The sequence below is a fragment of the Primulina tabacum genome, chromosome 3, assembly GCF_025594145.1.
Source record: "Primulina tabacum isolate GXHZ01 chromosome 3, ASM2559414v2, whole genome shotgun sequence".
Lineage (NCBI taxonomy): Eukaryota > Viridiplantae > Streptophyta > Magnoliopsida > Lamiales > Gesneriaceae > Primulina > Primulina tabacum.
In genome coordinates, this window is record NC_134552.1 from 20,848,567 (window position 1) to 20,920,655 (window position 72,089).

The window sequence follows — 72,089 nt, forward strand, 5'->3', positions numbered from 1 at the left end:
TTGTGTGCATTAGAGACCACATGTTATTTACCTTTTTAACTCCACAATACTCTCTATTTACCTAGAAAGCTACCACAAACACAAAAGGTGGTGTTGAAAAATCTTGATTTTTCGTTAAGATTCAGAAACCACAACTTCCCGGGAAGGAAATAGTGCCAGAAAACTCATTTTTCAGGTATTGTTTTGACTCTCATTTTACGTACCTATTCTGACAGTATTATACCTTAGTCTGAGCATGAAAGTTGTTCCTTATATGTCATATTTCTCATTTATGTCAGTGGTTTCCAGAATCGGTGTCGGAAATACTGTTTTCCAACAGTCAAAGTAGGGGTATGATTTATACTAGTTATTTAGTTTCTAGCACGATTTGACTGTGAATTTGAGAAAACTTATAAAAAAAAATTGTAGGAATTCATTTGTTGCATATGCTGAAAAAAAGGGTCGCACATGTCAGCTAGACGTCAGCCATGCGTCGTCGTAACTACCGCGTGTATTACAGGTGCCAGTGAATTTTTTTATTTATTTTTTGAACCTTGTTCTATATTATTATAAGCTACTGTTCAAGTTTCATGAATTTTGGATCAATGTTTCATTTACTGAAAATTTTTAAATGCTAATACTATAATTTTCAAATATGATTTTATACCAATATGTCATCTAAACCTTTTTATACATGTTTCTAGCCTTCAATACTTTTAAAATATATCACTTGAAGTAATTATGAAGTTTTATAATTTTGGACTTGCAAGTTATTTATTATGATTTTGTCAGTTATATATTCGATATAAAAAAAATTGATTAAGGATAATATAACTCCAAATATAACTTATTTTGTATTTTATCAGTTAATATTTTAGAGTTGTTATATGAAATGTTATAATTTTTTTAGAGTTTAATATTAAATATTGTTGATTTTATAAAATAATTTTGACCATTAGAAAATAGTTTAAATAATATGACTTAAAAAAATTTATGTTACCTTTATAATAATATTTTTTATATTTTTTAGAATAATTTTCTATTATTGTGAATATTTAAAATATATACATATATCGAGTCTAAACACTTACTAAGACATAAGACGAGTCCAAAAATTATTTGAAATTATTTTTTGCTTATTAATATGGTATTTTAAGACACCAAATAAAGTTTATAAAGTTATGAGCTAATACTCGTAATTTTTGTAAATTTTAGGGATAATTTATATTGAAATGAATTAAAAAATGTTATACTATACTAATGATAATTACATTGGTCAATAAGATTGACTTCAACTTTGGATTCTCACACTCATCTACAGTAAGTCACTAAAGTGAGAAATTTATTCTACTTAATTTATTCATGACTATTATTCTGTAATGATTTTATTGAATGCTTCAATGAAATATTCTCATTGTAATATCATCACATTAAGTGTGATTCTTATCAAGCTTCCACCAAGTTAATCATCAAATGAATGAACGAATGATTGAATGATAAATTGATTGACCAAGACAGATCCCTAGATAACGGACTTTTGTCTGGAGATTGAGTTCGTTGAATAACGTGACTTTGGTCCGGGTATAATAGTTCACTTGGCTCGTTATTCTTTACTAACTATTATTTTCGTATACTCATATAACCCGATGATGATCCTATTATCTATCGTATCATTCTGTTAAATTTAATATCATATTTATCATTATTTAATTATGGTAAGTCCTCAAAGACAATCTCTCTATTTTCTTTATCTATTGTAATTTGCACAACCAAATATCTATGAATTAGAAAAAGAAGAAAATATCTGTGAATGATTTGTTAGTTGTTATCTGAAATATTTATAATAAATCGTTGTCACTTTTTATGTTCTATTTTAGTTTTGTCTTGTAAAACTCTTATCGTAATTTACTAATACTTCGTACGATTCACTTCCCTTGATAAAGTTTAGTAGTTTTTTTTACTGTTTACAATACTTCAAATAAGACAAAATTTCCACACAATGTGTTACTGTCACTTTAGAGAATGTAGCATTCCTCGAGGACTAAGTTCCGAATTGGGTGCCTCATGGCGGTTGATCCAAAATCTCGATTTTCTTGTGGCTCGGATTTTAAAAGCGCAATATTTTAAAGCTTGGATTCCTGGCTTATTTTCAAGGAAGAACTCTGTGACCTCTAACGCAGTACAAGACACTAAAGTTGTGGAGTTCATTTGACGGTTCTTTGAATGAAGCAATGCTACATGTCTATTTTCCCACTTTCGAGATTGATGAGATCTTAAACATTCCCCTTAACCCTCAGGGTGGCGTCGATCAACGTTACTGAAAATGGGATAGAAAAGGTATGTACTCCATGAAATCAGGATATACTAATTCGGAATGGGTGTGTGTCTTTGATCCCTCTCCTAATTGTACTTCTCATCCTCTTCGCTTGCGGTGGACTCGTTCTTGGAACTTAAAAATCCCTCTCAATGTGAAATTCTTTATCTGATGTGCCACACTAAACTACGTTCCCTATGGAGCCTAATCTGGCCCGGCATCTCGTTCCTACTTCGGGTTTGTGCTTCACGTGCAAATCATCTTTGGCCACTACCGGCCATTCATTGTTTTTTTTCCTGCTCGCTAGACCCATTTGGAGTAGACCTGGCCATGGACTGGGTTGGACCCGAACCCGGACCATGGTCAATGGGCCGGTTAATTGGGTCAACGGTTATGACCCAGAACTGTCTTAGCCGACCATAGGAGGGTCGGTTATTGGTTTTTCATGTGACAACTATCAAGCTCTTGGATCGGATGGGTCGAGCATGTCGGGTTGACTCTATTATTATTTTTTTTAAAAAAAAAATGAACGGCCACGATTTTTTGTTAATTGATGATCAACAGTTATTATCAAGTGACAATTGCGTAATGGTCAACCTGTCGAATGTTGTTTTTCTCTATAAATACTCCAACTCTTTTCATTTTTTTCACACTATTCTCTCTCAATTCTCAACCTCTCATTTTTAACTCTCTTAGTCTCAAGTTTTGTTTCTCTATTATCAAAATATTAAGTGTCGATTATCGTCGAATGTTCATTTATTTTCCATGATAACTTCAATTTTATTTTTATATAAATGGCTGAATCAACTCGAATGGGGTAAGGGAAAGAGTATTATGCTCGAGTTAGATGATAGTAATTTTTCTTCATTCAATGTTGACGGTTATGATTTTGATTTTTCCGATGAGGGGTAATATCAAGAACAAGAGGTCCAACAAACACATCATCCAAGTCAAGAAAATATGAGCAATCAGACAAACGTCTAGAACTTGAGTGGTGTCTCACTCTCACCACACATTTAATATATTTACTAAACATCTCTAAAAGGTGACACTTTCCTTCGGTGATTTGCAAGCTAAATGCAAATATTGTTCGAATAATTACAAATTTCAACAAGGAGGTGTTTATGGAAATTTAACTACGGAACATCGAGAAGAATCATCCAGTGAAAATTCGAAGTGATCTTTCTCAAACTCAAATGATGGCATTTTCATCTCAAATGGGTAATTATTCTCAACTATTTAAATATTATGAATCTCAATTTAAAGGAGTAACAACTAGATATTATGCGATTAAATAACTTTATTTTATTTTTAATGGTAAATTATCATTTGAAAATTAGCTTTCAATGAGTGCAAATCATTCCATTAAAGGTATTCCACAAAATACATTCGAACACACGATTAAAAAACACACAATTACAAAATTAGTTCTTGAACACAAAAAAGAATTAATTAAAGAATGTACTACTTTAAATAATAAAGTTTCTTTGTTTTTTGATATTTGGGATGATCATTGGTAAAGTTGTTCATACATGTATATTAAATGCCATTGGATTCATAGTTCTTGGAACATTAAAAAACAATTACTTGCGTATAGATATATTAACGAACCACATACGACACAAAAATATTTCTCAACATACATTTGTTATTTTAGAAAAATATTAGTTAACTTTTCAAGTTTTTTCAATTTATTTTGATAATGCTAGTGCAAATACTGTTAGTGTTACTGATCTCATAAAAATATGTAAATCATCATTAGATGATAAATTTTTTCATATTTTAAATTTGTATGTTCAATATGAACTAAAAAATTTAGAATATCATATTAAACCAATTATGCCCGCACTTTATTACCTATGGACAATTCACTAAGTTATGAAACAATGGTGCAATTTTAGCAAAATTAATGGTATGAGGCCTATATGGTTTGCAAGGGACGTTCCAACATGTTGAAATTCGACATAAATTGTTATTATCGTTATTTAAATGTAAAGTTTTATTATATATTTTTTTTCATCAACATGTTCAAGTTCAGGGTTTTTTATTTAAATAATTTAATTTTTAAAAATTATTTCAAAAATAATTTAAAAAAAAAGTAGCAAAAATACTGCAATCCGCGCTCCGTAAGCGCGGACAATGCTCACGTGGAGCACCGTCCGCGCTTCGTAAGCGCGGACGGTGCTCCACGTTGGAGCGTCCGCGCTTACCTAGCGCGGAGTAAGCGCGTACGCTCCACGTGGCGCCATTCCATTGGACCGACACTTATCTGAATGGATTCCTTCTTCTTTCCTCCTCTTCTTCTTTCCTCCTCTTTTCTTTTCCGTCTCATTTTCGCATTTCTCGGTTTCTCCTTTCCTCACCGAAAATTTTTTGAGACGAAGTTGAGAAGATCTACAACATAGTTCAGAATGGCAGATAATCGAAATCCAGAAGACCTCAGTGTCTTCTATTTACAAGCGACACATATGTCATCAAAAGTTTCTTCCTTAACCGTTGATGATATTGTCAAAGTGAAGAGGTCAGAAAATTTGATTTGGAAGTTATATACTGATAATTACTTACACAGTCGTGTACTGACATATTTAAATCATATGGGTTTTTATGTAGTTTTAGAATGTGGTTCACAAGTTTATGATAATCATTTGATTACTGCGCTTGTTGAATGTTGGACGACGCGAGACACACATGTTTCATTTTACATGTGGTGAAGCAACAGTCACGTTACAAGATGTTTCAATAATTTGGGGTCTAACAATTGATGGTGAAGCAGTAACTGGAGTAGATGTGTCACATAAAGTTGAGGAATGACAACACATATGTTTGGATATGTTGGGATTTTTGCCAGCATCAAAACATTTGAAAGGTGGTCATCTATCTATGACTGCACTACACGATCATTGCATGTCTAACCTTGTTAATCATGATACTTCAGAAGTAGATGTTGTCAAATATACCCGGTGTGTAGCGTTAATGATTATTGGAGGAATAATGTTCTCTGATTATCAAGGAGGGTCTACAAGACTAATATTTTTGCAACTGCTACGGGATATTGGTAACGTCAAGTCATATAGTTAGGGTAGTACAGTTTTAGCATTTCTATACCGTGAGTTGTGTAACGCATCACGTATATTGAAGACTACAATGGCTGGACCCTTATATATCCTGTAGGTATCATTAATGTGATGTGATTATTTAACACAATTTTTTTTTAAATTTGTTGAAAAATTTTTATTATTATAAGCAGATATGGGCATGGAGCAGAATTAAATGTGTTAACCCCGATCAAGATGTGTTAACATTAGTTGTACCTCCCGTTGATACGGATGCTTTTATTCCAGTTTCTCCATATGGTACACGGTAATATTTAAAAATTATTGTGGTAATATCATATATATCTTGTATATTTTCTTGACATGTTATTAATTTTTTTTTTTTTTTGTAATTGTAGGTGGAAATTTGGATTTAGTTACACACATTCGCCTACACATTCTATAAGAATTATAAGGGATTCTCTAGATCGTATGAATAATAATGTGGTATTATAGAATTTTAATATTTAATAGTGATTAAATTATACTATTGAACATATTGAATATTTAAGTTTAACATATTTATTTTTTACAGTTTAATTGGATCGTCTATCAGAAGAATGACATAGATGTGAAGACGATTATTGATTCATACGACAACAAAATATGGCGATGTGTTTGTCCCCTTATATGCTTTGACATCGTAGAGATGCATCGTCCTAATCGGATCATGCGACAATTTCGAAGACGGTAATCAATTCCAGGGTCTGTCGTCGACAATGACGATATGCATAATATCACGAGAATAGGACATCGAAACACCGATTGGAGAGATTATCATAGAAATTCAATTGAGTTGTGGAATAATAGGCTGAGATATGTTTCTAAAGGGGTGCGACACGGGCGATCGATGCAAACTGACGAAGATTACTTCCAATGGTATAATCGAATAATTGTGCGCACCATATCACCTGCAGTTACTGTCGTTGGTTTTCAACCACATCCGTACAATACTTTAGTTGGACAATTTAATGTTCAGCAAAATTTCAGTACGCATTCTCCTTTTTCGCATCAGTCATCAATCGGGTGGAGAAGTGACATGGTTAGGCAACCAAGTGGGTTCGCAGGAGCCTCTGCTATTATTACGTCAGCTGAATTGAATATTGCAGGAACCTCTACTGCTCAACCTGGTTTTTCAGTGATTCAGGGTTTGCTGACTTTCGTTCGTTTGGTCAGCAGGATTTTCAGACTCCTTATTGGTCGAACACACAAAGTTTTACGAATTTGCTTAATGTTGGACCTCAGCATATTGTGCATGACACTCGACCACAGAGGAATGTTGTTTCACCTATCACTTATCCAGGTTACTCTAATGAGGAAAATCTTGAAAATGTAGGATTGCGTAGAGGGACGAGAAGACGCAATCCACCTGATTGTGGAACAGGTAGTCATTTGTATCATTTTAATTATGACGATGATTCTTCTACTTAATTGTAACTATATAATTTCTATTGTTGTACATTTTGCATTTTCGCATAATCTAAATTGTATTATCTATACAAGTTGTTTCCATCGATTGAGATATAGCACAACAAAGAAACATGGTTAAACCATAACGAAATTCAATAATAAAAACATACACCTCAACTCATCAGTCCTCCAAATATCATCATTATTGGCCTGATCCGGACAACGAGCACTCGTATCTAATGTTGGATTCGGCCAATATGGAGCATTATTTTGTTCCGACGAAACATTTATATATTGATCCCAAGGCCCACTTACATGATCGAAACTCATATTACCGAGTCCTTCAGTAACCTGTAGAATATAAGATTCTTGCCCCTGCAAACCACTATATGTAGACGTATCGGGTTGGTTATAGAAACCTGAATCGGATGCATGTGGAACGTAGGATTCAGAATCATCAAATCCAACATGATGCTCAATTGAATTTGTTTCCACGTACAGATGCAAAATATGCATATTGTCACATTGCATTATAAACTGTAAAGTATCGTCATCAACGAGATTGACTTGAATTTCATGCCAAGATGCTCTCTCCATGAATGAATACTTTGTTGAAATCTTCAGAGAAAAATTCGCTGGATCGATTGCTAACATTTTATGTACAACTTCAACTAACTCCATCAAATTAATAGATCGTAATACTCGTATCGGTCTAACAAATGAAATGCTATATTCAACCGATCCATTATCGCTAACTACACGACCACCAAAATATAAGAGTACGTCGATGTTAGACATTATGCCAATGAAAATTGAAAGAAAATTTAAGAGAAAATTGATAACTCATTCATTGAATTTTTCAGCAATTATATAGGAGAGAAATGTGAAGACTATTCATATTTGAATTATTGAAGTTCACTTGAATTTTCAGATCTTCAGCTTTCACGTGGAATGGTTGGTTAGGCAATGAATGATAATAAAGCGAAGCAAATGAACAGATAATAAAAATCGAAAATATTTAAAAAAATAATAATAATATTATATACAGAGTCCGTGCTTACGAAGCACGGACTCTGTACACATGGACCAGTAAGCGCGGACGCTGGTCCACGTGATCACCGTCCACGCTTACGAAGCGCGGATTGCAGTATTGTTGCAAATTTTTTTTAAAAAAAATATTTTTGAATTAATTTTTAAAAATTAAATTATTTAAAAAAAAAACCCCTCAAGTTCATGATATTATTTGTTTTCAAATCAATCAAATATATTGAAATTTTAAAGGTGTTTAATAATACAAGTGACTAATTATCCCGTGTTTATTATGTGACATATAATTTAGTTTAACACATTGTTGCAACATTAAATGTATTTTTAGTGAACATATTAAATCTAGTGATGATGAATTAGTTCTATGTATTTATGCTATGAAAGCAAAATAAGAAAAATATTTTCAGAAAATTTTGAAATATTTTTATATGCTTATGTTTTAGATCATAGAATTAAATTAGATGATTTACAAGAAATGATAAATTATATTATCATTCTTTAGATCATACTATAGAAACAATTACATTTACCTAACTGATTTTGTTTAATAATATAACTCATTTAAATGATATTTATAATGAATATAATACTGAATATGGTGGAGGTGAAAACAAGTCATTTTCCAAAGATATAGATATTCTATGAATAATGAAACATGAGAAAGTCCTTGAGTGAAAAAACTCCAAAATTAGTCCATTTACATAAGAAAATCCAAGAGAGCTCAATATCAAGATAAACCATGGTCGTTAGATATCAAACCAGATTTCCTCTTTGGTTATAAAAAGGTTCTTTTTTTATTTTTATTTTTTATGATCTTATAGAGTAATGGATTTGTTCCTTTTAAAAAAAAATAGATTGTATATATTTTTAATTTTAATTATAATTAAATAACAAATTAAATTAATGTTAATAAGTTAGGTTGATTGTACTTTGCAAACTTCAAATTTGTCAGTATATGAAAGAGAGAGAACAAAACGTTTTTACAATGACATACATATATATATATATATATATATATATATATATATATATTGAAGTAAATTTTGTTTAAATATTAAAGTAGGTATCTCGCGAGATGAGATTACTGATTTATATCTACGAAGCATGTCGACCTGATCTATACATACTGTGACAAATAATTTTTTAGAAAAATTAATACTTTTTCATAAGTCGGATAAAAAATCCATCTCACAAAATTAACTCGTGAAACAATCTTATAAGAGCTTTTGTGCCAAAATTAATATTTATTTTGTCTTCCATAAAAAAAATTGGACTTTGTCTTCTTATAATCAAAATAATGGTATATAGGTTGTATTGGATTTTAGACTGTTGCTTTTAAATTCATTGTCTTGCTTGGATAAATAAAATTGTAGTAAATTTTAAATCTACTTCGTATCAAATTACACAATTTCAATAATTATTGTGATAAATTTAATATATATGGATATAATTTGAAATTTACTAACAAATCAAATTACTCCATCCACTTTGCATAAACAACTTTTTTTGTAGTGTTTTATCATTCCAAAAATATACTTTTAACAATCCAATTTCATATTCATTATTTTTCTTCATACCATATTTTATATTATACCATTTCTTTCAATTTAAAAAATTGTTATTTTATTTAAAATAAAAAAAATCTACTTCTGACTTTTTTCCAATTTTTTTATGGATCACATGCGAAAGTTTATGATTATAAATATTGAAAAGATAAATAAAAGCGAGAGTAGAACAACACTCCCACCTATCTGAATTATTGCCATGTTCTTCCATATCTTGATACAATCGTCACTGCGAATATATGGACAAACGAATTCAATTCCGTTGTCATTTTTTATAGCAGAAGAGAAGACTGATGTTCATCAGATTTGTTAAAGGTAAGGCTGATGACCCTTTAATATTTTTGACTATACTTTACCGAATTCACTCGAAGTCTTCAAATTTTGCTCCGTAGGCTGGTGGTTTCCTCCATTCCAAGCTACAGAGTGATAAAGTCGCATCTTTTTTATGGCGGAAGAGGGGATAGGCAAGAGAGTGCTGAACGAAGGATGGTTGGCGGCGCGATCCACTGAGGTCGACCTCACGGGAGTTGAGCTCACTACCACTAACCCTCCGTCTCCTCAGCAGTCACCATGGATGGAAGCAGTCGTTCCCGGAACGTAAGTTGATTGTTTGATTCGAATTCCCTCTGTAGAGTTCAATATTGTGTTTTTCTCGGTTGTAAACATGCACATTTCGTTGAATGCATTGGATTTTCTGGTTTTGGATTGATTTTCTATGATTCATGTATGTAAGCTTCAATATTCGACCAGAATTTGCTCTGTTTGCGGGCCACCGAGTTTATATAAGTTTAATGTTGTTTTCTTGTTTAAGTTGGTTTTGTAAAAAAAAAAAACTTCACCTTTTTTTGAGATGGGTGACTTTGATGTGCAGTGTTTTGGCAACTCTTTTGAAAAACAATCTTATACGTGATCCATTCTATGGGTTGGAAAACGAGACGATTATTGACATTGGAGAATCCGGGAGAGAATATTATACTTTCTGGTTTTTCACGACATTCGAATGCAAGCTGGTATGTGGTACTTGCCTAAAATTGCGGTGGAAAGGTTTGATTTGGCATTTGATTCTGCTTACACACGTTGTATTGCTGCTAACCAGTGGTTTTCATGCTCGAATTTGGTGTTCATTGATAGTTGTTTCTTTGTTTATTTGATTTTCTGCTTGAAAATCTTGAACTTGTTGCAAGTACCATTAAATTTCTTGTCAAGCGAGCAATTAAAATGCAAAAGTGTTCTTGCTCTTTTTACTCGTTATATGCTCTGATTGCTACCATGGGGTCCATTTGACAAGAAACTATCCCTGTCTCTGAGAATTATCAGGAGTGGCGAGTGAACTATCAACCTGCTAAGTTAACATATATGATCTTGGTGTCAGAAATGATTAATTTGTCATTAAAGCTTATGCACTCTAAGACAAGTCAAAATTGATGGTTTTAGAAATCCTGAAACTAAGCAAGAGCGATTTTTGCATTTTTGAAGTCAAGATCATTAATGTGAATTTAAATGAACAAAATTATTGAAACTGATGGAAACATTAGAGGAATTCCAGCGGTAGTTCTTTTGATACAAAAGTGAATGTTAATTTTTTTTTTTGGTTACTATAGAGGGAGAGAATCTTGATGTAAACAAGCATTTACGGTGATAAGATATCATGTAATTTATTTTTAATTTTTGAAATTTTGTCTTATGAGTATCACATCATCCTTCACCTTAAAATATCTTCACTCAAATCAGTGAACTTCTTCCTTATGGACATAGTACTACTATGACTCTTTGATCCTAACTTGTAACTACTTAATCATTGTTTTGACTTTAGTCAAGGATTTACCCACCAATTCTGAAACTTGTACCTTGTAACAACTTAATATATTTGTTGCTCTGCAGTAAATTCAGCAACTCTTCAACAATTTTGTAAATTTCCAGATGAGTGCTTTTTCATCAAGGCATATTGATGAATTCCCCAGTTTTTATTGCAGCTCTTCACTTGTCCCATTGTGAATACCAAATGGTTCTATTAGTGAACCTGCTACTATTGCCCCAATAAATGAAATATGTCAATGAAGTTATTTCTTCTTAGTTAACACTCTCACCCTCAACTCTTTATCATTTTCTCATTACAAACAATCTAATAATGTATTTTTGGAAAATAATAATGGAGTTTGCTTGGAAAATGAAGGTTGCAGGCTTGAATAGTTGAAATTTGAAACCCAAACGCTATGATGCATGGATGCTTCCGAACATGGCAACTTATCATGTTGGATATTTCCTGAATAAAAATATGTGATAAATATTTCTTTGGAGTATTTGAATTAAAAAGAATTTGAAATAACTTATATCTGAATAATTGCTAAAATAATTGGTGAAGGACATTGTGTCGATAAAAGTTATGAATCTAAACCATTAAAGTTCTCATTTATTATTAGCCAATTATATGTCGGTTTCATGATGTTGGTACTTATAATAAGGTATTTGATAGCGTTATCTTATTATGTAATATTTGCACTTACATGCAAATATAGATGACATGCAGATTAAAAAACATATTAAAAATAGATTTACGTACATATACACTTGTGTATATCCGTTTTTGTGTGTTATCGTTTGTGTGTTGTCATATATGTGTTGATGCATCATAGTTCTAAGGTGATACTAAGCTTTGTTTCAAGGTCATTCCCGACTCCACTCCCCCAACATTTAGTCTAAGTAACCTATGATGTTTTGCCTCCTATTTCAATTCTTTTTCTTGATCATACATTTTATGCAAAGACTTCGTACAAGTATGATCATTTGGTTTTATAATTATTCACACTTACAAACATGCATATAAAAGTTCCATGTGATCTTCTCTGAAAAAAGGAGAAGTAAACATTTCTACTGCAAAACCATGATCCTAAATTTCAAATATTGTATTGCTTTGAATAACTTTAAATATTATTAGTGGCATATATTCAAGTTTGTGTTGGATTCGTAAACTATTGGTTACTATCTAATTCTTAAGATCATAGATGAAGCTATGACTGTGTAGGTGATAGTAATTTTTCGCGCTTGCATGATATTTCGCTTAATACTTTCACATACATACTATCTGGCTAGAGTGGATAATGGTTATTTTCTGGTGCTGTTCGTGTTTGTGTAGTAGGTTGATCGAGAGAGAAAAACAGAGTTTATTGTGCTGCCATTAACTTATTCCAACTAAATAATTTGTTTACTTATTTTTAAATGTTTGCTTAGTGGAGGTTTAAAGTTGCTCAATCCCATGCCACTGACTCTTTTCTAATTCCATCTCACAAATTGATTTCAGTCAACCAATCAACACGTGGACCTAAATTTCCGCGCGATAAATTACTCAGCGGAAGTGTATTTAAATGGGCACAAAGAGGTCCTGCCGAAGGGAATGTTCCGCAGACATTGTATTGATGTAACAGACATGCTTAATCTGGATGGTAAAAATTCACTGGCTGTGCTGCTTTACCCTCCTGACCATCCTGGAAAAATTCCTCCTGAAGGTGGTCAAGGTGGTGATCATCAGGTACAATGTGATTTGATCGCAAACATTTTCTGAGGTACTTTGTAGTTCAATTGGAAATAAAAGTCTTCATTCAAAGCAGTATGATGAGATAAGATATTCTGTTGACAATCTTTCCTACTACATTTATACTTACTAACCTAAAATTTCCTTTGGAAATACTTTACAAAATATACATGTTTGTGCTGAGAGAAACAACTATTTCCCTTAAAAATTGGAAATTAGTTCATTGTTAATTCTTGGAAGTTTTCAAATGACAAAATGACTGAAACTGCTATGACCATTTAGATGGTTGAATCTTTTCACGTTAGGATTTAAAAACCTTCACATTAGTAGCATATGCAAAAACCTTGACATCAGTACAGTATGCTAAAGCTGATTGAGAATTTGCATCTTGTACAATTTTTTAAAAATATTTACTTATGTTGGGTAAGGTCTTAACTAATTACTTATGCAACGATACCATGGAATAAATCTCGGTACTAATGACAATTGAAATTATTACAATGATGTAAATTTAAACTCACAAGTGATAATTCTTATTTTGAATTGTAATTACTCAATAGTCAGTTTGAATAAAATCATATTAGTGAATTAATGTTATCCTCTTGTCTCAAGTGTTTCTTTAATGAGATATCTAATTTTTCTAAAATCCCATCTGCACAAGAATAGGCATATGTTGGTTTAAAGACCATTCAAAGGTTATAACGTACAAGCTCAGTTATTTGTACTTGTTTGCATATTCATGAGATGCTTTAAATAAATTGACGTGATTTTGACAACTTAATGTTTAGCACAAAACAAGTTCTTAACCAAGTTTTTTGCTGTTGGTTGCTCCCTCATGACAAAAAGTGATGATCATAATCCAGTTTATGCAATCTTTAATGGGCTATCAGAATGATTCGAGGTTATGCAATCTTTAATGGGCTATCTGAATGGTGTCTAAATGTTTTATTTCTTTTGTTATTGCTAGATTGGGAAAGATGTTGCGGCACAATATGTTGAGGGTTGGGATTGGATGACTCCTATACGGTAAACTTCGTTATTTTCATAATATACACTGGGTCAAATGAAAAGGTCATCATGGAATCCAGTTTTTCTCTTTATTTTTAACTCATCCATGAAGGAAAACCATTTTAATGCTACAACAAGCCGAACTAAACCTGAAATGTTGATACTGGATGTCACTCATACCGACTACAGTTGATGGAAGAGTTATTCAGTTGGACACTGGGAGCAGCTGTGCCCATCAAACAAGAAAATATCAAATACATTTCTAATTTTTCATATTATTTTGGTTCACACCCCCACTTATTCCCCCCTTCACTATTAAATTCGTGGCTTGGCAACTATTTAGAAGTATCGTTTTTTTGTTTAGATTTTAGCCGAGCAATGAGTTCACTGTGTTAAACTGAACCAGTTTACTGCGAAGATTTTTAACCTGATGCTTTCCCTGTTTTCTTTGGTGAAAAGTACTTGATGCAAAAAAAAAAGGTTCGTTCTTGTTTGTCTTTCCCAAAAGCTTCGCTTCAATACTTCGTTTGCCAACAATCTTCTCTGCTAATGATGTTGCTTGAAACTTCTTTTTTGTTCGCTGTATTATTCTTTCCTTCAATTTTTTGAAGGGCTGTAAATTCTGCAATGCTGTACATACCCCAAGCGGGAAGAGTACTAGCTGCAGCCAGTGTTTCAATTCTTCACTTTTATTGCTTCCCTTGTGTTAAAGGAACAGACTTTCGTCTAGAAACTAAATTAATGGCTCACTTTTCGTTGCCTTTTTGGCTGCCTTTTTTTAGCTTTTGATTTTGGTGATGATTATAAAAGTTGGTGGAGTTGTGGGGTGATACTTGGATTTGACTCACAGTTGTTTTTTGAGGACTTAAATAAGTCTTACTGTACATAGAAAGTGGATATTTTTTGAAAGAGTCAATGTTATTGATTCTTTTTCTCTTTTTTTTCTTTTATGTGCCCAAGACATGTTTTTTTTTTGGTTGTGATACCTAAGTTCACGAGGAGATATATCTCATTAAAATAATAGTATAACTAAAGATTCCTAATTAAGTCTTTTTATTTTGAAAAGCTAATTAAGTCTATTTAAATCTCAATGATACATTATTTCATACTATTAGCGTACCGAAAATTTTGGTATCGTTACTATATCGTACCGAAAATTTCGGTATTTTTCGATACGGTGAACTCGGTATACCGAAAATTTCAGTATTTTTTCCCAACTCTACTTCATTGAAAGGAAATATCAATTCTGATGACTGATCCAGACAATAATAATTATTAAGCTATTATTTTTTTCTAACTATCACTCTCTTTACTTTCAAATTCCATGACATTGTTCTATTTTTTGGTTAATAATTTCAGGGACAGGAACACTGGCATCTGGGACGAGGTTTCTCTTTCTATTACTGGGGTAAGTTGCTCTCCAGGGTTTGGAATTCTTTCTCCTGCTGTACAGTCATATGTATCTGTGTTTGCTTTTTTTCTTGGTCTGTAAACTTCATCCAGTTATTTGATTGACATATTTTACATTAATTATGAAAAAGAAATGATCTAAGAATCTATTACTATTATTAAGAATATCTCTAAAATAGACAAAAAATCGTTTCAAGGTGATTTTTGTTTTTTTTTTAAAATTTATAATTTCAAATTGCAGTGTAGTCCCTGATTAATTTTTACAATTATGATATGACCCTTATTTGAATATACTCATTTAAAATTGCAGCATGACCTTTCATTAACTTTTACAATTAATATATTACCCTATTGGAACATAATCCAAATTAATCATAAAAAAATTTGTGCAAGCATGGAACGCGTGCGCCAGTGCAGTGTTCTTTTATGAAGTTGAATGGTGGTCTTAAAACCAAAAATTTTCCTACATTAGCAAGCATAAACTAATTCCTAGATGAATGATTACTCTAAACCTGCAAGTCTGATAACTCTAGTTTTCATGTTTCCTGATTCTTTACTTCTGTCCTTACCCTTCCATGCAGCCAGTGAAAATCGTAGATCCCCACTTAGTCTCTTCATTCTTCGACAGCTATAAGAGGGCATACCTTCATTGTACATTGGGGTTGGTGAATAAAAGCAACTTCGTTGCTGGGTGTTCTCTTAATATCCAAGTGGGAATTGACCTTGATGGTGATATATGTGTAGTTGAGCACCTTCAATCTGAACACCTGTATATACCTGCTGGAACCCATGTAGTCCACACATTGCCAGAGGTCAGTTTTCTATGCTCCCTTTGTAACATGTTTGCCATGAACATTTGTACTTTTCTTTTGGTTGTTCAAGCTCTTTCGTGTTTGTTATTCTCTCTCTCTTTTTTTTTCTCTTATGTAATTCCGTAGTCATCAAAAGGAAATAAGGAGCTCATCTAGGCACAAGGCCCAGCCAAGAGCTGCTTTTGCGCCTAGTACCCTAGACGTGCACCTTGGTTCTAATGCACCCATCTTGGTGTGCCTTAGAGCCTAGGTTTTCTTACTTTAAGTATACTCTAAAGAATATTTGTTTGGTATCTGATATAATTTTCTTGGTACGTCATTTTTAAAACATTATTAGTTATTGATCTTTATCGTGACGAGGAGCACGCTTCGACTTGCATTTTGAGACTGCAAGACACACTTACTGCTTAATGTGTTTGATGTTTTGGTGACTATGCTTTATTATATTAGTGTAGAATAATATATTTTATTGAAAGATACACTTACTGCTCAAACGATGATCTACAATTTTATTAGTGTTGAATAATAGATTTTATAGCAAGATGCCAAGACACACTTACTGCTTAACGCTTTTGATTCTTGTTCCCATGTATTTGTGTGTCTAGTGATTTCTGTTGCTCATATTTATAGGAGTCCTATGATTGGTTATTTATCATCTGCAGTTATTCTTCTACAAACCTAATCTATGGTGGCCCAATGGGATGGGAAAGCAAGCCCTTTACAATGTAGAGATAACTGTCGATGTGGAAAGTTTTGGAGAGTCTGATTCTTGGAGCCATCATTTTGGGTTCCGTAAGATTGAGAGTCACATAGATACTGCAACTGGTGGAAGGTATTATCAATTTCCGGGTTGATGCCACTGAAAGTTAATTCATATAAAACCATGTTAATGTGTTTACCTTTATTTTTCTACAGGCTCTTTAAGGTCAATGACGAACCAATTTTCATTCGTGGGGGTAATTGGATATTGTCAGATGGATTACTTCGTCTTTCAAAGAGACGCTATAAAACTGACATCAAATTTCATGCTGAAATGAACTTTAATATGATGCGCTGTTGGGGTGGTGGACTTGCTGAAAGACCCGAATTTTATCATTATTGTGACATTTATGGTCTTCTGGTTAGATATCTTCCTCCTCTCTCTCTCACACACAAAATGTCTAATATGTGTTGTGTATATATGAATTTCATCTCTCTCTCTCTCTCTCTCTCTCTCTCTGTACGCATAAAAGATGACACGTTATTTAGTTTAACTAATTTTAGTATAAATTTATCAGTGCTTATTTAATCTACTGAAATACTAAAATTCATCAATGCTTATGTTATCTACTAAAAACTATAATTGGGAAATAATTTGTGTGAATGAAGCTTTTGGGGTACACCACAGTAAATTCAAATATGAAAAGAAAAGAAGGAAAAACCCCTATGTTACCTCTTATATTTTCCTGAAACATTTAAGAAAGAATGCTGAAAGTGACAATCTAATCAATTATTTCAAATAAGTAAATATACGTTCAAAACAAATCTAACCAATATTTGAAAAGGACTCTTTTAGTTATATAGTATTGTTTAAATTAAGAGAGTGAATTAGATGACTTCAGACTGGCAATAAAGAAAAAGAATTAGATCTGTCAACGATATTACACTACAAAATCTCGTATTTCAGTAAAACACATATCTTGAAGTGCTATCATATATTCAAGGGAAAACCTTATTGAGTACAAATAAGGTGTTGGAGAGGATGAGCGTTAGGTGGCCTAACAATGGTATCAGGTGGGTCCTATTGTGCTGGGTTATGGTCAACCAACAAGGGTGGTGACTAGTGAGTGGTGGGATGCGGAAGCAGTGGATTGGAAGGGGCAAAAGAGAAGTGGAATTTACTTCGTATATTTTCTATTCACCAGGGAATGGATGTAGTTTGTCTTGAAATCTCAAATTTTGATTTAAGACACACACATAGATTCTCTCGAAAAAATGGATATGTAGCAACGAACATCGACCATGAATCCTCAGTTGTGTAAATAAACTTGAATTAGTTGCTTCTAAGAAGTAATTGTGGATTGTTCAAAAGGTAGTGGCTGTCTCTAGAATTTCATAGGTCAAGTTGGTTGGTCAGATCAACTTGTGAATTGAAGATAGTCACTTTGATATTTTAGCCACAATTTTGTAGGTTTGGCAAGAGTTCTGGATAACCGGGGATTGTGATGGACGTGGGATTCCAGTGTCAAATCCAGATGGTCCTCTGGACCATGACCTCTTTTTGTTATGTGCTAGGGACACTGTCAAACTTCTAAGAAATCATCCTAGTCTTGCTTTGTGGGTTGGAGGTAATGAGCAAGTCCCACCAGATGATATTAATACAGCTTTGACAAAGGATCTACAGCTCCATCCCTATTTTGAAAGTTCTACCGACTTGAAATTTTTAAAAGAAGACATCCACCCTGTTTCTAAAGATCCAAGTGAATATCTTGACGGCACACGAATTTACGTCCAAGGATCTATGTGGGATGGCTTTGCTAATGGAAAGGGAGATTTTACTGATGGGCCATACGAAATTCAGAATCCAGAGAACTTTTTTAAAGATGATTTTTACAACTATGGTTTCAATCCTGAGGTTGGTTCTGTAGGGATGCCTGTGGCAGCTACTATCAGAGCTACTCTACCTCCGGAGGGATGGCAGATTCCTTTGTTCAATAAATTAGATAATGGCTACGTTCAAGAAGTACCAAATCCTATATGGGACTATCATAAATACATTCCGTACTCAAAACCAGGGCTGGTTCATGATCAGATTTTATTGTATGGAACACCAACAGATCTTGATGACTTCTGTCTTAAGGTATATACTGCAATGCTTTGAAATTTCTTAATTTATTGAACTGTATCTTTGTTCATTTCAAATCAAACATCCTATTTCAGGCGCAACTGGTTAATTATATTCAATACAGAGCTCTCTTAGAGGGCTGGACCTCGCGTATGTGGAGCAAATACACAGGTGTTTTGATTTGGAAAACTCAAAATCCATGGACGGGTCTTAGGGGTCAGTTTTATGATCATCTCCACGAGCAAACGGCAGGGTTCTATGGTTGTCGTTGTGCTGCAGAACCAATCCATGTCCAACTAAATCTGGCAACAAATTATCTGGAGGTTAATATGATTTTTTTTTTTGAAAACAATATACCTCTTTATCCTACAGTTGTTTTTGAGCTCTAAACGCAACTTTATATATCAAAATAATTTCCTCATCAATTTGCAGTTTAAGAAAAAAAATTATATTTCAGTGTCATGAAACGTCAAGTGCAAAATATTTTAAACTACTGCATAAGATTGATCCAAATCCTATCAGTTTTGGGGAAGTGAAAATTTACTTAATCTCATTATTATCTGCCTGATGATTGTTAAGATTTTTTTTACTCCATCAAATAGAATCTTTTAAGGAATAGAATTGTTTTAAAGATTTTAATACAGGATAATGTAAATAATAATGATTCAATATATATTCAATTCAAATATATTTTTTCTGAACGCTGTGAAGAATTTTTTGGCAGACTAGTTTGCATACCCACCAATACTCACTCCCTCGACTACCTGTTTTCCTTTTCATACCTACAAGTTACTCGTTGTGCACATCGAAATAAAATTTCCGGGTATTACAGGTGGTCAATACCACATCGAAAGAACTATCCGATGTTGCTATAGAATCCTCAGTTTGGGATCTGGAAGGAGCATGCCTCTACTACGAAGTCTTAGAAAAGCTCACTATTCCATCGAAAAAAACAGTGTCCATTTCTGAGTTGAAGTATCCCAAGTCTGACAATCCAGAGCCTGTTTATTTTCTTCTTCTTAAACTGTATAAAAGAGAAGACTATAGGCTATTATCCAGGAATTTTTATTGGTTACATCTGACAGGTGGTGATTACAAGCTCTTGGAACCATACAAAAAAAATAAAGTTTCCCTCAAAATCACTTCCATGACTTATATAAGAGGCTCCAGCTATGAAGTCAGAATGCATGTAGAGAACACATCAAAAAAACCAGACTCCAGAACTCTACTCCACAATAATGTACTTGAAATACATAGAAACGGAGATTCTGACATGCAATCAGAAGGTGTGCTCTGTGTGCCTGAAAGAGAACACGAGCGTGGTTTACTTGAGAAGGTATTGCAATACTTCTCAACAAACAGAAGTGGTATGAAAGTTACTGAGATCAATGGGGATGGGATTGGGGTGGCATTTTTCCTTCAATTCTCAGTCCATGCTTCAAATAAAGATAACAAAGAAGGTGAAGATACCCGAATATTGCCTGTTCATTACTCGGATAACTATTTCTCTCTAGTACCGGGCGAGGTAACGGCAATAACCCTTAACTTTGAGGTCCCACCAGGCGTTACCCCCGAATTACACTCCATGGTTGGAACTATGAAGGTGGGGATATTGTTCTCTAATTGCTGATAAGCACTTCATTGCTCTCCTATGAATGTTGTTTCAAGGTTATTTGTTATGTGTTTACAAACTGTAACCTTTGCAAGTCAGTGTACGTGTGTACTGATCTATCAAGTTATAATTGCATGGGTACCTTGTCTGTGTATGTGATAGTAAATATTAGCTGCAGGCACTCCAGCTGAGATTTTCTACAACGATTGTGGCCTTCTGTTACTGTCCTTTGATATTCTTTATTTTGGTTCTAATCGTGCACTTGTCTTTCTCCTTACCCTTTTCGCCCATTCCCTTGCAACCACGGCTTCAAAACGTATTAAACATCCTGGTATTGGCTTTCTGTACTTGTTAAGTATAAGCCCAACTCACTAAACCTGCTCAGCTAACAAACTGATAATATGCTTTCTCACGAGGTATTCAAAATCATTCCACAAACAAAAACTGGAACAGAAAATTATGTATGCTCACAAGCAGCAGTTTAGTTTCGAAGAATAGTCGATTTATTGATCGGATTAGCTACGGAGAGTTAACAGTGTGGCAAAGTATACGAGGGATATTGATGTTCCTGAATAATGTCTATTCGTGTCAAATTCATTTGGTGTCACAAATATAAATCCTCAAGGGCCTTACGCATCATATATGGAGGAATACATGAAATCGTCCCTATACTTTAAGCTTCTATCAGGTTAAGTACCTCAATTTATTCCGTATGTTAATTTAGTACGTTCCTGATGTTAACTTTCCCTTCAATTTTTAATGGATTGAACATATTTGAAAGACTACATTAGCACACAAGTAAATTTGAGGGACTGAAACGATAATAGGACCAAAATGTAGGGACAATTCTACGTATCTTCCTGGTGTTTTAGTTTGGCCGGCTAAAAACATTTGACTCTAGCGTGTTCGATCTGTCAAGTATTAATGGGGAAATAAACGTTGGGGACTGGGAACATGACCGAGACAACTTCATATTTGAGGGACTTTATCCAGTAACCATCAAATAAATTCACATTCTATCAGCACAAATAAAGAGTTGATAGTAAGGGAGAAATAAATTCAAGTCATGGGTCGATGAGTCCAAAGTTTTGGACTTTGGATACAAAATTTAAATGGATTTTTCAAGAAATTAAACAATAAAGTCTCAAAACTTGGCAATATTCTTGTGGGTTATTTCATGCATGACTCAGTCTTGCCACAAATTATAAGTTACCAAGGATCCTCCAGAGAAGAGTATTTATTACTCCCGTCTCCTGGATTGTAGTGTTGGAGTATTTGTCCTTGAAGAAAATTCGTGGGTTTATTTTTATTTATTTATTTAATGGATTTTTGGGACAAATTTTGGATATCTATGGTTTTGTGATTTTATTCTTTAAATTTGTAGGCCTATTTCGAGTCTTTAATTTAAAACATCAGAACCATAATGTGAATTGTTGATTCACGATATAACTTTGACCAGCTTCAGTAAATGCGAACCTCAATGCCACTATACTCCGCATGAATGGGGCAATCGATCCAAATCTTTTGCTAACCTGATGTTGGCACAAGGTTCTCTCCTCCATCTGCCAAAGAAATTTTAGACGTAACATCCAATAATTTTCAGCAGAAAGATCTAATTCTCTCCCTACTTTGATCCAACTATCAACATATTCTCTCAAGATTAGCTAAGTGGTTGGAGACGCAACGACAACTGATGCAGTCTGGAATCAGAGATGAGGCCTATGAGGTTCCATCTGTTGACTTCTTTTCAAATTGCATTTTACATTGATGACGTTTTATAAGTTTCCCATGCAGGATATCTTTCCCCTTTTTGATGCATCTCACAACTGTCATCTGGAGTTTCCCCATTCTTGAATCCATCCTTAGAGGTTCTTCTATGAGCTTTTTCAGTGATGGATCGACTGCGAGTCCAACATCTCATCATAGATTTCTTTAGCTTTGACAATAAGGCCGCATTTTGCCAATCCTCCCACCGTGATATTGTAAATCGCATGATCTGGTGTAATGTACCTCTTTATTTGGAACCAAATGTTTAATGCATTTTCAGTTCGACTTCCCTGATTGGACCCAAATCGGATTTTTTCAGATGATTAAGATGCTGTGATTCGTGTTCTCTCATGCCCAAAGCACAGTGGAAGGTTTTCAAAATTTTAAATCTTAACATTCAAGATATTTTTTGAGCATTCGTATGGTTTGAATAAACATACATAGGATGTTTAAAACTTTTACCTTAGTGAATTCTTCACTTAGCTCCAACTACGCGGTATAAGCGAGTTAGCTCTTGTTGTAAATCCCACGTACGTTCTTCAAATCTCCTTTCTTCAATCTTCGAATCAGGTCCACGACTAAAAGATTAGTTCTTCATCCAAATAGCATTAGAATATTTGAAAGAACTTTCAACGTTAGAGAGTAAAATTCAAGAGACGGCTCAATCCCATTTTTCCAAGAGGGTGGCCGAAAATTGGAGAGGAGAGAGGGGGAGGCTTTCTCGAAAATATGGTGTGTTATGAGGCTAGGGTTTGAGTCTCATCCTTAAACGAAGCCTTCATGACCTAATTACCATAATATAATATTTGGGTCTCTTCATTAACATTAATGAGCTTGATTAATTAATTGGACTAATCCAACTAGTTTAATCAATTAATTAAGGTCCATTCAGAATTTTAATTATTTAGTATATTGGACTTGTGCTCTTATAAGCCCATTAAATATAGTTCTCACTATATTTAATTTAATATTTAATAAACTCAACTTTTTGAGTTTAATAAATTAAATTATCATATTTTACAAATTCAACACCTTTGAATTTATTCTTTCCAAATTAAATACCATAAATTCAACTCTTTGAATTTATTCTCTAAACTTTGATTATCATAAATTCAAATACTTGAATTTACTTTTTTATATAAATTCAAATCCTTGAATTTATTTTCTCTCCACGTGAACAAATGATCCAGTGCTTGTGTGACCCTCAATGGTTCATGGATACAACTAACCGTGTGTTTACAACTCTTTATGATTCAGGACACAGTCCTTTATTCGAGCTTACCCTAATTTGTCTCATTCTATATATCAACAATTGATTCATGAGAATGTCAGAAATCATATTTACGATTAAACCCATCGAATCATAGGTAAAAACGTCTAGTAGTATCGCATCATGATTCCCTAGGTATCACTGATAGTACCTGCAAGAACCAGTCGGTTATGATTAACGTATAGTAAGGTCTCTTCATCTCATATATCCCGATCGAGTATGCAATCATTGGTTCATCGAGAGTTGTATAAGAATTCGATAATTATGTGACACTTATTTGAGAATAAATAGTGGCATCACATGTACAATTGGAGAACTCCTTTTTTAACGTAAATTACATACTCCAGCCAGAGATTCCATGTACTATTATTTCATAAGAACACACAGGATATCCACATCATATCACACAGGATATGTAACGCCCGAAAATCAGTCCACGCAGACCGCATGTATGAAAATTATTAAATTGATAAAATATTTTAATTAAATTATTTTGGATGCATGAATGATATATTTTGAGTGAGTAAATGATTAATTGTGTAAATTTTGTTTGATTTCATGATTTAAATATTTTCAGACGAATATCGGTGGTTGACCGGAACAAATGACCGGAGACGACTAAGGTGTTAAAATTTCAAAAGCTAAAATTTTTACTTTTACTTAAGAAAATATTTATTTTAAATATTTTAAGATTTATTGTATTTTTAAGGTCAAGTTTAAATTTATTAGTGGGAGTAAGGGATTTTATGTAATTTATAAAGGATTTTATTGTAAATAGATATTCTTAAATCCTTTAATTTGATGCCTAATAATTTTATTAATCTTAATGGACTTAATTAATTATTTAAAAAGCTAGGCTTAATTAAGCCCATTAATTAAGTGATTAAAGAAGCTTTTTTTTAGTTCTAAAAAAAAAAGACTCCTAGACACACACACCCACACCTACACGCACACAACACATTCACATAACTCTTGAAGTGGAGGGCCGAAACACATATCTCTTGGGCAAGGAAAGTTTTGATTTTTTATTCATTCGTTTTTCGAATTTATTCATCGTTCTTCCTTTCAACAACGATTACCTGACTCCCTCTCATCCCAAGGTGGATTTTTGGTGGGATTTTGACAAGAAAAAAAGGGTAGAAAATAAATAGAAATCGTCTTCCATTCGTCACCGACGTTCTACCGCGACGATATTCGTATTTCAAGAGTTATAAAATGCAAAGACACGCCTTAATCTTCCTTTACTCATCTTTCACACCATATTATGTATGTTTAATCATGTGTGCATGAAAAATATGAATCCCTCCATGTATTTTCGTTTTTATGGTTTGTGCATACGAAAACTTTGATTTTTATGCCTTAAAACTTATGGTTATGATGCACAAAGGGGCTGCCATGGTAGGGCTATGGGAATGGACGTTTTTTCACATGTTTAAGGGTCCTTAGGTGCATGTTAAAGGGTTGGACAAGATATGGTAGCAATATGAACGAAAAAATTGAGTTTCATGGGCTAGGGTTTTCCGGCTAGGGTTCCTAAAAGTACACGGCTGTTAGATGCTGTTGGGATGTGTTCAGTGGTCCTAAGAGAGTCTAGTCATGGTCCTATATGGGCTGTGCAAGGGCTGGAAGGGAAGGGTGAAGGATGCTAGCCTTTTTGGTGTCATGGATGGCATAGAGGGGCGCGGGTAAGGATGTGCTTGCATGGGTTGTAGAGGCTGCTCCAGTAGGTGGTTAAGGGCTTCGTCATGGTCCTAGGAAGGGTACACAAGGGCTGGTTGGGTCGGCCAAGGGCTAGGGTCGAGGCAAGATAGGGTTCAAACAAACTAGGGCTTCGAGAATTAAGTTTAGAAAATTCAGTAGCTTCCTAGGCTTGTTCATGGGTCTTAAATGGCTTGAATTGGGTTTAATATGGTTTAGTTAGGTGTTATTAAGCTTTGGTTCAAGTTTGGGAAAGTTCGGTTAAGTTTCGAGTCAATACGAGTCAAAATCGGGATTACGTTTAGGCTTTAAAAATGATTTGGGAAATTAGTTGAGGGACATAAGTTTATGTCTAAGGAATATTTATGGGAGTGTTTTAAGTTTACATGTTAAGTTTGGAATGATTTGAGACATCGTTTCGAGGTCTAAGGATAAATACAAAAAGTTATGCTTCTAGGGGTAAAACGGTCATTTTACACCTGAAAAATGTTAGACGTCCTGGCAGTACCTTAAATGCAGTAATATATGCTAAAATGTTTATTTTAAATGTTTATGCAATTTTATGATGAAACGGTAATGCTAAGACGCGTTGCATGCTTGATTTAAAAGAAAAATTATTTATACATATATGCATGAATTTTTATAATTGATGAAAATATGAAACGTCGGAGGAGGTGAGGTGATTGTGGCTTATACAATGATACGATTATATGATTGGAGATATCGTGAGGGAAAAGGCTCCAGAGGGAGCTCGTTTACGGGAGAAGGCCCCAGAGGGAGCCCGACGATCGTATTTCCATCGACATGATATGATGATATGTAAGGTCAATGCTCAGTTGACGGTGAGAGTGTCGCTGATGTCCCCGCCGCCCAGTACTGTGGTTACATGTAGATGGATCCATCGACCTTCAGCTGATACGAAAGTCACAATTAACGTTCCGAATTCAATCAAAGGGAAACGTATACGTATATGATGAAAAGGAAAATTTTTATGATGAAAGGAAAATCTTTATGATGAAAGAAAAAATATTTATGTTATGCATGTTCATGAAAAGCTATTTTAAATAAAAGTATTTTCACTGTTGCATGTGGATGTATATATAGTACTTGTTATCATGGTTAATGTTTGCTGAGTCAATAGACTCACTAGGTGTGATCGATGCAGGTGAGCTTGATGTTATGGAGGACTTGATGGTTGATCTTGCTGGACTGAAGGGTGCACACAACCCAAAGACCAGCACTAGTTTTCCGCAATTAAATTAAGTTTATGATTTACGTACTTTTAAGATTTTATGACTTATAATTATCTTTAGAGGTTTTGAGAGGATGTTAGAGTTAAGTTATTTTTGTAAAATGTTTAAGTTAGGTTTGGTTGACGATTTATGATTTTATGTTTCGAATTACTTTCTTTTGATGTTTCAAATAATAGTTGGTTGATTTACTTTAAATGGTACAAAGACATTCTAAAAATGTATTTATATATATGCATGGTTTCGACCGATTAGATGAGATTTTTTTTCTAGTATCTTTTAAGAGAAAACGAGTAGTGGACGTTTCAGGATATCCTGACTACAATGCATTGGCTCCTACAAGCGTCGCAACTGTACTCAATCTCGCCACCTGATGACCCTCCCAGAATCGGTAAACGAGTAATAGCATAGCTCTAGCATATAGAGCCTCATTGTTGTCCCGGGTCATTAGGACTAATGGTGTACAATAATGACAACAGACTTATCCTTTCGATGAATGATAACCACTTGGAAAGTCCTAGGGAGGACAGTTCGGTATAATCATCATATGACTATCCATCTGCGTGTTTGGACATCTCTATGCCCTTACCAAGAAACGCGGTACACAACATCACATATGGTAGTTTCAAGCTCAAGCGACTTTTATCCATGTTTTAGGCGTCTGAATCGACTAGAAACAAATTTAGATTATACAGTATTTACAAATGAATTTCAACATCGAATTACGATTTATTTGTATTAAATTATAATCAATGTGTTTATCTATGTTGATCACATTGGTATATAGATAAAGAAATAAAAAATCATGAAATAATGCATTATATTAAAATAAAGATTGTTTATTACAACCGAGTCAATAAATTCTCTAGCCAACAGTTAGCTTATAGGACATCTACTCTAACACAAGAACTTCCAAAGTTCCTTCTGTACTTTCACCCTCGAGCAAGAGCAACGCATCGTATGTATAAATAGTAGGGTTGATGTCTTCCTCTAACATCCGAACTAATATATTTTTCACCTCTTCGAACTTTGAAGCTTCACAAAGAGGACATATAATAGATTTATATAGCTTGTACAGTTGGGATTGAATCCCATTTCTTTTATCTTATCTAAAAGTTCGATAGCTTTACCTGGCAACTCTCACGAATCAGTACGTACATCAATGAATTATAGACAGCCACCCCAGGGATCCAACTGTTGGTCCCACATGCGGAATTTGAGCTAATAAAACTCAAAAATAAAGAATAAACTGGACACCAAGATTTACATGGAAAACCCTTAAAATTATTAGGGTAAAAACCACGGGCAAGATGAAAAGAATTCTACTATAATATTTTGTGGTGCACAACTCACTCACTGTATTTCCAAAGAGAACACACAATCTCTTAATACAGGAGAACAAGTACCTCACAAATATTATAGAACTAAGGTTGAGAGAAAACTCGAAGAAGGGATGATTTCAGAATGAATGGGGGAGCTTTATTTATAGAGCCTCTGTCAGTGTGAAGACGCGTATCAAACGCGTCTTCTGAAATTTCCGTTAAATTTCCTTCAACCACTTTTGTTGACCACACGTTTCTTTTTTATTTTCTTTGACTGGTCCCCCTCCCACTTTTGCCGACATTTTTCCCACTTGAAGATTTGATTGAGAATCAAGCACATCTCCACACATCCTTTCAATCTTGTCATTCCCTGTTGCTTACGTTTCTGCTAGACCACTTGAGGATCTACACCACTCAAACTTTTCAGTGTTCACTGGCTTGGTCAAAAAATCAGCTATGTTATCATTTGTATGGATCTTCTGCATATCCACACTTCCTTCCTCTAGTACTTCCCGCACAAAGTGAAATTGAACTCCAATGTGCTTCGTCCTGGAATGAAAGGCTGGATTCCTTACGATGTGCAAGGCACTCTGACTGTCACAAAATAAAGGAACATTCTCTTGTTTGTGCCTGATATCCTCCAATAACCTTTTAATCCATATTGCCTCCTTGCAAGCTTGAGTAGCTACCACGTATTCTGCCTCTGTTGTAGATAACACCACAACTGTTTGCAGTTTTGAAACCCAGCTTACTGTTCCCCCTGCAAGTGTAAACACATAACCAGTAATAGATTTTCTCTTATCAGGATCACCTGCATAATCTGAATCGACATAGCCCCTGAGTGTAAAATCTGATGCTCCATAACATAATGTAGCATTCGAGGTACTCTTAATGTATTAAGGATCCTCTTAACAGTGCTCCAATGCTCTCGTCCAGGATTCGCCATATACCGACTAACTGCTCCCACTGCTTGAGCAATGTCCGGTCTTGTACAGATCATGGCGAACATCAAACTTCCCACTGCTGATGCATATGGTACTCGAAACATCTCCATACTCTCTTCTTCACTGCCAGGACACATCTCAGAGGATAACTTGAAGTTAACAGGAAGAAGGGTCGATATTGGCTTACTATCTTGCATGTTGAAGCGTTGCAAGACTTTCTTCAAATAATTTTTCTGGGAAAGCCAAATCTTTCTGTTACTTCTGTTTCGGTGAACTTGCATCCCTAGAATCTTGTTTGCTGGTCCCAAGTCCTTCATATCAAATTCCCTAGCCAACTGTACCTTCAATCCTTGGACCTGATCTTTGTTGGGGACTGCTACCAACATGTCGTCCACATACAACAACAAAATGATATAATCATCACCAGACCTCTTGAAATATGTACAAGGGTCTGCACTCAGTCTGTTGTATCCAAGGCTCATGATATAGGAATCAAGTCTCTTGTACCAACACCTCGGCGCCTGTTTGAGACCGTACAGAGATTTGTTCAACCTGCAAACCAAGTTCTCTTTGCCTTTTCCGCAAAACCTTCTGGCTGGAGCATATAGATTTCTTCTTCAAGATCTCCATGAAGAAATGTCGTTTTCACATCTAGCTGTTCTAGATGTAGGTCAAACACCGCACATAATACCACCACTACTCTGACTGTTGTAAGCCGAACCACAGGAGAAAATATCTCATTGAAGTCAATGCCTTCTTTCTGAGCATACCCTTTTACCACCAATCTAGCACGATACCGCTCCACTTTGTTATTGCCATCACGCTTGATCTTATAGACCCATCTATTACCAATGGCTTTCCTTCCTTGTAGTAGTGTAACAAGATCCCAAATTTTATTCATGTCTAATGCCTCCAACTCTTCTTGCATTGCTATCATCCACAAGGATACATCCGAGCTTTGAGTAGCCTCGTGGAAACTCGATGGCTCACCATCCTCTGATAATAGACAATATGCAATATTGCTTTCAATGACATAATCTGAAAGACAACCTGGTGGTCTTCTGTCTCGAGTTGACTGCCTCACATTGGAAACCTCAGACTCAACATGTTCTTGTTCTTCGTGCTCTGGTACTGTTTCACAAGAAACTTGACCTTCGTCCGTCTTATTTTCCACCTGAAAAATAGTAGTTTATGAATTCAATGTGCCTTTGTCTCCCTTTACTTTATCTTCCTCGAAGATAACATCCCTGCTGATGACAAGCTTGTGAACAGTAGGATCCCACAAGCGAAACCCCTTTACTCTATCAGCATAACCCAAGAAGATACATTTTCTGGATTTCGAATCCAACTTTGATCTTTCTTGCTCATTGTACAGAACGTACACCGGACTTTCGAATGTATGCAAATAAGAATAATCTTTTGGCTTCCCAGTCCACATCTCCATCGGAGTCTTCAGATCAATCGCCACTGAAGGAGAACGATTGATAATATAACACGCGGTTTTGACTGCCTCTGCCCAAAATGATTTTTCTAGACCTGCAGTCCTCAATATAGCTCTTGTTCTGTCCAACAAGGTCCTGTTCATCCGCTCTGCCACTCCATTCTGTTGAGGTGTGTAAGCCGTCGTGAATTGTCTTTTGATGCCCTCATGTTGACAAAATGCATCAAACTCGTCACTGGTATATTCTCCTCCATTGTCAGTCCTCAGACACTTGATTTTCTTTTCAGAATCATGTTCAACCCTCACTTTGAAATCTTTGAATATCTGGAAAACATCTGATTTCTTCTTGATTGGATACACCCAACATCTCCTAGAGAAATCATCAATGAACGAGACAAAGTATCTCGCTCCTCCTAGGGATACAACCGGTGTTCGCCAAACATCCGAATGAATAAGCTCCAATATGCTTTTGCTCCTGGCAGTAGAAGTGCCAAACTTTAATCTGTGTTGTTTACTGGTAACACAGTGCTCACAAAAGGGTAGTGACACTTTTGTTAGTCCCGGCAGCAGCTTCCATTCTGAGAGAATTTTCAACCCTTGTTCTGACATATGCCCGAGCTTTCTATGCCATAACGCTGTTAATTCTTCTCCTGAACCAATTGATGTAACAGCTAGTTCTGCCTCTTTGTGGTTTCTCCCAAAAGTACATACAGATTTGCAGAAACCTTTTCCGCCTTCATAACCACAAGCGCGCCCTTCACAATTTTCATGATCCCGTTCTCGATACGAGTTTTGCACCCGATGTCATCCAATTGCTCCAAGGACAAAAGATTCTTCGTCAGTCTTTTCACATGTCGTACCTCCTGTATGGTGTGAATAGTGCCATCAAATATTTTAATTTTGATAGTACCGACCCCAGCGATTTCCAAGGCATGATCATTTTCCATGAATATAGATCCTCCTGAGACTGGTTCATAATGATCAAACCATTCTCTCCGAGACGTCATATGCCACGTCGCACCTGAATCCATAATCCATGTGTCACAAAATTTGTGTCTGCCTTCTGCAACTGTTGCCGCTTCACTGAATAACATTTCACCACTGCCTGAAGTACTAGCCACATTTCCTTGAAAACTTTTATCGATACTCGTACACTCTTTCTTGAAGTGCCCTTTACCACCACATTTAAAGCAGTAAATATTTTTCTTCTTACTTCTCGACTTTGATATACCTCGCCTTTGGCTCCCACTGGAGTCACGGTCCATAAATCTTCCTCTTATCATCGGCAAAGCCTCTGTCTGCTTCGAAGTTACCAACCTGTCTTCCTTATTCTTGCGCCGGCTTTCTTCTCGGAGAACCGCAGTTAAGACATCGTCGAATCATAGAAAGCCCATAAGAATATTGTTGGTTATGTTGATAATAAGTTGATCATATGAATCCGGTAGACTTTGAAGTAGAACCTCCGCACGTTCATTTTCCCCTATTTTATGCCCCATGGAAGTGAGTTGGGCAAATAGAGTATTTAGTGCGTTGATATGGTCGGTCATCGATGAGGATTCCGCCATCCGAAGAGTATAAAGCCTTCTCTTTAGGAAAATCATGTTGTGTAGTGACTTGACCTCGTACATCTTTGTCAGAGTATCCTAGATAACTTTAGTTGTTTTTATATCAGAGATACTTGACAAAACTTCGTCAGCTATATCTAAGTGTAAATTATCAACACCATTATCATTCATCTCGTTCCACTTTCCATCGTCCGTAATTTCCACAGGTCAATCTCCAATAGCCGCCAAGCAATTCTCATTTCTTAAAACTGCTTGTATCTTTATTTTCCACATCATAAAATTGCTTCCGTTGAATTTTGCTATCTCGTACCTTCCCGTCATTATGTCTACAACAATTTAGTAGACTTGACAAAATAATCCCGCCTTAAATAAAAAATCTCAAAAAATCTTTTCTGATGTGGAAGATCAGTCTAGGCTGCAACCACAGAGCATACTCAGAATTTTAAGAAATTTAAACCAAGGCTCTGATACCACTTGTTGGTCCCACGTGCGGAATTTGAGATAATAAAACTCAAAAATAAAGAATAAACTGGACATCGAAATTTACGTGGAAAACCCCTAAAAATTATTAGGGTAAAAACCACGGGCAAGATGAAAAGAATTCCACTATAATATTTTGTGGTGTACAACTCACTCACTGTGTTTCCAAAGAGAATACACACTCTCTTAATACAGGAGAACTAACACCTCACAAATATTATAGAACTAATAGGATGAGAGAAGACTCGAAGAAGGGATGATTTCAGAATGAAGGGGGAGCTCTATTTATAGAGCATCTGTCAGTGTGAAGACGCGTATAAAACGCGTCTTCTGAAATTTCCGTTAAATTTCCTTCAACCACTTTTGTTGACCACACGTTTCTTTTTTATTTTCTTTGACTAGTCCCCCCTCCAACTTTTGCCGACACCAACCCCTTTTCTTCATTTCATCGAACAATCTTAACGAATCAAAGAGATTACCAACACTTGAATGACAGGAAATCAAATGTTTATACGAAGTCCCATCAGGCAAAATACAAAAATTGGACGTTTCCCGCCACACCCTCTTGGCTTCATAGATATCAATGGATATGTTGCACCAGCCGTTGAGAATTAAGTTAAAGCTCGCTGTTTCTAATGGGAAGAACTTCTTAGTGGCAAACATAAACTCTTGGGCTTCTTCAATGTTCCCATGTGCGCAAAGAATTTTCAAGAATGTGAAGTATGTCCTTTGATCGGGAGAGAACTTGAACTTCTGCATTATATGAAAAGTCTCTATCAAATCAAATACAAAATAAAAAAGATGAATGACATATACATGAAGTCGAATCAAATTTATGAACAAAAGTTAATCGCTTCAACGGTTAAGTTGGGTCATACTGAGAATTCATGACTTAGGGATATCTTATCTGCAATAAACACAAACTTGTTGCATTCTCTTCTGTCATATTTGATTACATTAATCAGAAACAGAATCAGAGTATTTAATACCTTCTACTATAACAACATAAAACGTAGGCTTTAAATTAAAAAAAAGGAAAACAAATAAAAGTTTCACAGCACAAAATACATAAACAAATATGTTAGAAATTGGGTTATCAAGTCGGACCATCATGGCATTTCATATTTGGAATAAAAGGTTAGTGATTAATACTAAAGATCCCATTTTTATGAAACATATTTTTTCAAGATTTTATTGGAGACGTGAAAGTTGTCCAAGAAATAAAAAATCATACAAAACAGGCATGAAGCGAAGGTTTAATTTCCACCTATCAATCAAGATGAGCAATGCTTGTCGAGTATCCCTTTTAGCTTTATAAAGTCGATCGAGTATACGACTAGCATGAGACTAACATCTGTGATGTAAATATCATGTTTCATTATTAAGGGCATGGAGATGTCCATACATACAGATGAAGGATCATTTGATGATACACTGAACAACCCACCATCGGACTTTCTAAGTGATTATCATTTATCGAGTGGAATAGCCCATAGTTATGTTTGTACGTCATTACTCATTTGACTCAGGACAATGTGGAGGCTCTACGTACTAGCATGCACTTTAATCCGTTTACCCACCCCATTTAGGGTCATCAGATTATGAGGTTGGCTTTAGTTTCGAAATACTTAGGATTTCAATACATTGTAGTCGGGAACTCACTGCTCACCTACGAGTAGATATATCCTATGTGATCTGATGAGTTAATAGTGCAATGAATATTTATCCAGAGTAAGATATGTATATTTTGAAAAAGTGTTTTCTCAGTTGCATATAACATGTCATTGTTATTACTCAAAGATATATCACATCGATATCGAATTCATATGCAACTCTTGATATACCAATGGTTGCTGAGTCGATCGTGATATATGTGTTCAAGGAACCGTACTATATGCTAACCTTAATTTATTGGTTCTTGTAGGCACTATCAGTGATACATAAGGGATAATGTGAAGATGTTAGTAGAAGCTTTTACCACCATCTGATGAATGCAATCAGACTTGAGTTCTGACATTTTTGATCAAAGGGTTTGAAAGGAATATTTTATTCCTTTATTATTTTGCTAAATTGATATTATCAATTTAAGATTTTTTCTTTCTAGATTATCAAATCTTGCTTGATTTAATTCTAAATGATAATATCTTGGTTTACTTATTTCTAGATTATGAGATCTTGCTTGATTTATTTCTAGATGATAAGAACTTGATTGATTTATATCTAGATATTATATGATTTGTTTTTAATATGATTTTTATCTCCAAGATATTTTATCCATGTTTAAAAGAGTGTTATCCCTAATGAAAATATTATTTCTATATTTTCTAGGACTATTTTATGGAATGAATATTATGTCAAGCAATGGTTATATATATGAAGAACTTCACGGCCGCAGGAGAGGTCTTGAGAAGAGAGAGTTGGAGAGAAGAGAGTCTTTTTTCGTTTGAAGCTTTTCGTGTGAGTCTTTTGGTCTGACTCTTTCGTGAGGTCGGCAGAGGAGCGCATACATAGAAGAAAAATACAAAAGCCGAACCTATATTTTGAGGAGACGTTTTTGTGTGATCGGGTGATCACTTTACAGCATATGAGAGCTGCTGGATTTTTCTGAACACAGAGAGTTCAGATATTGAAGATTTTCGTGTTGAAGATTTTGTGTGATTGATTCACATATACCGTGTTGCTGATTGGTATTGACAACACTCAAGAACAAGACTGACGCAAAGTGTTGATCGAAGAGTGGTTGTGTTTGTTTTAAGCAATACGTTTTTTTATTTTATGCATCTAGTTTTTATGTGGTTTGATTTGATGCATTTTTAATTCCTTGGAGTGTCAAAGAATTTGGTTTTGTTTTCTCACTAGTATTGTTTTGGTGTAAACGATTTACATAATTTTTCTAGTGAATATTTTGCCATGAGACATCGCACAAGTATTCGTACTTGTGCATAATTTAAATCTGATATTAATTTATTAAAGTTATATTTGTGTGTTAATACTTAATTTTCGCTGCATGTTGTGTGTTCGTGGTAACAACACCAGAGCACAACACTAACTTCTGATACACACATTATAATATTTTAATTTATTTCCTGTACGTTTATGAACAACATCCCTTTCAAGTGGTATCAGAGCCAACGCTTGATATACTAAGTGATTGATTCTGGTTTATTGTTGTTTTTGTTTGCAGGAAATTTTACAGAATCTCAATGGACGTACTGTCTACAAACACTGCTGTTTTAAATACAGCATGTCACATTTCCAACCGTGTTTATTTAAGGAGTGGTTCTACAATGACCTCATATGAGATTATCACGGGAAGAAAACCAAACCTTAAATATTTTCATATTTTTGGATGTGTAGGTTATGTCTTGAATGATAGAGATCATCTAGCTAAATTTGATTCCAAAAGTGATAAATGTCTTTTTCTTGAATATTCTACTAATGGTGGTGCTTATCGTGTATTTAATCTGAGAACTAGGACTACAATGGAATCAATTAACGTTGTGTTTGATGATCTTGCAGATCTGACAGTTAAAACACCGAAGGATGATGTAGAAGAATTGCTGGATATAAGTGAGGCACTGACCAGAAACACTGTTGAGTCTGGTGTTGAGACTAGTGAAGCAACACCAAGCACAACACCGCCTCTGAACCGAACAGAAACTGTGGATAATGATAACGATGATGATGATGATGTGGTAATCAATGGTGGAAAAGAAATTTCCAGCAAAATTCAGAAGAATCACCCATCATCACAAATCATTGGTGAACTACATGAAGGTGTGCAAACTAGGAAAAAAGAGAAGGTTGACTACCGAAAGATGATTGGACTAATCTGCATGAGCTCCACGTTTTCCCAGGTAATTCACTCGTGTTTTGTGTCTCAAATTGAACCCAAGAATATTAATGATGCACTAAAAGATGAATTCTGGGTCAATGCAATGCATGAAAAACTTGAACAATTTGTGCGCAATGATGTATGGAATTTAGTGCCTAAACCTTTAAATACCAATGTTATTGGAACAAAATGGATTTTCAAGAATAAAACAGATGAATCTGGTAACATTGTTTGGAACAAAGCTCGGTTGGTAGCTCAAGGGTATACACAGGTTGAGGGGGACGATTTTGATGAAACCTTCGCTCCTGTAGCCTGAATTGAGTCAGTCCGACTGATGCTTGGCATAGCATGTCATATACACTTCAAATTGTATCAAATGGATGTAAAAAATGCTCTCTTGAATGGAATTCTGAACTGAGGAGACCTATGTTAGTCAACCTAAAGGATTTGAAGATCTCCACCACTTGGACCATGTCTACAAATTGAAGAAGGCTTTGTATGGACTGAAACAGGCTCCAAGGGCATGGTATGGTAGGTTGGCCGAATACTTGATAAACCTGGGCTTCAAACGAGGTGAGGTTAACAAAACCCTTTTCATTCAAAAACTGAAATCTGATATTTTCATTTGTCAAGTATATGTAGATGATATTATTTTCGGTTCTTCATCTCAAATACTTGTGAATAACTTTGTGGATTGCATGTCATCACAGTTCAAAATGAGCATGGTAGGAGAACTAAATTTCTTTCTTGGATAACAAGTTAAGTAATTTCATGATAGTATATTGTGATAACTCAAGTGTTATAGACATTTCTAAGAATCCTGTTCAACACTCTCGAACAAAACACATAATCAACTGGCTGATATATTCACGAAACCTTTGAACTTTGATAGATTTTCCAATCTTCGGAAGTCTCTCATCATGTGCGTACAATAATCACACACACATGTTGTCATTGGTGTTGCCAACACCGGTGACAACACCATTTTTGCATGTCTATTTTTAGGATGTTAGGCATACTACATAATCATAAACATCCTATTTATTTGTGTAATGTCTGAACACTGAAGGCAATTTCTGAAAGGTACTCTCTGAGTGTTCATACTTTCAATCAAATGTCGAGGTATAAATTATGCTCAATCCAAGGCACTGAGTAGTTGAGGATATTCATGGAAATCGTGATCTTGTCTAATGTGAAAAAGTGACTTGGAAAATGAGAGCATAAGGAGAAAAATAGAAAAGAGGATAAATACAAAAAAATTATTTAGAAGAAAATAGAAAAAGGTACCTAGAGGAGTCCATTGAAGACCGTTCTTCTAGTGTGGGAGCTACCACTTCTAAATAAAAATAGTAATGGAAAAAGCTACCTAGGGGAGTCCACTAAAGACCGTTCTTCTAGTGTGGGAGCTACCATTTCTGAATCAAAAGAAAATTTTATGGAAGTTTGAATAAAACTCAGTGGTGTTGCCAGGAGGTGTTGCCAACACCAAGTTCAGACACCACACAATTTATACACTGCCTGACATTTCGATAATTCATCATATTGGAGACATATCTAGGACATGCATATTGATGTTTGTTTCGTGAATCCATCATGTGCAGTGACATATCAGTATCTGACCTATGACAGTTGATAAAAACCTTAATTACCTAAATTTTGAATTTATGTGACTACTTGTGTCAGTGGGTTATAATCGACGTGGGTTTCACTGGATATTCTTTTGAAATCGTCGTAACACGAGTGTGAATCAATTTTACTGTTTGTTTTTGGGATAGAACCGTAATTAGTGTTGTGGATAAATTTTGGAAATATTACCTTTACCATGTGGATTTTTTTTTGGAGCTGAAGAATTGAATCGGTGTATTTTTTAGAGTAAGAGTATATATGTTTTGTTACCGTTGAATTCCTGATAATTACTCTTGCTTATTTTCACTTACTCTCGCATATTTCATTGCTCTCTTGATTTCTCTGTGGTTTTTGTTTGTGCGCAACTCATGATATATCTTTATAATTTTCTCTCACATTCTACAGGTGGCTGAAGATACTGCTGATGTTGAGTCCGATGTTGTCAACACCGCTGACAACATTGAATCTTTTGATTATGATGTTCTTCAAAGATTGATGACTGCTTGCTACAATTGCCAAGCTCTCCCCGACTGACATCAACGAATTCTACAATACCCCCGCAGATGAAGAAAATGAAATCACAGAAAACATCAATGCTTTCACTGCTGAACTCCTTTCTTCTTCTTGATCTTTGGGATACTTGAGTTATAGGGGTTTCTCAAAGAAGATGATGAAACCTTTTTGATGTGAGCAAAACCCTCAAGATCGCTTCGCCTTATTTCAAGAGTAACAGGAAACTGGACCTACCTTGGTCAGCTACTGGTGTTGGCAACACGACGTCCTCGTCCACTTCCACTCCCAATGGATTTGTCATGTTCTATCTTCTCACTTACAGGTACAAATTGAATTTGATCTACAACAGATTCAAAAGGCCAAAGAACTCATTGCTTACTAAGAAGAACAAGTGGCTGAGTAGAGAGCACTTTTGGAAGTTAGCTTACATTCTGGCCAAAAAGGGGAGTAGGAGAACCAAAAATGACACAGACTATGGATGATGCGATGGATGGTGCTGAAGTATCTGGATTTGCTGAGATTGAGTGAATATTTATACTCTGTCTTTAATGTTGTTTTTGGGTTGCTCTTATATCTATTTGCATGATTAATGAATTTCTCCTTCGTAATTCTTCTTATGTTTTCAGGTGTTCCAATGATGGTGTTGACAACACTGTCAACAACACCAGTGCTCTAACATGTTTAATGCAGGGGGAGATGAACTTTGACTCAAGGGGGAGACACATTCTAATGCAGGGGGAGCTTAACTGATTGAGCTCTTATGTTTTCAGGTGTTCTAATGATGGTGTGCTCTAACATGTTTAATTCAGGAGGAGATGAACTTTGACTCAGGGGGAGACACACTCTAATGCAGGGGGAACTTAACTGATCGCGATACTTACGAAGATTATCATTTTTGGATGTTTTGTCCAGAAAAGCAAAAAGGGGGAGATTGAAAGAAATATTTTATTCCTTTATTATTTTGCTAAATTGATATTATCAATTTAAGATTTTGCCTTTCTAGATTATCAAATCTTGCTTGATTTAATTTTAAATGATAATATCTTGGTTTACTATTTCTAGATTATGAGATCTTGCTTGATTTATTTCTAGATGATAAGAACTTGATTGATTTATATCTAGATATTATATGATTTGTTTTTAATATGATTTTTATCTCCAAGATATTTTATCCATGTTTAAAAGAGTGTTATCCCTGATGAAAATATTATTTCTATATTTTCTAGGACTATTTCATGGAATGAATATTAGGTCAAGCAATGGTTATATATATGAAGAACTTCACGGCCGCATGAGAGGTCTTGAGAAGAGAGAGTTGGAGAGAAGAGAGTCTTTTTTCGTTTGAAGCTTTTCGTGTGAGTCTTTTGGTGTGACTCTTTCGTGAGGTCGGCAGAGGAGCGCATACATAGAAGAAAAATACAAAAGTCAAACCTATATTTTGAGGAGACGTTTTTGTGTGATCGGGTGATCACTTTACAGCATATGAGAGCTGCTGGATTTTTCTGAACACACAGAGAGTTCAGATATTGAAGATTTTTGTGTTGAAGATTTTGTGTGATTGATTCACATATACCGTGTTGCTTATTGGTATTGACAACACTCAAGAACAACACTGACGCAGAGTGTTGATCGAAGAGTGGTTGTGTTTGTTTTAAGCAATACATTTTTTTATTTTATGCATCTAATTTTTATGTGGTTTGATTTGATGTATTTTTAATTTCTTGGAGTGTCAAGGAATTTGGTTTTGTTTTCTCACTAGTATTGTTTTGGTGTAAACAATTTACATAATTTTTCTAGTGAATATTTTGCCATGAGGCATCGCACAAGTATTCGTACTTGTGCATAATTTAAATCTGATATTAATTTATTAAAGTTATATTTGTGTGTTAATACTTAATTTCCGCTGCATGTTGTGTGTTCGTGTTAACAACACCAGAGCATAACACTAATTTCTGATACACACATTATAATATTTTAATTTATTTCTTGTACGTTTATGAACAACATCCCTTTCAGGGTTAATGAAAAAAATGAGGTTAATTAGGGTAGACTCGAATAAGAATAAATGTCTTTATGAATCACATGGAGCTGTGAACCTATGACTAGGTGTATTTTCGAATCATTGAGGGTTACATAAAGATTGAATTATGTGTTTTTGTTGAGGTAGTTGAATTCAAGGAGTTAAATTTGGCGATTCTAGTTTGATGAAGATAAAAAAAATTGAACATAAAGGAGTTTATAAGTGAATTCCACTATTGGAAGACATGGAAGTTAGCTTAACTACAATTAAATTAGTATAGTTGAACTTATTGTATTCTCGATACATCAACATTCTCTGGTCGCCAATAGGGATTATAATGAGTTCACAATTATTTGTTTAGTAAATTTAGAATATGCTAATTAAATAATATATTAGTAGTAGTGATTGCTAAGTATAAGATTCTCAGTGGAATATTAAAGAAGAATATAGAATTAATTAATTGATTGATTGATTAATTAATTAATGAATATTTAATATATTATATTATGCATGATCAAACACTGATAATAATTTAATTAAGTGTAGTATTTTTCAAGAGTGAAAATACTATATGAGAATTTGAAATAATGGAAAAACATTATCCTGGTAAAGAAAAATCCTGATTAGATGAGGAAGAGAATTTTATATACGCGCAATCAATAGTTGAATTTACACACATAATTTTTACACACTAGTATTTTGTTCATAATTTTTGTCCACAAAAAATTTGACAACACAAGAAAATTCTCCCTCTTCTCTCACTTGAAAATATCGGCCCCCTTTGAGAAGAGGCACTATCGAACACTTCCACACACAACCATTCGCCGCCGTCTTGCCGCAATCATGCCGATGTGGTTCCACCACCTTCAGGTGATCATTGCGATGCAAATTTCTCCTAGTTTTCTAGTGCAATCTAGGAGATGAACAATGTTTCTGATCGCGGATCAGATTACAAGGTTGAAGAAAGTTCGTAGGAATTTACAAGAAGAGCTATTACTACCTAATACAATGGTTTAATTCATGCAATGCCCCAGAATGTTTTGACCTTAAAACAAAAAATTTAAAACTTAAGTGGTGGTTTGGGTGCTAGAAAACAATAGCCAACAGTAGTATCAGAGCTAAAGTTTCTCAATCGCATTATTTTCTACTGTTTAATGTTTGAATTATGTTGAGTGATTTATTTCTAAAAGCTTAAGAAAATATTTCAGAAATTGCAGCGTCTAGAAAATTTGATTTTTAGAAAAAAAAAATTATTTTTGCTATTACAGTGCTATTACTACCTATTACAATAGTTTAATTCATGCAATGCCCCAGAATGTTTTGACCTTAAAACAAAATTTTAAAACTTATGTTGTGGTTTGGGTGCTAGAAAACAGTAACCAACAGTTCGTATTATTTTCTACGGTTTAATGTTTGAATTATGTTGAGTGATTTATTTCTAAAAGCTTAAGAAAATATTTCAAAAATTGCATCGTCTAGAAAATTTGATTTTTAGAATTTTTTTTTTTGCTATTACAGTGCTATTACTACTTATTACAATAGATTGTTTGAATTATGTTGAGTGATTTATTTCTAAAAGCTTAAGAAAATATTTCAGAAATTGCAGCGTCTAGAAAATTTGATTTTTAGAGAAAAAAAATTTATTTTTGCACTGTCAGGAACAGTTTCGGGCAACGGGTACCGGTAGCAAGCGCTGCCCAACGCAAGTATTACACTACCTGCACAGTTTTTGTAAAAAAAATTTGTTTTCGCAAAGGGGTGATATTATGGTTTTAATATAATATTTGATATTATATGATAAAAAGATGATCGAGAACCATGAACAATTTGTTAGTATGTTATGATATCTTACATATATTAATTTTTAATTATTTAAAGTGAGTTTGGTTTATGGCTCGTTCTCACCCATTAAAATTGTATCCCAATGTGCCATGAAAATTTAATATTAATATTAAATTTAGTGGGGATCAAGATTTTAAGATGGTAATGGGCCCAGATCTTCAAGATTTTTTAAGATCAAAGACGTGTAAAGTATTGGAAGCTAATATAATATTGCATTTGCATCCTTTCATTTACCTAGGTTTTGAACTTGGATAAATATTTGGTTCATATAGATCAATTATCTCTCGATTATCGATTACTTTTATTAATTATGATGCATGTTATATATTATAAATAATCAGTATGTGCGTTGTTATTAATATAATAAAAAGAGTTGCATGAATCAGGCAAACATACAAACAAACATGTCATAATATTTTAAAAATTAATGATGAGACAAATTCTCAAAATTAAAATCTCTAATTTTGGATAAGATTCAAAATTTATATCAAGCCCACAAAAAATTAAAAAGAGTTTGAAATTTCCCTGCCTTCCATCAATGATGGTTGCATGATGAACGCTACCCGCGGTCAGCGTCTGATTCATATTATTTGAGAGGCCTGTATGCCAGAAAGTTGTGACTTCCACTGATATACTTAATGTGAACTACGTGGAACTCTCATGACTTCGGATTATATTATTTGGGGATCTCATGACGACCGTCCACTAAGATTCAACATCGATGGGTCAGAGTCGACACGTGAAGAGGAATGACATCATATTATTGGGCTCTTATCAAACGTGAGGTAAAATACGTGAGGGTTGCAAGGGGTTGAAATTGGGCTATAGCTTTTGATTCGAGATCATAACTTAGTAATTGGGCCTTGCATACTCACTAAGAAAATTGGATTTTCCATTTTTATCAGATGTTGGATATCAAAATAGTGGAAGGTAATTCATAAAAACAAAATACCATATTTTATATCTTATAAAATATTTTGAAATATTTAGCAACGTTTATTATGTTTCCATTTCAGTATATTTACGATGTCATTGTGAAATCCTCTATCAAAATAAGCTGATCAGAACGAATTACCAAGACTAGCTGAGGAATTTAAAAATTGTTTTAAATTCTTAGAAAATAGCATATGTGCTCAACAAGACGCCTCTTAAAGAGGCTGGTGCAAATGCCCCTACTCAAGAATTGGCGAAGCTTTACAAATGGTAGGACCATGACTTGTAAGATAAGAGCTATATGCTAGCTTCAATGTCAAACGAATTGGAGAGGCGGTTTAAAGAAGCTGTAAATGTTGTTGACATTTATGATCACTTGCAAGAGTTGTACCGTACACAAATACATCCATTAAGGCATGCCACTGTCAAGGAGCTCATGACATCATACATGCGAGAATGGGTCTCGGTCCATGAGCATTGTGTGAGGATGATTGAGCTCATCGAGAAGATAATGAACCTGGACCTTGTCATCCCTCTATTGTTGTCTCTACCACCCTCGTTTAAAGGGTTTGTGTTGAACTTTGATAGGAACAAGTTGGAGGCTATCCTTGAAGAGTTAGTAAATATGCTTACCACATATGAAGCCATCATCAAAAAGGAAAAAACATCTTTTCCTATTGGGCTCCTCGTCTGGGATGAAGAAAGGCTCACAAGGGAGGGGGAAACAAAGGTTATGCTCTTTTCAGGAAACACAAACCCACTAAGAAGCAAGCTTCAAACAATTATAAAGGGCCCACAAAGCCCGACAAGACAGAAGATGTTTGCTTCTACTGCGAGAAACCTTGAAATTGGAAGCACAATTGCAAAAATATCTAGCGCAGAAGAGTTCTAGCAAGGGTATGTTTTATACTGAAGTAGATATCTCAGTTAATTCAACTTCTTGGATATTAGATACTGGATGTGGATCACATCTTAGCAATTATTTACATGTAATGATAAAAATTAGAAGACTAAGGGATGTGAGATCTTCCTAAGGATGGAAATGGAGCAAGGGTTGCTGTGAAGTGCATACAAGATATTTACTTATTATATTTGTATTAAACAATAACTTTAAGTTACTTTTGAGAGATGTTTTATGTTTCTGACTTGGTTAAAAACCTTGTTTTCATTTCTATGCTTGATAAAGTTGGATTTTCTTGTTTATTTACTAAATGTGTTTGTAATATTTACAAGAATGAAAGTTCAATTGTAACAGGCGAATCAAAAAATGATCTTTATAACTTAAAAATAAAAGATATACCAACTAATGATGTCCAAGTGAATATGATTTCAACGAAAAAACAAGATAGTCTAAATAAGACACACTTGTGTAGCTAAGGAATATTTCTCAAAAAATAATATACAAATTAGTGGAAGAGGGTATGTTTGACATGTAATACATAAAATCTATTGAAACATGTGAGTTATGTATGTAAGAAAATATTACCAAACCCCATTTCCCAAGGAAAAGCATACACATTATCTATTAGATTTGATCCATAAAGATATGTGTGGCCCGTTAAGTGATAGCAAGAGATATGAACAATCTTAATTCATTGTTTTTACTGATTGGATTGTGAATACAAATTTATAAGGATAGATCGAAGAGGATATTATGTCTCATCCAATCCACATATGTCGATATCATATTGAGGAGATTCTCTATAGAGGAGTCTAATAGAGGATATCTCACAATGTGTCAAGTCTATGTGCCTTTATCCAAGTCTATGTGCCTTAAGACTGAAGAAAATATAGAAACCATGAGCCAGATTCCATATGCATCTGCTATAGGCAGTATAATGTATGGTATAATATCTACTAGACTTGATATTGCATTTTCACTTAGTGTTGCAAGCAGATATCAATTGAATCTCGGTCCATTGCATTGGAAGGCCGTGAAGGATATTCTTAAGTACTCGAGAATAACTAAGAATATGTTCTTGGTTTACTAGATTCCATATGCATCTGCTATACTGATTCTAGCTTCCAATCAATTATGGATGATTCAAAATCAACCTCTGGATTTGTATTGAAGCTCAATGGTGGTGTTGTATCTTGGAAGAGTTCCAAGCAAGACACCACAACAAATTCAACCACTGAGGCCGAATACATAGCTGCATCGGCTGCAACAAAATAGGGGGTTTGGATGAGGAATTTCTTTCAAGAGTTGGGTGTCATTCCTCCAAAAATTGATTAAGTCCTGGTCTATTGCGACAACATGGGTAAATTTGTGCAAGCAAAGGAACCAAAGTTTCATCACCGATCCAAACATATACTGAGGAAGTTCCATATAATATGGGATATTGTGGGAAGATGAGACATTTCAGTAGAGAGAGTCGCCTTTGTATGTAACATTGTTGATCCACTGACGAAGCCCCTGTCAGGACCATTGTTTGAGAAGCATCGTGAAGCAATGGATCTAGAATCTATGGGTAGTTGGCTATTGACTCTGATGCAAAACCTGATATTTATTTTAATAATAATTTATGATTTTATCCAATTATGACATTAACTTTATCTGTATACAATACAAGAGCATAGATAAATTCTTTGAATATATAATAGGTACCATGATATCTGTCTCTCAACGTAAGACCATGAAACTCATTAGGAAGTGTACAATATATTCTAAACATGTTCCGAGTCTAATCAGCCGCCTAAAATAAGGATAAATATCGCTTGATCTTGAGACTAGCATCTGTAATGTAAACGCCATGTTTCATTTGCAAGGTCATGAATATGTTCATTCATATAGATGAGTGATCATTTGATGATTCACTGAACAATTCTCCCTCAGACTTTCCAAGTGGTTAAAATTTATCGAGTGAAATAGTTCGCGGTTATGGTTATACACCATTAGTCCTTTGACCTAGGATAATGTATATGTTCTGCTTGTACTTTGATCCGTTTACCTACTCCATTGAGAGTCATCGGGTGGTGAGGTTGGCATAGTTTTGAAATACGTAGGAGCAAAAACATTGTAGTCGGAGATTCATCGTTTTTCCTACGAGTGAAGAAATCTTATGTGATATGATAAGTTAATATACAAGGAATCTATGGCCAGAGTAAGACGTGTGCATTTTTGAAAGGTGTTTCCTCAGTTGCACATATCATTTCACTTTTAGTACTCAAAGATACATTAGCATCATTATTGAATTCAAATGCAACTCTCGATATATCTATTTTAGCAAATTCGATTGGGAAATATGCATTGAAGGTACCATAATGTACGCTAACTGTGACTTAAGGTTATTGCAAGTACTATTATTGATACCTAAAGGATCATGGGACAATGCTACTAGATGCTCATGATCCAATGAATGCAATCAAAAATGAGTTCTGACATTCTTGATCAAGGTGTTTATGAAAAGAATGTGGCTAATTAGGGTATGCTCGAATAATAATAATAAATGTTATTTTGAATCACATGGAGATGTTAACCCACAACTATTTATATCCCTGAACCATTGAGGGTCACACAAGTATCGGATTCTGTGTTCTCGTTGAAAATGTCAAAGTTCAAGGAGTTGAATTTTCGACTGTAGTTGATGGAGATCAAACAGAATACTTATAAAGGAGTTTATAAGCTGATTCCATAATATGGAAGAAATTGAAGTTAACTTAATTGTTAATTGAAGAAGGAGAGTGAAACTACCTGTTTTGGTGAAGGAATTCACAAAACTCTCACCAAAACTGGCAGTTGCCAAATATGGACATTGAAAATTTTGATCTTTGAAAATTTTCAATTTTTATTATATGAATAAAATTTGTATCCTTGATACATTGGCATTGTCGGATCTTCGATCGAGGTTATAATGAGTTCACAATTATTTATTTAGTGAATTTGAAATTTACTAATTAAATAATAATATTAGTAGTGATAACTACTAATATGTACAAAATTCTCATAAAATACTCTAGCGGAGTCTAGAAGTAATTAACTAATAAGTTAATTAAATAAATTAAATAGTGGTTATTTAATTTTAATTAATGTGTCTATGCATATTTTATTTGTATATGTATAGATGTATTAATGTAACATATATTTTATATGAAGATATAAAGATGTGTATGTAAAATAAACATATCATGAATTATCAAAAGTTGATTAATACATGATATAATAATATGACAATTTTTATGTAATGAAAATAAAGAATTCTGGTGGGAGTATGATTAGGAATCCTGATGGGAGAAGGACTCTTGATAGGATCAGGAATCAAACTTTATAAATATTTTATTAGGGGTCATATGAAAGGAGAGATTTTGTATAGAAAATTTTGTTCACACAAATTTTTCTCCCTCTCCTCCCACATATAATTTTCGGCCACTTGAGTTTTTCTAGAAGAAAATTCACGGCCACTTCCACGGCCATCATCGCCACAAGATTTTTGAAACCGCAATGATTCAATCTCAACGCAAACTTGTTTAGGATCTCTAGTGCGATCTAAACAAGGAATCAAAGCTCCGATCGTGGACATGATTTGATGATCAAAAGGAGGAAGATCTATTCGAAGAGATTTACAAAAAGTTGGATTGGTTTGGTGTCCAGCTTTAAATACGCGAAGATAATAATTCTAAACACCATATGAATTTTTAAATTCATACGATGCCCAAGGAAAGTTTTGAACGTCGAAACTAAAATTTTAAAACTTCTGCTTCGCCTTGGGTGCGAAAAAACGGTGCGCCAATAGAACTTTTAGAGGTCACCGGGGGATTCGATGATCATAGAGTCATTGATTCCGGATGCTTCGGTCATGTCTATAAAGGAACTCTTTCTAAAAGAACACAAATAGCTGTCAAGGTTCTACACGCACAAGCCTGAAATTCAGAGAAAATTTTTAACCAAGAATGCCAAGTATTTAAGAGGATACGCCATCAGAATCTAATAAGAATCATTACAGCTTGTATCATGCCAGATTTCAAGGCACATGGTGAATGGAAGCTTAGTTAGTTGTCTATATCCGCAAACAACGAGCAGTTTACAAACATGATACTCGGATTTGAACCTGATCCAAAGAATGAACATTTGCAGTGATATTGTTGAAGCGATGGCTTATCTGCACCACCATTCTCCAGTTAAAGTCGTACACTTTGACCTAAAGCCGAAGCAACATCCTTCTCAATGACGACATGACAACATTAGTCTGGGACTTTGGTATATCAAGGTTGGTAATGACTATCGAAGCAGAGAATGGTGGGCCGTTGAGAACACACACAATTCCACGACAAAGATATGTTGACATTCAAGCATAATTTGTTTTCAGACCATTTTTTCAAAGTTAAAGTATCAAACTTTGAAAATATATCCATTATGTACATTATAATTTCATACTTCACCAAACCCAAAATTTTTCCTATAAATAGCCATAATTTTCATTCATTCAATACATCCCAAGACAAGCAACTGAGTGTTGTATAGCCTAGTCATATAGATAAATTTTAGTATGCTTTATGGTTGCGGCATTGTCCGATCTTCCATATTAGAAAGAATTTTCTATGTGATTAGAGTTGTGTGAGTTTAACATTGAAAGTAAGATTGACTATGTCATCCAAGAATAATTATTCTTGAAGTTCTTGATGTCCCCTAAATTATTCTAGAGAGAGTTGTTATCTTCTATTGTTGTAGGAATGATTTATACCCATTATTGATATAGTGAATTTTCTTTTGGTGGACTTCGGTATCGTGGTTTTCCCTAATTTGGTTTTGCACGTAAAAATCCTCGTGTTGTTTTTCTTCATAATCATTATTACAGTTGATATCGTGGAAATATTTTGATATGAAATTCCATTAAACTGAGACAGAAAGAAGGTGCAAATATGACAGAGCATCAGAATGCTTACCAGGGTCTAATCAACCAATCTATGACCATGAAGATTACCCTGGGTGACGAAGTTACAACACTATAATTACTGAGCTCCTTGCCAGATAATAAGGATATTCTTGTTGTGTCACTCGGTAATTATGCTATTGATGGAAAATTGAGATTACAAATAGTCAAAGATTGTCTTTTCGATAAAGAGTCAGTCCAGAAGAAAGGAGCAAGAAGTCAAATTTGAAACTAAGACCTTAGTTATAGAAACCGTCGATAATCGTGGAAGAATATACACCAGAAGGTCTCATAAAGGAAGAGACAAATCCATAGGAAAGTCCAAGACCAGAAAAGAATTCAAGTGTAGCTATTGTGGAGGTCCAAACCACTATGAAAGAAAATGCAGAAAAAATAAGAGAGATCAAAAGGACTGGGACAACGTCAGAAGAGAAAGACACAACTATAACTATAGCTACATCTGATGTAGAAATTATAATTCTTTGTGATGATGCATGTGTCAGTATATCATACCAGCAAAATTATTGGATTATTGACTCGGGAGCTTCATATCATCACTCCACATAGATATGTTTGTGTCCCACTCAAGTGGAAACTTTGGAAAAAGTTAGAATGACCAATCAAGGCGGTCATTGGAATGGGGAACATTGTCTTCGAGACAGATACAGAGTGTCATCTCATTCTCAGATATGTTCGACATGTTTTATATATTCGACTTAACATCATCTCTACAGGCAAGCTTGATGATGATGGTTGTTCCAGTCACTTTGGTGAAGAAAAATGGAAACTCACCAAAGGATCTCTTATTATTGCTATAGATATGAAGCATAATTCTCTTTACCTCATGCAAGCAAAGATATCCAATGGAGAGTTAATGCATCTACAAAAACCTCATCCATTGAGTTGTGACACAAGAGACTGTGACGTATAAGCCAAAAGGGAATGGAAATTTTGGCTAGGAAGAAATGCCTCCCTGAAGTATCTGGTATGCATTCAGAAACCTATGTTGATTGTTTGGTCGGAAAACAACACAATTGCATTTCAAAGTTTTTCTCCATCCTGGGAAACTCAACGCTTGGAGTTAGTACACAAATATTTGTATTATATGAAATACAAAACTCTCGGTGGTGCGCTATATTTTGTGACCTTTATTGATGATTTCTCACGAAAGGTTTGGTGCTTTGAGTTGAAATCAAAAGATTATGTCCTTGAGGTCTTTAAGCATTTACACACAAAAGTTGAAAGAGAAATGGGAAAGAAACTAAAGTGTATTTGTTCTGACAATGGTGTTGAATACAAGGGTTCATTTGAGAAACATTGTATAACTCATGGTATCAGGCTTGAGAAAAGTGTTACAAAACCCCCTTAGCGCAATGGTCTAGTTGAGAGAATGAACATGGCAATATGTGAAATGATAAAGCGTATGTAATCACACTCCAAATTTCCCAATTTTTTTTGGGGCAAAGCTCTGAGAACTGCAATTGATTTGATCAACCTTTCTGCACCAGCTTCGTTAGATGGTGATGTTCGTAACAGAGTATGGACCGAGAAAGATGTCTCATACAAAAACTTGAGAGTGTTTGGTTGCAAAGATTTTGTTCATATACCTAAAGATGAAAGATCCAAGCTTAATGACAAATACAAAAAGTTGATATTTTTGGGTTATGGCCATGAAGAGTTCGGATACAGATTATGGGATTCACTGAATCAGAAGATTGTTAGAAGCCCGGATGTTGTATTCCTAGAAGATGAAATTGGTTCTAATGTAGAACATAACAAAATATCACAATCATCCAATTCAGAAATTCCTTTCAATCTAGATCAACCCCCACAAACACACCCACCCACACACACACACAGAGAGAGAGACAGTTCAGGATCACGAGGGAGATATACAAATCGAGCATGATGAGTTAGTTTAGCCAATTGATGCTCAAGACAACTATTCAACTCCACCTTTAGAAACAAAGATCAGAAGGTCCACCAGACAAAGAATCTACGAGATACAACCCACATGAGTAGGTGATGATCACTGATGGCGGATAAACACAGAATTTTAAAAAATCTGCATCAAGTAACCAAAAAGATACGTGGATCGAAGCGATGAAAGAAAATCTGTAATAGATTCATGAAAATCACACCTATACTTAGTAAAGCTACCAAAAGGTAAGAGAGCACTCAAAAATAAATTGGTTTACAGGTTGAAGACTTTTGAAGGGTTTCGCCCAGAAGAAAGGTGTTGATTTTGATGAAAATTTCTCACCAGTGGTGAAGATGTCCTCTATCAAAGTTGTTCTATGACTTGCAACTAGTATGGATCTGGAGATAAAATAACTCGATGTCAAGACTTCATTTATTCATGGTGATTCAGATGAAGAAATATATCACCATGAAGAAATATATATAGAGCAACCAGAAGGATTTATAGTTAAAGGAAAAGAGGATATGGTGTGTCGCCTAAACAAAACCTGTAAAAACTTTTGTAGATACTGATATGGCTGGTGATGATGATTATAGAAAGTCAACATCCGGATACTTGATGACATTTGCAAGGGGAGAAATCTCACGGCAATCCAAACTTCAAAAGTGTGTGGCATTGTCCACAACAGAAACCGAGTACATAGCCACAACTAAAGCATGTAAAGTACTACTATGGTTGAAGAAGTTTCTACAAAATTTAGGCTTGAGACAAGACAAAATTACCCTCTATTGTGATAGTCAGAGTGCAATTCATCTAAGTAAGAACTCCATTTTACACTCAATGTCAAAACATATTGATGTAAGGTATCGTTGGATTTGAAATGCATTGAACAAGAAATTTTTACATCTTGAGAAGATACGTACTGATGATAATAGTTCCGATATTTTTAAGAAGTCATTGTCCAAAGAAAAGCTGGTAAATTTAGAAGTCTGGCATGTTTGTTTGAATCTACAAAATGAAGCTTGAGAGAGAGAATTGTTAACGTTCAAGAATAATTTGTATCCAAACAATTTTTCAAATTTAGGCTACCAAACTTCGAAAATACATTCATCATTTACATTATCATTTCACACTTCACCAAACCAATTTTTTTCCTATAAATAGCCATACATTTGCATTCATTCAATCCATCCCAAGACAAGCAATGTAGTATTGTATAGCCTACTCATTTAGATAAATTTTAGTATGCTACGTGGTTGCGACATTGTTCGATCTTCCACATCAGAAAGTATTTTCTATGTGATTAAAATTGTGTAATTCCACTTTGAAAGTGATATTGAGTGTGTCATCCAAAAATAATTATTCTTGAAGTTATTGGTGTCCTTTAAGTTATTCTAGGGAGAGTTGTTGTTATCTCCTATTGTTGTAGGAATGATTTCTACCTATTTTTGATATAGTTGGGATTTCTTTTGGTGGACTTCATTAGTGCAGGTTTTTTTCTTAATTTGGGTTTTTCAAGTAAAAATCATTGTGTCGTTTTTCTTCATAATTATTATCACTGTTAATATCGTGGAAATATTTGTATCCTAAATTACCGCTAAAGGAAAAAAAATCAATGTTTCTGTTGTACGAAAAGTTATTTAATTTGTGTATCTTTCCCAACAATATATTATGTAGACCTGTCAGATATATAGCACGAGGTATAGCTCGTTTTTCAGGCCTTTTTATGTCCTATGTCTATTCGCTTAATTAGTATGTCTTATGTGTACTAATATTCATTTTTACTTTCAAGAATACAGGATTTAGATTGAATACATCAACAAAGGGTGATGTTTACAGCTTTGGAATCGTGGTTCTTGAGACTGTGACTCGAAAGAGACCTACCGATGAAATGTTCATTGGAGGGCTGAGCCTGTACAAATATGTGAAGAATCACTACCACAGAAACACCGAAAACGTTGTCGACCCTTCATTGCTAAGAACACTAAGAGATCAATCCTCAGAGGTGAAGAGAATATGGGAAGTGGCTATAGGCGAACTGATTGAACTGGGTATCCATTGCACGCAAGAGTCACCTTCAACTTTGCCCATGATGCTTGATTGTTCAGATGACTTGGATCGCCTAACGAGTTACCTGAATGGAGACACTACGGCTACATTTGCCTCCTCACTTGAAATAACTTCTTCTACCACATAAACACCGTGAAATCGCAGATAATTTGGATCAATTGGTTGTGCTTCTTCTTTAACATGTGACAATTATCAATTAAGCGCTTCATTGCAACATCTCTTTAATCTTTAATCATTTTAATAATCATCAAATCTTTCAAATTTTATGTTTCGGTTATTTCATTTCTTTTTCATTTTTATGATTAACAAAAGTAGTAAATTATATTTTTTCCAAGTTTGAAACGGTTTCTCTTTCAAAAATAACTTTTTTCCATCTTAATCTTTTTTATTAGAGTGTCGACGTGGCATCATACATTGAATGAAATTTTATTCTTAATTAATCTTTGTCCTTTATTTAAATTGAAAAATAAGAGTTTTTCATTCCTAGACTAATTTGACTTGATCTAATAATAAGATTTATTCCTAGATATGGTTGACATAATCTAATCTTGATATTTATCTCTTATGATTTGTTTTTGATATTTATCTCTAAAATATAATATTTTAGATTTGAATAGTCTTATTCCTAATAAACTCTTGTTTCCATATTTGTAGGACATTGTTCTTATGAAAAGATAAATAGGTCAAGATATGAAGATCTATATATATGGATATTGAGAGAAGAACGAGAAAAATTTTGGAGGGAATTTTACGCAGCTGCTGGAGTTTTTCTGAACATGCACAAGTTCAGCATTGGAGATTTTCATTTTGAAGCATTTGAGTGATCAAATCACGTTTATGTCGTGTTGCTGATTGGTGTTGAAGACACCTGAAAAAACACTGACGCAGCGTTTTGATCGAATAATGTTCTTCTATTATTTGTTTTAATCAACTTCGGTTTATGCATATAGTTTTTAGTTTAGTTTATTTTGATGCATTTTAATTTCTTGGAGTGTCAAGGAATTTGGTTTTGTTATACTCACTAGTATTGCTTTTGTAACGCCCCGAAAATTTAAAGGTCTACGCGAACCACATGCACGCAAGTTATTAAATTCTTTTGTATTTTAATTAAATATTTTAATTGCATGGATTAATTATATACGTTGTGCATATTGACATGTTTAAAATATATTTTTCTACATGGCTGTATTAAAATGTATTTTTAAAGGTTATTCGAGTTGCGATCGAGAAACGGAGACCGAAGGCTGAAAAATAGAAAATATTTTTATTAAATAATTGTTTTAAATTTTTTAAATTATGGTTGATGCTCTTTCATATTTTTGAAAATAAGGGGTTTTGAGGTGATTTTATACGCCGAGACGTAAATTTTATCGGTGTTGGTTTTTCAACAAAAATACAAATGTCTTGGCAACCCGACTAATAAATTCACAATTTTTCCTAAACAAAATTATTTTTAAAACTTTAATTAGACACTAATGGGCCTAATTTGCATAATTAATGGGCTTAAGCCTTGCTAAGGGTTTAATCAATATTTAAAGTATTATCAAACCCTTCCCCACCCTCATTAACACACGCCCCACTCTCCTTTTCAAATCAAATTCTCTCCACCAGCATATAACACGACACACACACATCAAAGCTACATAGAAAATTCGAAGTTCCAAGGAATTCAAGCCTAGGCCCTCCTCGTCGTCGTTCTTCAATCGTCATCGTTTAATCATGCGTTTAAAAAGCAAAGGCACGTCATACATCTCTTTTTCTCGTCTATCATATCGTATTATTGTTTCAAATTACGTTTGTATGAAAATCATGATTTTCTTATTAATATTTTCGTAATTATGATTATACATGTGGTAAACTCATGAATTTATGTTCCAGAATTTTTTACATTGTGCATGAAGGGGGCTGCCATCATAGGGACACAAAAAGGGAAGATTTTAGGATGGTTTAAAAGTCCCTAGACCATGGCTTAGGGGCTGCACGCAAGCTGGTAGGAAGGGTGATCGAAAATTGTAGATTTTGGCTCACATGGGTTCGGTTTTGGGGCAAGGGTTTCCATGGCTTGGCACGGCTGGGATCAAGGCTAGCCAAGGTCATGTCTGAGTCGGGGTTAGGGTCTTAGTCAGGCTAGGACTCGAGTCAGGGGCTCGAGAAGGAGTCCTAGCTTGCTAAAACTCCCACCAGAGAAGGTGAAGTGCAGCGCACCTTGGTGCAGCAGCACGCAGGGGTTGCACGGCTCAGCCAGGGGTCTTGGGCTGGGATAGAGTTATGAACTAGGGTCCTAAGAGGGTGCACTGGGAGGTTGGTCGAGGGGCTGGCTTGGTCGGTCAGGGTATAGGCGCTATGCAAGAGTCCTACGTCTACTAGGAGTCTCGGCCGCAAAACTTGTGTTTGGCATGCTTCAGGTTTCGAGTTGTAGTTCGAGTCTTAGGGGTCCTAGTGGTCCAGAGGGGTCATGAGGGTACATGGAAGGTATGGTCCGAAGATGGCTCGAGGCGGATCGAGCTTGACTCAAGAAAACGTGAGGTTGGCTCAAGGGGGATGGGGGGTTGGTTCGGGTACTAGGGTTTCTTCCTTGGGAAAAATAAATCGAAACACGGCTCACGTGGGTCTAGTCATGGTTCACGAGGGCTAAAATAATATAAAAATTCTAAGTTTTAAATTTAGGAATTTTATTTTAAAGCTTGGGATTCTTCGGGATTAAAATGCCGTAAAAACGAACAAATAAAGATAAATTAAAAAGTCTAGTTTATAAGCTAAATAAAATCATGGAAAAATTAATTTAAGCTTAAATAATTATTTGGGACATGTTAGAGTCAATGAAATTAAAAACAAATCAAATTCGAAGAATTTTACGTCCAGGGGTAAAACAATAATTTTACACCTAAAAATTAGTAAACGTCATGGCAGTACTCTGAATGCTGTTTTATATGCTAATATGATTATTTCAAATGTTTATGAATTTTTACATGTTAAATTATTATTCTAAATGTTTATGGAATGTTATGATCATTTATGGAATTTTTCCGATAAAGTTAAAAGTTATGTTACATGCTTTTTTTTAAAAGAAAATGATATTAATGCATGAATTTTTTGTAAAGTGATGAAAATGTGAAATATTGGAGGAGGTGAAGTAATTGTGACTATTGAAGATATGAGGATAAGAATGGGATTTCGTGAGGGAAAAAAGTCCTCAGAGGGAGCCCATTTATGAGAGAATGCCCTAGAGGGAGCCCTCTACGATCGTATTTTCATTCGATAAGGATAGGTCTAGGCCCAGTTGACCGGTGAGAGTGTTACTGGTGTCCCCGTCGTCTAGTACTGTGGTTACATGTAGATGGATCCATCGACTTTTTGAGGATGAGGAAATTCACAATTAACGATCTGAATTCAATAGAAAGGAAAAATGTTTATGCTCATGATAAAAGAATTTATGTTATGTTATGAGGAAAAAGGAAAAGTTGAGGTTTATGTTATGCATGTCATGAAAATATTATTTTTATGTAAAAGTATTTCCATTGTTGCTTGTAGTTTTATACGTATTATTTGTTATCAAGGTGATGGTGTGTTGAGTCTTTAGACTCACTAGGTGTGATGGATGCAGGTAATGATGATGTTAATATTACTGGAGGTCTTGATGGTTGACTTTGATGGACTGTCGGTGCACATAACCCGAGGACAAGCGCTTCTACTTTTCCGCACTTATGATTTATGTTATGATTACGTTAAAGATTTTTAAGACTATTTATTTATGCTTTTGAGTGGTTTTTGAGAAGATGATACTTTTCAAGTTTATTGCTTTTAGAGATTGGTAAACATTTGACGATTTTATACTTTGAGTTATTTCCTTTAATTTTCAAATACTAGTTGGTTGATTTATTATTTTAAAATGATGCAAAATGTTTTATAAAAATATTTTTATGTATATGTGAGGGTTCGGCCGATTCATTAGAGGATTTTAAAAAATAAATTTTCTATTACTTTTAAGCAAAAAGATTAGCAGACGTTTCAGCTTTGGTGTAAACCGTTTATATATTTTTCTAGTGAATTTTTGCCATGAGGCATTGCAAAAGTTTCTACACTTGTGCATAATTTAAATCTGGTCCCTATTTATTCAAGTTATACTTATTTGTTAAATAATTAATTTTCGCTGCATGTTATGTGCTCGTGTTGACAACACTAGAGTACAACACTAACTTCTGATACACACAATATATTAATTTCATGTACGTTTATGATCAACAACCCCTTCAAGTGGTATCAGAGCCAACGTTTGATTCACTAAGTGATTGATCCTGTTTTACTGTTGATTTTACAGGAAATATAACAATAGCTCAATGGACGAATTGGCTTCAAGTGCTGCCTTTAAACTACAGGTCTTGGATGGATCGAATTATGCATTTTGGAAAGTCGAGATGAGGATGTACATAAAATCCATCGAGGAAAGAGCTTGACAATGGGTTCTAGATGGTTGGTCACCACCTAGAATTGTCGATGTAGATGGTGACAACCGAGAAAAGTCTGAGAATGCATGGACTAATGATGAGGTTTAGACCTCAAATTTTAATTCTAAGGCACTCAATGCCATCTTTACCTCGGTCGATGTCAACATGTTCAGCTTTATTACAAATTTCATATCTGCTAAAGAAGCATGAGACATTCTCCAAAAGCACTGCGAAGGATCTGAAAGTGTCCGCATAACCAACCTAAGGATGATGACCTCCAAATCTGAGAGCCTAAGAATGGAAGACAATGAGACAATTGCTGAATATTATTGAAGACTTCGAGATATTGCAAATGAAGCCTTTAGTCTCGGTGATCCTATGTAATGAAAGGCTCGTCGGTAAGGTATTAAGATCTCTTCCTGAACGATTTAACATCAAGATTTGTGTCATTGATGAAACAAAGGACACTTCTACTCTGAATCTGGAAGGTTTGATAAGCTCTCTTAGGACTTTTGAGATGAATTTGGATATACATAAAACATATAAAGGGAAGGCCATTGCATTGCAAGATACTTATGACTCCGTCAACAATCTAATTCAAGAAGCAAATGAATCTGATCTCGGTGAAGAATCAATCTCTTTGATTAGTAAGAAGTTCGGTGATTACTTGAAGAGAATGAGAGACAAGAAGAAAATCATTTCAACATTGAAACCTTCTTTTGTCCCTTTTGAGAGAAATAAAGTGTCTGCACCTAATCAAAAGAATTTTAAACCAAGACATGAAGTGATAGCTCGACCAAAAACTAAAAGATTGGATTCTGTACAATGAATATAGTGTTCTGGATATGGACATTATGCAAATGAGTGTGCCAATCGACTTCGCAGAAATAAAAGCATGACAGTTTCCTTGAGTGATGAAGATTCTGATGAAGAACTTGGATCCAGTAAAGGAGATGATTTCACCTCTCTGTCTGTCGTTTTGAAGATTTCACGCCAACTGCAAGTCAATCCACTTGGTGTTATCACTGGTGTTGCAACACCAGGCCGCAACACTATCTCAAAGTCACTGTGTCTCAATGCTAAATCTTGGAGAACTCCGACTTTGACAAAATCCAGGAATCTGATCAAGAAGAGCTTACTGTAGTTACTGTCCAGACAATGTATGAAGAGATGTATGATGAATAGCTCAAAAGAAATGAGACAAACTCGATGCTTTCAAAAGAAAATACGGAGCTAAAAAGCAGCTTGTCTTGACTTGAAATCCTATTAAGTAGAAAGGTTCTTGAACTGTGCAAAGTCAAGGATGATCTTGAGAAGGTCTCAAACACTCTTGCAAAATTCAACTCAAGTTCATCAAAACTTGACTCAATGCTGACAATGGGGAAGGAAAGCAGAACTGGTCTTGGATATGTTGAAAGCGTTTATGAACGTAGTGAATTTTCCAACTCCGGATCAAAATCAACTGTGTTTTTAAAGGGAAGTGAAGACAATTATGTCCCCTTAATAGTGAACCTTCCTATGAAGACTCTGTCAATCTCAAAGCTAGCCTCGGAACAAAGGCTGAAACAAAACAGAGCTTCTTCCTCTCATTTGAAAGTTGACCTACCAGTGAAGATGTCACAAACCAAGAAGTCAGTGTCAACTTCTAAATCAAAGCAAATAAAGCGACATTTTATCTGCCACTACTGCCATAAGTCTAAGCACCTCAAACCTCTCTGCTACAAATTAAGAAATGACTACCTGAATTGGCAATCAAATCGGGTGTTGCACAACACCACAGTCAAAACTTCTTCCACAAAGAAAATATGGGCACAAAAACTTTTATTCAATGCAATGTCATTTATACTTCATTAAAAACTAACATTGCGGGAACGTGGTACTTTGACAGTGGGTGTTCACGACACATGACCGGATCCAAAAAACACCTCACGTATTATGCTGAAGTAAAAAGTGGGTGTGTCATATGGTGGTGGTGCCAAAGGAAGAATTATATGCAAAGGAACCCTGAATGTTGATGGGATTCCTGAACTTCATAATGTTCTACACATTGAAGGACTTAATTCGAACTTAATAAGCATAAGTCAACAATGTGATGATGATTTACATGTCAGGTTCAATAAAAATAATTGTGAAGTTTTTAATTATGCCAATGTTTGCGTAATGTCATGTGCTCGATCTGCTGACAATTGCTATCAACTGGAGAAGGTGATGATTTCCGTAGTTCCAAGGTGAGTGATCAAGACCTCTGCCATAAAAAACTAGGACATGTGATCTTCAAGACTTTGAAGAATCTATATAAGTTTGATGCTGTGAGAGGTATGCCAAATTTGAGTTCAGGTCATGCTTATGCCTGTGGACCGTGTCGGAAAAGTAAACAAATCTGTGTCGCATATCCGGTGTTGCAACACTTTAGGACAACACGGTGCCTTGAACTTTTGCACATGGATCTAATGGCTCCAATGGATGTTGAGAGCTTGGGTGGTAAGAAATAATCATTTGTTTGTGTTGATGATTTTTCGCGTTTTACTTGTGTAAGTTTTCTTAGAGAAAAATATGACACTTTTGATGTCTTTAAGAGTTGCATGCTAGAATAACAAATTTGCATGAAGTGAGGGTGGTTAAAATAAGAACTAATCATGGTAAAGAGTTCGAAAATTCTCATTTTACTTCTTTGTTTGGAAAAAAGGAATCATTCATGAATTTTCATCCCCAAAAACCCCTCAACAAAATGGAATGGCTGAAAGGAAGAATCGAACCCTTCAAGAAATGGCATGGGTCATGCTAAGTTCAAATACCATGACATCTTATGAAATCATCATGGGAAAGAAACCAAACCTCAAATACTTTCACATCTTTGGTTGTGTCTGCTACATCTTGAATGATCGAGATCATCTTGCAAAATTTGATTCAAAAAGTGATAAAAACCTATTTCTTGGATACTCAATGAATAGTCGGACCTATCATGTATTTAATTTGAGAACAAGGACAACTATTGAATCAATTAAAGTTGTGTTTGATAAATTTGCAGACCTAACAGGAAAAACCAAGGAGGATGATACTGAAAGACTGCTAGATGAAAGGTGATTCTCTGACCAAAAATGGTGTTGAGTCTGGAGTTGAGACCAGTGAAACAACACCCAGCACAACACCGCCACTGAACAGAACAGAAACACTAGATGATGAGGACAATTATGATGGAGTTAATAATGACGGGAAGAACATTATCAGTAAGATTCAGAAAAATCACCCATCATCTCAAATCATTGGTGAAGTCATGATGATATTCAAACAAGGAAGAAAGAAAAAGTGGACTATCGCAAAATGATTGGATTAGTCTGAATGAGCTCCGCGTTTTCATAGGTAAATCACTCTTATTTTGTGTCTCACATTGAACATAAGAATATTAATGATGCACTAAAAGACGAATTCTGGATCAATGCAATGCATGAAGAACTTGAATGATTTGTGCGCAATGATGTATGAGATTTGGTTCCTAGACCATCGAATACCAATGTTATTGGAACAAAATGGATTTTCAAAAAATAAAACGGATGAATCTGGTAAACATTGTTCGAAACAATGCTCGGTTGGTAGCTCAAGGGTATATGCAGATTGAGGGGGTGGATTTTGATTAAACATTCGCTCCTGTAGCCCGAATTGAGTCAGTCCGACCGTTTCTTGCCATAGCATATCATATGCGCATCAAATTGTATCAAATGGATGTAAAGAGTGATTTTTTTAATGGAATTTTAAATGAGGAAGCATATGTAAGTCAACCAAAAGGATTTGAAGATCCACATCACATGGACCATGTCTATAAGTTGAAGAAGGCTCTATATGGACTAAAACAGGCTCCACGAGCATGGTATGGTAGGTTGGCTGATTATTTGATCGACTTAGGCTTTAAACAAGGTGAGGTTGATAAAACCCTTTTTATTTAAAAATAAAAGCATGATATTTTGATTTGTCAAGTCTATATAGATGACATTATCTTCGGTGCTTCATCACAAAAACTTGTTGATAACTTTGTCGAGTGCATGTCTTCACAATTTGAAATGAGCATGCTAGGAGAGTTGAATTTCTTCCTTGGATTACAAGTTAAACAATTGCATGATGGTATATTTCTGTGTCAATTCAACTATGCTAAGAATTTGGTTAAAAATTTCTCAAATGATAATTCTAAGCATATGAAAACTCTCACAGGGTCAAGTAAAAAACAGTCTAGAAATGATGTTGCCGACGGTGTTGACAACACCATGTACCGCAACATCGTCGATAATCTTTTGTACCTAATTTCTACACGCCCCGATATTATGTTCAGTGTCTATTTGTATGCTAGGTACCAAGCAAATCCAAAAATATCACACATAAAAGCTGTGAAATACGTGCTTAGATACATTGCAGGTACACTAGAGTTGGGATTGTTGTACACACAAGAAACAAACACAAATTTGGTGGGTTTTTCTGATGCTGACTGGCCGGAGACCTAGATGATAGGAAGAGCACATCGGATGGGTGTTTTTAGCTAGGGAACAAGATTGTGTTTTGGTACAGTAAGAAGCAAAATTGTGTGTCCCTATCCACATCCGAGTCTGAGTATGTAGCAGCTGCTAGTTGCTGCTCACAACTTGTTTGGATGAATCAAATGATTGAGGATTATGGTTTTCACAGTGACATCATGATGGTATATTGTGACAACTCCAGTGCTATAAACATTTCTAAGAATCCTGTTCATCACTCTCGAACAAAACACAGACATAAGACATAACTTTATTCGAGATTTGGTTGAAAAATTCATAACTCGACTTGAATTTGTTAGGATTGAAAATTAGCTGGCTGGTATATTCACGAAATCTTTAGAATTTGAGAGATTTTCAAATCTTCGGAAGTTTCTCAGCATGTGCGTACAATGATCTCACACGCATGTTGTCATTGGTGTTGCCAACACCAGTGACAACACCTTTCATGCATGTCTATTTTTATGATGCTAGGAATACTTCATTTTCACATTTATCCTGCTTATGTGTAAATTCGGAACTGTGAAGGCAATTTCTAAAAGGTACTCTCTGAGTGTTCTTACTTCCAATCAAAAGACTAAAGAGTGGATTATGCTCAATCCAAGACATCGAGTAGTTGAGGATTTTTTTTTGCAAATCATGATCTTGTCTAATCTGAAAAAGTAACTTGAAAAATATGAGCATAAGAAGAAAAATAGAAAAGAGGTAATCTATTTAGAAGAAAATGGAAAAAGCTACCTAGAGGAGTCCATCGAAGACCGTTCTTCTAGTGTGGGAGCTACCACTTCTAACAAAAAAGAAAAATGAAAAAAGCTACCTAGGGGAGTCCATTGAAGACAGTTCTTTTAGTGTGGGAGCTACCATTTATGAATAATTTTTTATATATATAGAAGTATGAATAAAACTTAGAGGTGTTTTGCATGGTGGTGTTGCCAACACCAAATTCAGACACATCCCAATTTATACACTGTCTGACATTTCGACATTTCATCATATTGAAGGCATATTTAGGACGTGCATATTGATTCTGTTTCGTGAATTCATTATGAGCAATGAAATATCAGTATTTGACCTATGACAGTTGAGGAAAACCTTAATTACCAGAATTTTTGAAATTGTATGACTAATTAGGTCAGTGGTTTATAATCGATGTAGGTCTAAACTGGATAATCTTCTGGAAACATCGTAACACGAGATTGAATCAATGTTACCGTTTGATTTCAGGGTAAAATTGTGATCAGTGTTTCGGGTGAATTTCAGAATTATTACCATTGGAGCTGGGAGCGTTAGGTACGGGGCTGCGATGATTTTTTTTAACACCATTGTGCTATCTATTTATGTTGAGAGCAATTACTTTGAAATTACTTTATCATTCAACATTTTATTCTCAATTCCTTCACTTAATCGAACCATCCTTGCTAGTTCTTCACGTTAACTCTTTATTTGACTTCAGTCTTTCTTCAACAGATAAAAATGGTCGAGAATCGATTTGATCCCTTGGATATCCGCATCAAAATGGCTGCTAGTCGTGGTGTTTCTCCCTCTGTGACAACACCACCAGCAACACCAACAGAACCCCTACCGAGAATCCACTACATATGGCTGTTGCTGCCCCAGAGGCCATCCAAGAAATTCAGTTGACATCGACAATCCACCAGACTCAAAGGCTTATCGAAGGGCATTCCCCCTCAACATATACAGAGATGCTCCAAAAGGAAAGCAGGGTATGACCCTGACTTTGCACCTGCGAAGAAGCCCCGGTCTGCCTCCTTCACAATAAAAATTCTGGACACTGATTTCTCGTCTGGAGATGACTCCGATGACAAAGATTTTGAGTTGGTTGCAAGACCACGCCCCTCCATTACAGCAAAGAACACTCCCACTTCCTCCTCTGCAGCTCCACCACGACCATGGCTGAGCCAAAGGAAGCTTCGGGTGATCCCAGTTTTTCTTCTGAAGACGAGCAATCACTGGCCGAATTCCTCTCTCGTCTGAAAGAATAAAATACTGCAAAAAAACTCCCTCTGATAATGATGAACCAGATGAAGAAATGATGCAAGAGTTTGAGGAAAATCGACCTGAGTCATCTGGAAGCTCCTCGTCTAAATCTGATTTTGAATCAGAAGAACCTGAAAGAGAATATGAAGATAGTACTAATGAAGAAGTTGAGGCTGATGTAGATATTGCCAGTACTGAGCCCGGTGTTAGCAACACGCAAGACAACACCGACTCTCTAGATTATTATCTATCGTCTGCCTTCTCCAATGCGTTCTACTCTGAGGATGCCGTGGGCAGATCACTGAGAATTCATTGAAGAAAGAAACGTTGATAGTGAGGCCTATGGAAGGCACAATTTGATATCATTCCTCACAACTCGAGGATTGCTAGCAACGGTGACCTGTGTCATGCCATATCCGAAGAGGCCCTTGCGAGAGTTCTACTGCAATCTAACAACGTGCTGTCGGAGATGTAAATTCTGTCAGGTACGGACGTGTATTTGTGCGAGATGGTATCTACCAGTTCTCCCCAGAGATCATTAACGAGTACTATCGGACTTCGTCTATTGCAGAGGATATTTCTCCTACTAATATTGATGATATCGCTGTTACACTAACTAGTGGTATCATCACTAAGTTTCCGATTCGACCACATCGACTGCCTGCAGCAAATCTGACATCCTTCTATTTTGTACTGCACAAAACAGCGATTCGAAATTGGACTCACTCTTCCAACACCACGGTGGTCACTAGGCCGCAGGAAGTTGTTCTGTTTAATATTGGTACGGGTCGCCCCTTTGACTTTGGCCAGTTGGTGTTTCAAACTGCCCTCCAATTTGCTGAAAGTGGATTGAAGTCAACACGGCTTCCATTCCCTTATCTCATTTATGGAATCCTCGAGTCCCAGGGCTTTATCAAGGAAGATGATGAACAATTAATTAACGTCAGGGAGTCTCTGAAAATTGCCTCAGCATACTTCAAAGGAAATCGGAAATTAGACCTTCCTTTTCTGAAGATGGTGTTGCCACTGATGCTGTCAACATCGCCTCCTCCTCCACTACAACACTGCAGGGTTACCTTCTTGTGTCTCCTTCTGTTTTTTAGGCACAAATTGACTTTGGACTGAATCAAACTCAAAATGCTAAGGAGTTGATCGCGCACTATGAGGATTAGATTGCTGAATACATATTGCTCCTGGAAGTTGTAGTACATTCTGGAGCCAAAGGGGGAGTACCAAAAGCAACAACTGGTGCTAAGGGTGCTAAGGCTGATAAAGATAATTCTGATGATGTTGATGCAGAAGCTGCAGAGGACCCTGAGGAGACTGATGCACAAGCTTGATTCTGATTTTTTTTGTCTTGTTGTCTGGCCTTGTTGCTTTAATTTTTCACACTGTTAAGTTTGAGTTGGTTCTTGAATTCCAGGTGGTATAAAACTCTCTTTTGTTTCTATGTTTTGCACGGTGTTTTGCACTCGTGTTGACAACACTGTCAACAACACATATCTCATAAATTGTGCTAAGTTGCATAATTTAGGGGGAGATACTCTGTTATTCAGGGATGATATTATGTTGCTCAGGGGAACTAAAGGGAATATTAAGATGATCACTTGTGTCGTTTTTGGAATGTTGTGTCTTGAAATGCAAAAAAATGGAGATTGAAATGAATATTTTATTCTTAATTAATCTTTGTCTTTTATTTAAATTGAAAAATAAGAGTTTTGTATTTCTAGACTAATTTGACTTGATCTAATAATAAGATTTATTCCTAAACTTTGTTGACCTAATCTAATCTTGGTATTTATACCCTATGATTTGTTTTTGGTATTTATCTCTAAGATATAATATCTTAGATTTGACTAGAGTCTTATTCCTAATAAGCTATTGTTTCCATATTTGTAGGATTTTGTTCTTATGGAAAGATAATTAGGTCAAGATATGAAGATCTATATATATGTGGAATATTGAGAGAAGAACGAGACGACTTTTGGAGGGACTTACGCAGCTGCTGGAGTTTTTCTTGAACATGCACAAGTTCAGTATTGGAGATTTTCATGTTGAAGAATTTGAGTGATCGAATTACGTTTATGCCGTGTTGCTGATTGGTGTTGAAGACACGTGAAGAACAACACTGACACAGAGTGTCGATCGAATAGTGTTCTACTATTATTTGTTTTAAGCAACTTCGGTTTATGCATCTAGTTTTTAGTTTGGTTTATTTTGATACATTTTAATTCCTCGGAGTGTCAAAGAATTTTGTTTTGTTATACTTACTAGAGTTTACATATTTTTCTAGTGAATTTTTACCATGAGAAATTGCAAAAGTGTAAAAACTTGTGTATAATTTAAATATGGTCTCTATTTATTCAAGTTATACTTGTGTGTTAAATAATTAATTTCCGCTGATTGTTGTGTGTTCGTGTTGACAACACCACAGTACAAAACTTCTGATACACACAATATATTAATTTTGTGTACCTTTATGATCAACCTGCCCCTTCATACATCACCAATATCGGTCACCATGTTTAAAAACAATTTTTGATGAAAAATGACTAAAATAAGAAAAAGTCAAAATTAATGCAATAAGATTGTAAATTGAAGAAAACAACACCAAAAATGGAAAACATGCAAACTATATGACCTAAAATATAATTTTTTCGTATTATTAATATTAAATTGACCAAATATACATTAAACATTAATTATTTATACTAATATAATTAAGTAATTATCAAAATAAAATGGCATGTATAACTTAATTATATGATAACCGAATGGAGAAAAAAATCAGTGTTACTTCAATCATTGAACTTCGAAGAACGCTTGAACAACACTTCAATGATCTTCATGTGCTTGAGAGTCTTCCAAATACTTCAACCTCACTATAGTTGTAATGCCCGAGATTTTGATTCTGTTAATATGAGATTATTGATTATGAATTGATATAATTATAGACGGGCTATTACGAGACCAGATTGACCAAAACATATGAAGGGTGCAATTTTTAGACAGAACTATTGGCGCCCGAGCGGTAGAAAATGACCGCCCGAGCGCCAATGTTCAACAAGAACATGTTCGGGCAGAAGATGTGGCGCCCGGGCGGTAGATTGTGACCGCCCGAGCGCCAAGGGAAAGTGCTTGGACAGAGAGTGCCGCGCCCGAGCGGTAAATTACCACCGCCCGAGCGCCGGCTGAAGTTTAAGAAAATGAGACACGTTTCCTTCAGCATGCAACGTGGTAGGTATATATATATATATATATATATAGACGTATCATTCTTCACAAAACAAAAGAGAGAAACAAAGGAAAAGAACGAGAAAGCTTCAGAGAAACTTCGTGAAAAATCCTTACGCCTTTATATTTCAATCCGCCCGTTAGATTTTGAATCTGACTTTAGTACTGGGTTCCTATCAACGTAGGCTACAACTGGACGTAAGTTTTACTACGTTTTGACATGCTTCGAAATTATGCTATTGTCAGAATTGAATAGGATTCATATATGATGTTCTTGTTATGTTAGACATCATAGAATCGAAGTCAGATTGAGAAACGGACTTATTATGGAATTGTTATGATTTTCTGAGTATATTGATTTGAAATCGGACAGATTTGGATTATGAATGAGTTACAGACTATATCAGATATGAAATATGATTTGTAATTGATGTCTGTTGATATGGTAGTGACGGGGAGACTGAAATTGTTCCGTTATGCCGATGATTTGAATTAAATCCAGATTAATCAGATTCAGTGTTGAATTGAGAATTGAATATTGATATTAGGATTCTCAATATATCGTTTCAGATTTACAGAGACAGTCTTGAGTTCAGAACTGATATTGCTAAAGACCGAGACTACAAACGGAAGGTATAAATTAATGTTGAGTTGGGATTGCACAACTCGAGTGAGGTTTGGCTCGAGTTTCCCTAAATCACATACTTTACCTTATTGTATTGATTTGATTGATATACTTGTTCTCTTGATTGATAGATAGCAGGTATTAGACGATAATCTTGTGACAGAAGTGCCTGATAGTGGTGGGATCGCCACGGGCACATTGCACGATGTTACAGGATAGTGTAGACATCTTGGGACGGAAGTGCCTGACAGTGGCGGGATCGCCACGGGCACATTGCACGATGTCTCAAGATGGGATATTAGCGATAGAGCTACAGTCCATGACGGATAGGTTAGGACACCGGATGTTGGTTATATCGAGTAATAGGATTGGAATTCTTCTATTACGGAATTCGATATAGGAACACCATATTTGGTTATATCGAGTAATAGGAACAGAGTTCCTTCTATTACGGAATTCGATATAGGAATACCACATTTGGAAACCGGGATCCCTAGAATAGGATTGAGTCTAGTCTTAAATGTGACGTCATGAGTCTAATTGACAGTTATATGATTCATGTTGATTATGTTCCTGAATATGGTACATATTGATTTATGTTCCTGATGATGGTACATGTTTAGAATAGGATTTATTCCTTATATGGATTTATATTCTGATTTGAATACATGTTAGACATATTTGTTATATGCGGTTACATTGTTTTTATGATTGCATGTATACATGATTTATACTGAGAATGTAATTCTCACCGGAGTTATCCGACTGTTGTCTTGTTTGTATGTGTGCATGGCAACAGGTGGGATAGGATAAGGGTCAAGAAGAGAATGAGACTGGACTAGATAGCGTGGAGATCCGGGCTTCGAAGCAACTTAGGATTCAGCACTGATATATAGTTGAACATAGTTGAATTCTTGTAGATAGTACAAGATTTATATTTTTATGTTTAATATGTAATTTGAATTGAATTACATTACGTTTCCGCTTTGTATTTTAAAAAAAAAAAATTAGACCCTGTTTATTATAAATGTTTGAATTATTCCTAAAGACGATTAAGGAATGAATTAGCGTCCGGGTCCCCACAATAGGTGGTATCAGAGCATTAGGTTCCAAAACAGTAGGTTCTAGAACTGTAGGTTCTTGAGACTGAGGTAGAATAGAGTGAGCGGGGTAGATTGAGTTATCTTTCCTTCATGTGATTGCTAGCTTGTGATTTACTTATAATGTTGATTTACATTGTGTATGCTAGCATGATATTATATGTTACTGCCTGGATTTATATAGCATATGATTGAATATAATGTTGAAATTACATTGTATATGCTAAGATTTTAGTATGTTTTTACTGGCTATTGAGCTACATGTTACCTGAATATCTGAGTTGATTTGGTAATATGTATTAGTTGAAATTGGATCAGAACCAATTCTTGATCAGAGGTAAGCTGATCAGGATTGGGATTGAGACGGATTTGTCTCCTGTTACCACTAACATCTGTGATTATCAGATATTCCTCCTAGAAGAGTGCGAGAACGAGGTAGTACTTCGACTGATCTGATGGATGTATCAGAAACTCTGATGGAAACACAGTTGATGAGATTTCAGTCATTTCAACCGTCGATTCTGAGAGGTATTGAGGTGCCAGGCGATTGTGAGAATTGGCTAGAGGATATAGAAATGTTATTTGAATTTCTGGGGTTCATAGATGATTGTAGAGTTAAACTGGTTGGGAATCAACTACGGGAAGCCGCTAGGAGTTGGTGGCTGGTAACTAGGGAAGCCCTAGCACAGCGTGGTTCCATGATTACGTGGAAAATTTTCAAGGTCGAATTTTATCAAAGATTTGTACCTCTATCATACAGAGAGGATAAAGGTGCAGAGTTTACAAATTTAAGACAGGGTCAGTTGAATGTCGATGAGTATTTGGCCCAGTTTTTCACCTTACTACATTTTGCTCCTCAAGTGGCTAGAAATGATACAGCTGTATCTAATCAGTTTATCCAGGGATTGAATCCGGAGATACGCACATTGGTGAATGTGAAACCACCGAGTAATTTTGCTGATACTCTGAATCGAGCCAGAAGAGCAGAAACCGTTCTGATAAGACAAAAAGAAGTTTCATATGTTCTTCCCACATCGATACCACAACTACTGCCGTCCAGACTCGAGATTGGCAACAGCAGTGGTGGAAAGCAAGAACAATTGAAAGCTCGAAAGAAACAGTTTAAGAAGTTAGGAAGTGGACCGATTGGTTCATCTAGCTCCAGTGGTTCTAGCCCGAGTTATACTGGAGTTTATTGCAGGACTTGCGGAGGGAGACATCCCATGGAGCAGTGCCAGGGAGTGACTGGTTGGTGCAATATCTGTAAACAGCAAGGACACTTTGCTAGAGTCTGTCCACAGAAAGGTTCCCAAAGATTTCAGGGAACATAATCATCTGGTGATAGTGATCGAGGAACAGACCCAGGACACATGTGATGATATAGTGGCAGGTAATAATTTGTTATGATTATATTGCATATGTATCGATATATACTAATGCATTCCCTACGATTATCTTTGACTGAGTTGTATTGATATATGTTGTATCTGCTGGGTCTGTATTACTGTAGTATTGATCTTTTTACCTCTTGGGGAAAGGAACTGATATCAGTGAATTCTGTGATATATTGGGTACTGCAGTAAAAAGAGAATGAGATTGAATTAGATTGTATTGTACTTGTGTTATCTGATTTTAATTACATTATTGATATTGATATGCTAACAAGTACAGAACTATTATAAATTCTTGCCAGGAGATGGTAAGATTCGGACCTGAAATGGCCGATGAACGAAAGATATACGGTAAGGATTCTCGATTTTGAATTCCTTGATATCCGTATTATGTATGATTCGATGATTTTCGAAAAGAATGGAGTAATTTCTTATGTATTCAGTTGATTACTGAAGTTGAGCCTATCTGGAAATGATTTGTCAGTAGCAGGAGAGTTGCTATAGTCGTTCCAGATGAAATTCCGGGTTTGTCTTATATCAGAGAGAGCGACTTCAGCCTTGATTGGATATCAGGTATGAATTTCATTTCAGGCTTCTGTACAGAATGATATTGATTGAATTGAAAGAATTGAAATGTCAGTTAGAAGATTTACTGCCTGAGAATTAGAGTTACATCTGATTATGTGTTTCTCTGAGGAATATTTCAGTTCTGTGTATGGGTTGATAAATCCTATGTTCCGAAGTGTTCTGATGACCTTATGCTCGTTTTATCTATGATATTTTGATATATTCGCAGCGTATGATTGATTGAATCGAACAGTTGAAATTTGTATTGAATATTCTGGGAACTGAGATTGTTGTATACAGAATGGTTCGGCTATGAATTTAGATTGCAACAGATTGTATTCAGAGTCTGTGATATCTGCAGATAGTATACTGATTGGTTGTAGCACAGTTGAGACAGTGATCAGATTGTTCAGAACTTGATTATGATAGTCAGAACAGGGGGTCAGATTGTATTGAATGCCAGAGTTAAGTATATCATACCGTGATTTTGGTTGATTTTATACTTTTGGCAGAATGTATAGCATGATTTTTATCTATGGGTTATAGATTGACGGATAGTCGGAGCGAACTATCTAGATACTGGAGGCTATCCAGGAACTGTAGTGCTGGATTTTAGCACTAGTGACCTGATGTCTTGTCACTTTATGAATTATTGTATAATGATAGCTATCAAATGAGTATTTGAGATAGCCACTGATAAGACGTTGTACAATGAGTACTGCGGATTTCCTCGGAATGGGAATGATAAATTGAATTTGAAAATTCTTATAGAAGTAATAAATATCTATATATCTAAGTGAGTATATAGACTAAGTCCAAGGAATGTAGAACTAAATAAATGGACTTTTTCATCTTTCTACACGAAAGATACCTATGATAATCAACTTTATTATATTAATTATATTTTTTTCTTAATTTCTTTGTGTTTTGTTCTTGTCTTCTAATTTGAAAAGGTTCGGTGATATCTGAGATTGGATTTGATAGATCAGAGATCTGATAAAGAAAATAAAACGGATTCAGAAGCAAATGAAGATAGCTCGGAAATGGATATGAAATAAGCCAACGTCGGATGAGGACTGTTGGTATGGAAGGCCGAAGATTGAATATATCCTTGAATAGGGTTAGCAGATGATGATATTAATTTGCTATCGAGTTGTTGATTAGTATATACGGATGTTGTATAGCCAATAGCTGTGATTGATTCTATCACAAGTTATTTTGAACAGAATCTTGATATTATACT

General features: G+C 35.1%; 1 protein-coding gene and 1 pseudogene across 1 annotated transcript; one reads left to right on the forward strand and one right to left on the reverse strand.

Annotated features, from left to right (window-relative positions):
• Nucleotides 1–9,564: 9,564 nt before the first annotated feature.
• On the forward strand, nt 9,565–20,865 carry LOC142540990 (mannosylglycoprotein endo-beta-mannosidase). Its single transcript, XM_075647515.1, is given in 13 exon segments — nt 9,565–9,722; nt 9,800–10,004; nt 10,279–10,417; nt 12,706–12,933; nt 13,904–13,962; nt 15,304–15,352; nt 15,936–16,166; nt 16,829–16,998; nt 17,082–17,286; nt 18,337–19,005; nt 19,086–19,313; nt 19,823–20,555; nt 20,558–20,865. Coding segments are annotated over 12 exon segments (2,919 nt in total). The 5' UTR covers nt 9,565–9,722; nt 9,800–9,852; the 3' UTR covers nt 20,614–20,865.
• A 1,209-nt stretch (nt 20,866–22,074) lies between these two features.
• Nucleotides 22,075–33,852, reverse strand: LOC142538579 (pentatricopeptide repeat-containing protein At1g80880, mitochondrial-like; annotated as a pseudogene).
• Nucleotides 33,853–72,089: the final 38,237 nt, after the last annotated feature.